Raw genomic sequence first — 72089 nt, 5'->3', positions numbered from 1 at the left:
CATGTTCTAATTTGGCAATGTTTTATTGATTGTGGGTATCTTGCATATGTTGTCTTGCATTTATTCTACTTTGTTGCACCGCCATCTGCTTAGTTTACTCATCATATATGTCGAGATGCCATGCCCATCCATTATCAATACATATTACATCTGTCATCATACCATGTTTTTCCACTCAAATGATGTTCTTGTGCATCAGACATCAAAAAGGAAGAGGGTGATTGCTGAACCTGAAGGGGCACCAGCAAAGTCCTTGAAAAACGTGGTGGTGCCGGAGAAATCAGACAGCACCCCACTTATATTGGTTGTACAACCAGTGACACAAAACATAGGACCGACTCCAGCAGACTGTACCCATACTTCACTGGCCACACCACTACCCCCACCACACAGGACCTGCACTCCAGCAAAAGGTATACCGATTTTATTTTCCATAGCACCAGCTGTACCACAGAAAAATCCCACTCTAGCAAAAAGTACAGCAAGTCCACCGGCCGAAGACCTATCCCAACTGCAGAGACGGCCAATTCCTGCAGATTGGAACCCCATTCCATTTATTCCCAGTTTAAAAGACAATGCTTTCAATGTTGTTAGGGACTACGTGCATATATTCCCATCATGGGAAGATTATTGTGAAGATAAACACCATTTTCACATCTTCCTGTCTAACTTACGTGTAAGTGCTATTATTCATGGTTAATATTTTCATGTTTTCTGCTGATTGAACACATCAATGATTTACATTACATTGTTGTAACTAGGCGAGGGTCAATCTGGATAGTCATGACGAGTAAAGCTTGCTTGTGCTTTTCAAGAAAGCATTGCAGCAGTATCGGTGTTACCTGAGGAAATCACACTTTGATAGCAAGTCTATAAATGAATTTCTGGTGAAGTCTCCTTGCTAAATTTAGAAGACATTGAATGGAAAAACCTTGTTATGCACTGGTCTCGTTCCCAGGATGAGGGTACTGTATATGAAATCACATGACAATTTGAACTTCTACTTTTCCGCACGTGCCTTACGGATCTTTTTTGCAGGAAATCTGCTCGAAGAAGAATTCCGGTTTGACAAGAATGACAGGATATCGCAAATATGTTGCCCGCTGCTTTGCTCTTGTTAGTACCTGTTGTCCTGTATCACTGTACTTGCATACATACCTGGTTCATTATGTGACAGTAGTATGCATGATAGCTTGCTTATCAATTGTTCGCTCCAAATTATATGATCTGTATGAATGGTTACATTAGTGTAGAATATATCCAATGCCAATGTTTTTTTAGCTCTGCATTGTTCTTATAAGTACATGATGTCCTTTATCAGCGTACTTATAATGACAGGTAGTTGTTCATGTACCATCACTCTACAGCTTATTTTCCTTTGCCCTCCATTTTCTACACATCAGATCTATATTTACTCTTACCATAAGGTTGGTACTAAAGAAGTTTAGTTGTGCATTGCTCTTGGTTGTACCTTTTGCCTGTATCGCTGCACTTACATTTATAGCTACTTGGTTATGTAGCATCACCCTTCATCTTATCTTAAATATTCTCCATTTTTCGTATATTATCACATCTATATTTACTCTTAACAAAATGTAGAATAAAGGCAATGCTTTTGAAGAAGATTCTGTGGTGAACTTCTTGAATTGCCCCCCCAATCAGCATGGACAAGGCCTTTATAGAGCCTGTCTTCACCGATAATGTAAGTTTGTCCATCTCAAGCCTTCAAACTTTGTTGTATATATTTGGTTAGGCATGACTGCAATAGCTGTTTATTTTTGGTGTTTGCATCAAATTGCTTGTTTAAAGTTTATTATGTAGTTCATAAAAAAAGTTTGTCCTTTCTCAATTTAAGTTTTCAGTTGTAAAACCAAGTTCCTTCTTCATACCATGTAAATTAAACTATACAGAGCAAGTGATCTTCTTTTGCACTGCATGTATACTTCTGTTCTTCATCCGTAATCTAGTGGTGTGGTGAACCTACCCACTACAGCACAATGTCATATTCTGCAATGTCTTAACTATGACCAATGTCATATCATTCTACTATTATTTAAACCGTCTCTTTATTTGCCAATCTGAAATGGTATAAATTGACAACACACTAACCATTGATACTTATGAGTTCTTGATCTGTAATCTAGTGGTGTCGTGAAGCTGCCAACTCCTTCACAATGTCATTTCCTGCCATGTCTTGACCTGAACAATACCATATTGTGTTAATGCAATTTTAAACTATGTCACTTTATTCGTCAGTAAGAAATGTGATGAATTGTCAGCACTGATACTTTTATGTGCAAAACATGTCATCTGTCTGCTTGTTTATCTTTTAGAGTGAGGAAGATATAAGTGTTGAACAAACGCAGTCTCATCATCTTGCTCAGCTGCTTGCGCTGCAACTCCCCAGCAGGGCTAACCTTTCTTGAACTCTATTGAAGTGTTGTCGGTTTTGTATATTATTTTGTCGGCGTGTTTATTTGCACTGGTGGTGATCTTTGATGCCCAGTGTATGTAATCTGCTGTCTGCTTGTCCTTTATTATCATAGTGGCGAACTTCGATGCCCATTAGATGTAATATGCCGTAATTTCTTTATTGTATAGTCTAGGTTTTTTCTTATTCACGATGCTGCAGTTATTTTACTGTATATATATCATGTCTTCGCAGTAAACCGGGCAAACCGTAAAATTACGGTACATAATCGGGCCGTCATGCAATCACGATGTAGGTTGGGCCTGAAACGTGCCGAACAGCTCATGGGCCGGCAGCAGCCCGAAATGAACCCCGGCCCATGATTGTGCGAATCAAATCACGGGCTTTTAACAGGCCAAAATTGTCTCGGTCCTTATTTGGCCCAATCAGATATCGGCTGTGAACAGGCCGGATGCAAACCGGGCCGTAGTTAGGCCCAACTATATGACGGGCTTTTAACTGGCCAAAATTAATATAGGGCCGAAATGTTAAACGGGCCCTTAATAGGCCAAACTAATATTAGGTCGAATACTAAGTGGGCCTTTAGCAAGTGGGCCCAAAAGCATAGTGTCCAGTTGACGGGCCGAATCTGATATGGGCCATAATTGAGCCCAAAGCCTCTTAAAGGGTCGGACCTGATCTGGGTCGTAATTAGGCCCAGAACGTGGTAGGCTTTTAACGGGCCGGATCTCATATGGGCCACTATTAGGCCCGGAGCGTGGCAGGCCATTAATGGACCGGATTAAATATGGGCCGGCATTTGGCCCAAAACATGGCAGCCAGTTAATGGGATGGCCTACTAGGGTCCTCAAAATCTTGTGGGCCTACAGTTGGGCCGGCCCATTAATGTCGGTGAAATCTCGTGGGCCTTTAGCTGGGCCGGCCCATTATGATCCGCAAGAATCTTGTGGGCCTTTACCTGGGCCGGCCCATTATGGCACACAAACATTTTGTGGGCCTTTACCTGGGCCGGCCCATTATGGCCCGCAAAATCTTGTGGGCCTTTAGCTGGGCCAGCCCATTATGGTCCGCAAAATCTCGTGGGCTTTAGCTGGGCCGGCCCATTAGGGTCTGTAAAATCTTGTGGGCCTTCAGTTGGGCTGGCCCATTTAAACTTGATGGGCCAGTCCATGTGTCAACATATCATAGGCGTGTCTCGCCCATTGGATGAGTGACACCTGTACCAACGCGGACCTGCCACGTGTCTCCTCCAGCCAATGATGATTTTACACGTAGAAAATCCCCATTGGTCGGGGCTGTTAATGGGTTATCGGATCCAAAATCTGACCCGGTAGCTTAACGGCGTTCCGTTACGGTGGATGCCACGTGTCGGTCACCCTTGACGAAAGCACTTCTGTGACGCACGATTTATCGTCATGGAAGTGGACACTTCCGTGATAATAATTTTGGTAATGTCATGGAACACTTCTACGACAGCACAGGTATGACTATCTTGATTCTGTCATAAATTTGTCATGGATGTACATGCATGACAAAAAATGCGACCTACTGTGACAAACACGTATCATCACGGAAGTGTATTTTTTTGTAGTGACAGTTCATAAGGTGTCGTCTCAACGGATTTAGAAGGTGCCCTATTTAATGAGAATGTAGTTGTCTCTAAAGCGTAACCCCAAAATGATAGCGGTAAATCAGTGAGAGACATAATAGATCGTACCATATCTATTAAAGTACGATTACGACGTTCAGACACACCATTACGCTGTGGTGTTCCGGGTGGCGTGAGTTGCGAAACTATTCCGTGCTGTTTCAAATGAATACCAAACTCATAACTCAAATATTCTCCTCCACGATCAGATCGTAGAAACTTTATTTTCTTGTTATGATGATTTTCAACTTCACTCTGAAATTCTTTGAACTTTTCAAATGTTTCATACTTATGTTTCATCAAGTAGATATACCCATATCTGCTCAAATCATCTGTGAAGGTGAGAAAATAACGATACCCGCCGCGAGCCTCTATATTCATCGGACCACATACATCAGTCTGTATGATTTCCAACAAATATGTTGCTCGCTCCATTGTTCCGGAGAACGGCGTTTTAGTCATCTTGCCCATGAGGCATGGTTCGCAAGTACCAAGTGATTCATAATCAAGTGATTCCAAAAGCCCATCAGAATGGAGTTTCTTCATGCGCTTTACGCCAATATGAGCTTAATGGCAGTGCCACAAATAAGTTGCACTATCATTATCAACTCTGCATCTTTTGGCTTCAATACTATGAACATGTGTATCACTACTATCAAGATTCAGTAAAAATAGACCACTCATCAGGGGTGCATGACCATAAAAGATATTAATCATCTAAATAGAACAACCATTATTGTATAATTTAAATGAATAACTGTCTCGCATCAAACAAGATTCAGATATAATGTTCATGCTCAACGCTGGCACCAAATAATAATTATTTAGGTCTAATACTAATCCCGAAGGTAGATGTAGAGGTAGCGTGCCGACGACGATCACATCGACTTTGGAAACATTTCCCACGCGCATCGTCACCTCGTCCTTAGCCAATCTTCGCTTAATCCGTAGCCCTTGTTTCGAGTTGCAAATGTTAGCAACTGAACCAGTATCAAATACCCAGGCACTACTGCGAGCATCAGTAAGGTACACATCAGTAACATGTATATAAAATATACCTTTCACTTTGCCATCCTTATATTCCGCCAAATACTTGGGGCAGTTCCGCTTCCAGTGACTAATTCCTTTGAAGTAGAAGCACCCAGTCTCAGGCTTAGGTCCAGACTTGGGTTTCTTCACTTGAGCAGTAACTGGCTTGCTGTTCTTCTTGAAGTTCCCCTTCTTCCCTTTACCCTTTTTCTTGAAACTGGTGGTCTTGTTGACCATCAACACTTGATGCTCCTTCTTGATTTCTACCTCCGCAACCTTTACCATTACGAAGAGCTCGGGAATCGTCTTATCCATCCCTTGCATATTATAGTTCATCATGAAGCTCTTGTAGCTTGGTGGCAGTGATTGATGAACTCTGTCAATGACACTATCATCAGGAAGATTAACTCCCAGTTGAGTCAAGTGGTTGTGGTACCCAGACATTCTGAGTATATGTTCACTGACAAAACTATTCTCCTCCATCTTGCAGCTATAGAACTTATTGGAGACTTCATATCTCTCAATCTGGGCATTTGCTTGAAATATTAACTTCAACTCCTGGAACATCTCATATGCTCCATGACATTCAAAACGTCGTTGAAGTCCCGGTTCTAAGCCGTAAAGCATGGCACACTGAACTATCGAGTAGTCATCAGTTTTGCTCTGCCAGGTGTTCATAACATCTGGGGTTGCTCCTACAGCGGGTTTGTCACATAGTAGTGCTTCCAGGACGTAATTCTTCTCTGCAGCAATGAGGATAATCCTCAAGTTATGGACCCAGTCCGTGTAGTTGCTACCATCATCTTTCAACTTAGCTTTCTCAGGCAACGCATTAAAATTCAACGGAACAATAGCACGGGTCATCTATCTACAATAACATAGACGTGCAAAATACTATCAGGTACTAAGTTCATGATAAATTAAAGTTCAATTAATCAAATTACTTAAGAACTCCCACTTAGATAGACATCTCTCTAATCATCTAAGTGATCACGTGATCCATATCAACTAAACCATGTCCGATCATCACGTGAGATGGAGTAGTTTTCAATGGTGAACATCACTATGTTGATCATATCTACTATATGATTCACGCTCGACCTTTCGGTCTCCAGTGTTCCGAGGCCATATCTGCATATGCTAGGCTCGTCAAGTTTAACCCGAGTATTCTGCGTGTGCAAAACTGGTTTGCACCCGTTGTATGTGAATGTAGAGCTTATCACACCCGATCATCACATGGTGTCTCGGCACGACGAACTATAGCAACGGTGCATACTCAGGGAGAACACTTATACCTTGAAATTTAGTGAGAGATCATCTTATAATGCTACCATCGAACTAAGCAAGATAAGATGCATAAAGGATAAACATCACATGCAATCAATATAAGTGATATGATATGGCCATCATCATCTTGTGCCTTTTGATCTCCATCTCCAAAGCACCATTATGATCACCATCGTCACCGGCTTGACACCTTGATCTCCATCGAAGCATCGTTGTCGTCTCGCCAACTATTGCCTCTACGACTATCACTACAGCTTAGTGATAAAGTAAAGCAATTACATGGCGATTGCATTTCATATAATAAAGAGACAATCATATGGCTCCTGCCAGTTGCCGATAATTGTATTACAAAACATGATCATCTCACACAATAAAATTTAGCATCATGTCTTGACCATATCAGATCACAACATGCCCTGCAAAAACAAGTTAGACGTCCTCTACTTTGTTGTTGCAAGTTTTACGTGGCTGCTACGGGCTGAGCAAGAACCGTTCTTACCTATGCATCAAAAACCACAACGCGGTATAGTGATTGCTTTTTCATCTTTGGAAAGAACCATGTTCATTGAATTTGATTCAACTAAATCTAGAGAAATAGACACCCACTAGCCACCTGTGTGCGAAGCACGTCGGTAGAACCAGTCTCGCATAAGCGTACACGTAATGTCGGTCTGGCCCGCTTCATCCAACAATGCCGCTGAATCAAGAATCAACTAGTGACGACAAGCAATATGTATATACCCACGCCCACAACTCCTTTGTGTTCTACTCGTGCATATAACATCTACGCATAAACCTGGCTCAGATGCCACTGTTGGGGAATGTAGTAATTTCAAAAAAAATCCTACGCACACGCAAGATCATGGTGATGCATAGCAATGAGAGGGGAGAGTGTCGTCTACGTACCCTCGTAGACCGTAATCGGAAGCGTTATCACAACGCGGTTGATGTAGTCGTACGTCTTCACGATCGATCGGTCTAGCACCGAAGGTACGGCACCTTCGCGATCTGCACACGTTCAGCTCGGTGATGTCCCGCGAACTCACGATCCAGTGGAGCGAGGGAGAGTTTCGTCAGCACGACGACGTGATGACGGTGATGATGATGCTACCGGAACAGGGCTTCACCTAAGCACGGCTACAATATAACCGAGGTGGATTCTGGTGGAGGGGGCACCGCACACGGCTAAAAGATCAATGATCAGCTTGTGTGTCTATAGGGTGCCCACTCCTCGGTATATAAAGGAGTGGAGGAGGGGGGGAGGTCGGCCCTCCTAGGCGCGCCCCAAGGGGAGTCCTACTCCCACCGGGAGTAGGACTCTAACCCTTCCAAGAGTAGGAGTAGGAGAGAGGGAAGGAGGAGAGAGGGGGAAGGAAAGGGGGCGTCGCCCCCCTCCTTGTCCAATTTGGACTATAGGGGGAGGGGGCGCGCGACCTGCCCTGGCTGCCCCTCCTCTTCTCCACTAAGGCCCAATAGGCCCATTACACTCCCCGGGGGGTTCCGGTAACCCCCCGGTACTCCGGTATTTGTCCGAACTTGCCCGGAACCCTTCTGAAGTCCAAACATAGTCATCCAATATATAGATCTTTATGTCTCGACCATTTCAAGACTCCTCGTCATGTACGTGATCATATCTGGGACTCCTAACTACCTTCAGTACATCAAAACACATAAACACATATTACCGATCGTCATCGAACATTAAGCGTGCGGACCCTATGGGTTCGAGAACTATGTAGACCTGACCGAGACTCATCTCCGGTCAATAACCAGTAGCGGAACCTGGATTCTCATATTGGCTCCTACATATTCTACGAAGATCTTTATTGGTCAAACCGCATAACAATATACGTTGTTCCCTTTGTCATCGGTATGTTACTTGCCCGAGATTCGATCGTCGGTATCTCAATACCTAGTTCAATCTCGTTACCGGCAAGTCTCTTTACTCGTTTTGTAATGCATCATCCCACAACTAACTCATTAGTTACATTGCTTGCAAGGCTTATAGTGATGTGCATTACCGAGAGGGCCCAGAGATACCTCTCTGATACACGGAGTGACAAATCCTAATCTCGATCTATGCCAACTCAACAAACACCATCGGAGACACCTGTAGAGCATCTTTATAGTCACCCAGATACGTTGTGACGTTTGGTAGCACACAAAGTGTTCCTCCGGTACTCGGGAGTTGCATAATCTCATAGTCATAGGAACATGTATAAGTCATGAAGAAAGCATTAGCAACAAACTAAATGATCATCGTGCTAAGCTAACGGATGAGTCAAGTCAATCACAGCATTCTCTAATGATGTGATCCCGTTAATCAAATGACAACTCATGTCTATGGTTAGGAAACATAACCATTATTGATTCAACAAGCTAGTTAAGTAGAGGCAAACTAGTGACACTCTGTTTGTCTATGTATTCACACGTGTACTAAGTTTCCGGTTAATACAATTCTAGCATGAATAATAAACATTTATCATGATATAAGGAAATATAAATAACAACTTTATTATTGCCTCTAGGGCATATCTCCTTTAGTTTGTCACCTAGCAGCGCTTCCAGGACGTAATTCTTCTATACAGCAATGAGGATAATCCTCAAGTTACGGACCCAGTCCGTGTAATTGCTACCATCATCTTTCAACTGAGCTTTCTCTAGGAACGCATTAAAATTCAACGGACCAATAGCACGGGCCATCCATCTGTAACAACATAGGCATGCAAAATACTACCAGGTACTAAGTTCATGATAAATTAAAGTTCAATTAATCATATTACTTAAGAACTCCCACTTAGATAGACATCCCTCTAATCATCTAAGTGATCACGTGATCCACATCAACTAAACCATGTCCGATCATCATGTGAGATGGAGTAGTTTTCAATGGTGAACATCACTATGTTGATTATATCTACTATATAATTCACGCTCGACCTTTCGATCTCAGTGTTCCGAGGCCATATCTGCATATGCTAGGCTCATCAAGTTTAACCCGAGTATTCTGCGTGTGCAAAACTGGCTTGCACCCATTGTATGTGAATGTAGAGCTTATCACGCCCAATCATCACGTGGTGTCTCGGCACGATGAACTGTAGCAACAGTGCATACTCAGGGAGAACACTTGTACCTTGAAATTTAGTGAGAGATCATCTTATAATGCTATCGCCGAACTAAGCAAAATAAGATGCATAAAGGATAAACATCACATGCAATCAAATATAAGTGATATGATATGGCCATCATCATCTTGTGCCTTTGATCTCTATCTCCAAAGCACCATCATGATCACCATCATCACCGGCTTGACATCTTGATCTCCATCGAAGCATCGTTGTCGTCTCGCCAACTATTGCTTCTACGACTATCGCTACTGCTTACTGATAAAATAAAGCAATTACATGTCGATTGCACTTCATACAATAAAGCGACAACCGTATGGCTCCTGCCAGTTGCCGATAACTCTATTACAAAATATGATCATCTACTACGATAAAATTTAGCATCATGTCTTGACCATATCACATCACAACATGCCCTGCAAAAACAAGTTAGACATCCTCTACTTTGTTGTTGCAAGTTTTACATGGCTGCTACGGGCTGAGCAAGAACCGTTCTTACCTACGCATCAAAAACCACAACGCGGTATAGTGATTGCTTTTTGATCTTCAGAAAGAACCCTGTTCATTGAATCCGATTCAACTAAAGTTGGAGAAACTGACACCCACTAGCCACCTATGTGCGAATCACGTCGGTAGAACCAGTCTCGCGTAAGCGTACACGTAATGTCGGTCTGAGCCGCTTCAACCAACAATACCGCTGAATCAAGAATCAACTAGTGATGGCAACCAATATGTATATACCCACGCCCACAACTCCTTTGTGTTTTACTCGTGCATATAACATCTACGCATAAACCTGGCTCGGATGCCAATGTTTGGGGAATGCAGCAATTTCAAAAAAATTCCTACGCACATGCAAGATCCATCTAGGTGATGCATAGCAACAAGAGGGGATAGAGTTTTCTGCGTACCCTTGTAGATCGTAAGCGGAAGCGTTATGACAATGCAGTTGATGTAGTCATACGTCTTCACGATCCAACCGATCCTAGCACCGAAGGTACGGCACCTCCGCGATCTGCACACATTCAGCTCGGTGATGTCCCATGAACTCTAGATCCAGCTGAGGTCGAGGGAGAGTTTCATCAGCACGAGGTGTGATGACGGTGATGATGAAGTTACCGACGTAGGGCTTCACCTAAGCTCTACAATGATATGACCGAGGTGGAAATCTGTGGAGGGGGCACTGCACATGGCTAAACAATCAACTTGTGTGTCTATGGGGTGCCCCCTCCCCGTATATAAAGGAGTGGAGGAGGGGAGGGTCGGACCTCACATGGCATGCCCAAGGGGGGAGTCCTACTCCCGGTGGGAGTAGGATTCCCCCTTCCCTAGTTGGAGTAGGAGAGGAAGGAAGGGGGAGAGGGAGAAGGAAAGGGGGGCCGGCCCCCCACCCCGATTAGGATTGGGCTTGGGGGGCACGCCCCCACCTATGTTGCCTCCTCCTCTCTCCCATTAAGGCCCATACACTCCCGGGGGGGTTCCGGTAACCCCCCAGTACTCCGATAAATGCCCGAACTCATCCGAAACCATTCCGATGTCCAAACATAGCCTTCCAATATATCAATCTTTATGTCTCAACCATTTCGAGACTCCTCATCATGTCCGTGATCATATCCGGGACTCCGAACTACCTTCGGTACATCAAAACACGTAAACTCATAATACTGATCGTTACCGAACATTAAGCATGCGAACCCTATGGGTTCGAGAATTATGTAGACATGACCGAGACTCGTCTCCGGTCAATAACTAATGGCGGAACCTGGATGCTCATATTGGTTCCTACATATTCTACGAAGATCTTTATCGGTCAAACCGCATAACAACATGCGTTGTTCCCTTTGTCATCGGTATGTTACTTGCCCGAGATTCGATCATCGGTATCTCAATACCTAGTTCAATCTCGTTACCGGCAAGTCTCTTTACTCATTCCATAATGCAACATCCCATAACTAACGCATTAGTCACATTGCTTGCAAGGCTTACAGTGATGTGCATTATCGAGAGGGCCTAGAGATACCTCTCCGATACACGGAGTGACAAATCCTAATCTCGATCTATGCCAAATCAACAAACACCATCGGAGACACCTGTAGAGCATCTTTATAGTCACCCAGTTACATTGTGATGTTTGATATCACACTAAGTGTTCCTCCGGTATTTGGGAGTTGCATAATCTCATAGTCATAGGAACATGTATAAGTTATGGAGAAAGCAATAGCAGTAAACTAAATGATCAAAGTGCTAAGCTAACGGATGAGTCAAGTCAATCACATCATTCTCTAATGATGTGATCCCGTTCATCAAATGACTACTCTTTGTCCATGGCTAGAAAACTTAACCATCTTTAATTAACGAGCTAGTCAAGTAGAGGCATACTAGCACTACAAGAAATATGTCAACTTGCGACCATCACTATTGGTCACTGAAAGGTCATTGTTTTTCATTTGCGACCTTTTTGTGACCAAAAACAGAAGGTTAAAAGCTGGCAGTCGTAAACTGAAATTAACGACCTTTTCTGTGAGAAGGTCGTGCAATTCCACGACCAAAACGAAAGGTCGCTAAACCCATGACCTTCTGTTTTGGTCGCTAACTCTCTGCCCAGGCCACGTCGGATCCGAAGTGGCAATCTGACATGAAAAAATTGCGACCAATTGAAAATGTCGTTGATAAGATTCAGCCCGGTCCAATTGGGGGTTTTACATGGGCCAAGCCCATTTATTATTATTTTCCTGTCAATTTATGTCAACTACATGGGCCGAGCCCAAGAATTCAGCTTTTTATTTTCTAGGACGTGGCCTTCTATAGTCCATTTCGTTTTTGGGCCTCAGCCATTTCATAGTCCATTTCAATTTTGGGCCTCCATAACAAACTTTAAGAAACTTGCTCGTAGGACACAAGCTTATTCCTGCGATAGTGAAACAAAGAGGAAATTCGAACAAGTATTGAGAGCATTTTATTTCTTTCAACATGGAAGGACTTTTGAAACAGCCACGAGCACACAATAGGTACACTCAACGGAGACTAAATTGACATCAAAATGAAGCAACAAAGGGCAGTCTGAGAACATGAACTGCATGGGACATAGTAGCTACCATTTCTACCAGCTACAGCCGCTTGAAAGAGGGACTACCAAGGAGCTAAACTAACAATGACCATCCATCATAAATTGGTGACTTCAGCAATAAGCGGCAACAGCGACATTCCAAAGACCCCCTTCCCCCATTTCTGCTTGGTGTGCCGCATCATTAGCCACCCTGCACACAGCAAGTTTTCATATGTTTAGAGCAGATCAACATGTTGAGCAGTTAGGGAATCACATGGAGGAAGTGGGCGGGTGGATCAAGATGGTCTCACCTCGTTGACATCGTCCTTGTCGCTCACCTCAGACTTGGACTTGTCAGATTTGCTCGACGCTTCTCCTGCCTGAAACGGGGATAGGCTCAAAAGAGCGTGGATCAGTACCACAAATGTTGTGTTAATCTCGTGGGGCTACGATTCTGATGGAGGTGTTTGGCATGAATGTTATACCTATGGGTAGTTGTAAGCATCGATCTTCTTGGTGTACTCGGCCTTGAGCATCTCAACCTTCGCAACATAGGGAGACTTCTCCTTCTATTCATTCAAATAGAGGGAAAAACAGCAGACATGTTAGTGTGGTTCAAGGCAATAGATTCCTGGATAACAATTAACATAAGAATAGTTGAATAAATCATGCGAAATGGCATGGTGAATTTGGAAACTAAAATTTGAGCAGTAGTTTGAATCGATGAGTAGAGACTGTATAAATTCTAACTAGGCTACAAGCATTTGAACACTACAGACCATAAATTTAAACAACCAAATTGAGAATAGGCAGTAGATCAACAACTGAATAGCAACCGAATTCTAAATATAATTGACCATCTGGGTCGAACAATACCCAAATGACACGGTGCAGTGAGACAGAAACATGTAAACCAATACACGGACGGCCAAAATTCCATCGCATCACCGAGCAAACACTGAGATCAAGCGGAAGAGACCAACACTGAATAGATCACTAATAAAGAGGGTATGGGGGAGCGGGTAACTTACAGCATCACTCAAGACACTTCCACTTCTCACCACCGGCCTTGCCAACCTGTGATTTGAACACAAATCAGGAAACATGATTCCCAAGGAGAATTATCACAACACCAGTTTGGATGAGAGCAAGGAGACAGGGGAGGGAGCAAAGGGAACCAAGATGCTTACCATGGAGACCTGCTTGATGTTGGAGTCCTTCCTGAAGCTGTCCCTGCGAAAACAGAACCAAAACGAGCCCATGTGAGGACACATCACCACACCACGGAAACAATGTGAATCGAACCACAACAGGGAATCAAATCCGGGGCTCACATGAAGACTAAGAAGGCACTCAGGGGCACCTAAGCTTGTTGGAGTCCTTCTCGGCTTTCTCTTCTTCACCGCGAGTCTGCATCGCACAAAAACAATAGAAACAAAGCGAATCAGAACCCGATGCGAAACAACAATAGGAAAACCTAGATAGAATGTAGTAAACATAGATAGAAAGTAATAAATGTGTACCCCTGATACAGACCAGGAATCAGCCCAAACAATCAGTTTGTGGACAAATAAGTACACCAGGTTGGAGGAAATGGAAATGTAACCTTACACAAACACATACGCATCGACATTTTCAAACGAAATCGATCGACCTCTTCTTGAAATATACCACTATACCAGCACCACCAGTTACTACTCTTAATAATGATAAACTTACGTAAGTAGACAGTAGACCAAAGTTACTCGTCACATCCCCCCCCCCCCCAACTGATTGATTAACAAAAGGAAAACGCAAATAATAATTGAGAAGAAAACCACACAATGCTAGACTGAGTTGAGCTACACTATTGTTGTCGTCATGCATGTAACAGTCGGTCGGCCGTAGTTGTTAAGGTCGATCATGGGAAGGTGCCATTGAGAGTGGGCAAGTCCGGCCATGCCATCATCGAGGCCGGATCACGGTCTGACAGAGTTATCACAAGCAAACTTACACGTACGCACGCAGTTTTAATTAATTAAATGAGTAGGCAGCGAAGGCAATTGGAAATCTAGGAGTTGACTGAAGTGATCTAGTACTGAATATGCCTAGTGATTCAAGTTAACCTGTTGAAATTCTTCAGTTCCTATCAAAATCGGCATGTACACCCAGCCCATTGAATGTTCAGAAAACTGAAGTGATCTACTACTCTTTGCTCATGCTATCAATCATAACAGGAAGACTGCACCGAACTATTACTGACAAAGCTGCAATCTCATGCCCCCCGGCCCTAAAGTTTATGCGAAGGCGAAATGTTTCATCATAAGATAAAAGCCGTCCCATTCAAAATGGTTCTAATCAACATACTTGTCACTCGATTGCCTCTGCGCTGAGCTGCAGCGTGGGCAGAAAAAGCCATGGCCTCGCCATCAATGGCGAGAGTCTCCTCATCGTCCGTCAAGCACTTGGTGGCGAACTTGACGTTGCCCAACAGATGTAGCATCACTATTAGTTCTCAGCAGGCACAATGCTAGAAAGAAGAGGAGATAAAAAATGGCGCTATGTAGTAGTGGTAGTAGTACATGTGCCTTGCGCCGGTTGCCTTGATGTGCAGCGCCTGCACCTGCGCGACCACCTCGTCTCTGACGTGCACGGGCGCCGCGAACTTGAGGGACTGGCTCGCGTACATGGCACCAGGCTGCACGAAGACGAGAAGCAGCCGTCAGATCATGGTGGGATCCCATCGATCGGGCGCCATGCCTGCCAGCCGTTCGGCGGAATGGCAGAGAGGAGGAGGAAAGGAGCGTACGGCGTGGGAGGTGATGAGGGCGGGGAAGAGGGAGGCGACGAGCATGCCGTGCACCACGCGGCCGCGCTGGAACCCACCCGTCCCGCGCGCGAAGGCGTCGTTCGGATCACCGGAACAGCGCCGGAGCAACACACCCATCAGATCCCGTCGACGTCGTTGTGTCCTGGTTGCCGGAGAGACGTGGCGAGCGTGGGGCAAAGCCACCGCAAACCCTAGCGGCGAAGATGAGTCCCAGGGGAGAGAGAGGGGTCGCTGGAGAGAGATGGATAGGTGGGGGGCTCCGCCTGAGGTGGGGGAGAGGAGAGGAGGGGGAGAGGCCGCCGGCGGCAAGGTTTGGGAGGGAGACAAGGGGAGGGATGGGATCGGCGTGGGTGGCGGCGGCGATGTGGGAGACGAGGGTGAGAGCGGCGGGGTGCGGATCTGGAGCTAGGGGTTCGTGGGGTGAGAGGGTGACGGAGTTTTCTTTTTATTTTCTTTTTTTTTAAGAGAAAGAGGGGGGTTTGAGGGAGAAAGGGCTACCGGATCTGGAAGCATCCGACGGCGTTTGAGGGATGATCCGTGTGACATGTCCATGGACCAATGAGAACTGAGTACACGTTATGACCTTCTAAATTGGTCGTAATCGACTAAAAATAAGGTGTTGAATCATATTGTTTCAAAAAAAGGTGTTGAATCATATAAACAGTTTTATGATATGAGAAATTCAAAAAAAAGCATTCTCATTGTGTCACCAAATGTGACATAGTTTTTAGGAAAACTAACAAACTTGGAATTCGAATAAGACAAATATCTTCTAAAAATTGTTATGAGAAATGAGTTTTTAGGGGGAAAAACATTCGCTATTTTCGAAGTGCCAAAAATGTTTACAGCACCACTCCATTTTCCCAAACTATAAGACAACATTTTATGTACAGTTGACCAAATCTTTAGATGTAAAATGCTTTCGATCCACCTCTCATCAAAAAGACAAATTATGTTTTAAAAAAGAATCTACCTCACCATTCCTTTGTTTTTTTCTACTTTTTCACATGAAAAATTCAAAGAAATGATCTCATATTGTGCACAAGGGTGCATATTGGAATGGCAAACAATGTTGCCTAAGAAAGTTTTCATTTTCTTTGGACGAAAAAATCATTTTCCATTTTCCAAGTGCCCAAAATGAGGTTTTTTATGAATGGCCTACCAAATAATTGTTGCAAAATTGGACCAAAACATTTTTCTAAAACAATAGGACATATTTAATTCACAATTGACCAAATGGTTGGGTGTCAAAGTTTTGATCCACCTCTCGTGAAAAAGACAAATTTCCGCCGATTCAGTTGGAAGTGGGTCAAATTTGAACTGCAGATGCCTCATAGTTTGCTCTTTATTTTTCCAAAAATCATTTCTAGGTACATAAGTATCTATTTAATCAGAGAAACATCAAAAAATTTCTAATATTCAACCACTAGCTAGGAACGGTCAAGCCCGCCGTTTTGACCACATTTTGAAACGGGCATAAATTTTTTTAAAAAAATCAAAATATTGGAAAACCTTCACATTGTGTCATTATATGTGACCAAATTTCCAGGAAAAATAATAAACTTGTAATACGGCAATTATTTTAAAAAAATGTTCTCAGAAATGAGCTATTATGCGTGAAGATTCATGACTTTCAAGCCAAATGATCAATCTTATGGCCACATTCATGGCATGTTTGTTCAAATGATCTCATATTGTGCACAAGTGTGCATATTGGAATGACAAACAATGTTTCCTAAGAAAGTTTTCATTTTCTTTGCACGAAAAAATCATTTTTCATTTTTTGAGTGCCTGAAATGAGCTTTTTTGTGAAGAACCTATCAAATGATTGTTGCAAAAATGGACCAAATCAATTTTATAAAATATTAGGCCATGTTTAATGCACAATTGACAAAAATGATTGGGTGTAAAAAGTTTTTATCCACCTTTGGTGAAAAAGACAAATTTCCGCCAATTTAGTAGGAAGCGGGTCAAATTTGAACTGCAGCTGCCTCATAGTTTGCTCTTTATTTTTTCCAAAAATCATTTCTAGGTACATAAGTATCTATTTAATTAGAGAAACATCAAAAAAATTCCTAGATTAAACCACTAGCTAGGAACGGTCAAGCCCGCCGTTTTGACCGCATTTTGAAACGGGCATAAAAATTCAAAAAAATTTAAAACATTGGAAAACCTTCGCATTGTGTCATCATATGTGACCAAGTTTCCAGGAAAAATAATAAACTTGTAATACGGAAATTATTTAAAAAAAGAGTTCTCAGAAATGAGCTATCATGCGTGAAGATTCATGGCTTTCAAGCCAAATGATCAATCTTATGTCCACATCCATGGCATAGTTTGTTCAAATGATCTCATATTGTGCACAAGGGTGCATCTTGGAATTCCAAACAATGTTTCCTAAGGGAGTTTTCATTTTCTTTGCACAAAAAAATCATTTTCCATTTTTCGAGTGCCTGAAATGAAATTTTTTTGTGAAGGAACTACCAAATAATTATTGCAAAAATGGACCAAATCAATTTTATAAAATATTAGGCCATGTTTAATGCACAATTGACAAAATGGTTGGGTGTAAAAAGTTTTTATCCACCTCTGGTGAAAAAGACAAATTTCCGCCGATTTAGGAGGAAGCGGGTCAAATTTGAACTGCAGTTGCCTTATAGTTTGCTCTTTATTTTTTCCAAAAATCATTTCTAGGTACATAAGTATATATTTAAGCATAAATATATGGTTTGGTGGTGATACGTTGAGGTTTGGACGGTGGCCCAAGGCCCCAACTCCAAAGTGCGTAGACTCGCATGCCCGCCGCGTGGTCACCGCGTGACCGTGGCGTTGCTGTGCGTTCTGGGAAGCCTAGGCATGTCTAGTAGGTTTGGCACTCCCCAGGTAGATGCTTGGAAGAAAATAACAACAGAAGAATCTCACGAGGAGACCGAACTATGCTCAAACATGAATTAGCAGCCAAGTGTTTGATTAACGGTACGGGAAATTCACAAGGCCAATGGGCCTGAGTTTTGGCTGAGGATGATCATATACTAGGGAGACTGTCTTGGCAAATTTTCAGCTCAAATGGAGGAGTTTGGATGGAACTTGCTTTGCAAAGTACCACATCGGGCAGAAATATGGATGTTGAAGCTGGGCTCAAATGGATAAGTGGATTGAGATCAAATTTTGTGGAGTATGGTAATTTTGGCATAGTAAATCACTGTAAAAAGTTTATACCATTTGGATAATCCTAGCTTGTACTTCCTTCACAAAGCTTCTCTCTAGATAGAAACTTTAGAATTTTTTTGAGGAAGATTTAATAGGCAAATGGAGCTGAATATTGGAATGTGGCAATGATTTGTATATGTAAGATGGCACAAAAAGTTTGAGGAAAATAGGAGGTGTCTAGATAGCACTTTCTTTGCAATGTGCCAATTTGGACAGAAAATGGAAATTGAAGTTGGGCTTACATAGATGATTGGATTATACTGAAATTTGGTGTAGGGGGTTTCTATAGTCAGGGTAGTGTCCTGGTAAATTTTCAGCAATTATAAAGCAACATAAAGTGTAGTTGCTTCACAAACTGAAAATATTACCAGAAACAAAGATTCGATGGTGAGCTCACATGTATTGTTAGATAGTGCTAAACTTTTGTGTAGAGCTATGACTTCGGCACATAGAACATGTGGCAAAAATTTAACTCATTACGATATTCCTATCTTGTATTTCCTTCACAAAGCTTCTAGGTGAATAGAAACTTTGGAAATTTGCCGAGGAAGATTTACTAGGAAAATAGAGCTGAATATTGGCATGTGGAAATGATTTGGGCATGGAAGATTGACCAAAAAGTTTGAGGGCAATAGGAGTGGTACAGATAGCACTTGATTTGCATTGTGCCGATCTGGATAGAAAATAAAAATTGAAACTGGGCTCACATAGATGATTTGATTGAGCTGTAATTTGGAGGAGGGTGATAATTTGGGAATATGAAGACACGGTATAAATTTCATGTCATTTGGATGTGCATAGATAGTACTTCCTTCACAATGCTTCTAGGTGGACAAAAACTTTGAAAATTTGCCGAGGAAGATTTACTAGGCAAACGGAGCTGAATTTTGTCATGAGGAAATGGTTTGGATAGGAAAGAGTGCCCAAATTTTTTGAGGGCAATCAAGAATATAAAAATAGCACTTCCTTCACAAAGTGCTGTTCTGAACAGAATAGGAAAATGAATATTGTTGAATTATATTTTAACTAGGAGAGGAAGGTTTTTGACATGTTTGACGAAGATATGATCCAAAGAATTTATGAGATTTTTTCGGAATTTCGGGACTAACAGAAATATAGGTTGCTTCACAACGTAGGGCAAAAATTGACACATGGACATGACACGTAGGCAAAAATCATGAGGTGGCGCCTAGTCATAGCAATCAACCACAATTTACAAGGTTATGACCATCTATATTGGTCATGACCAGTTAGAAATAAGGCAGCGGATCAGTGCTATCTGCTTTGTGACCATTGTGTGTAAGGAAATTATGACCTTTCTAACCAAAATGGTCGATATAGTTTAGTGTTTGGAGCCCCCCGAACAGTTTTTGACCAATTGGTCTCAAATGGTCATAGATCTATGACCAATTCTTCCAGGGTCACTGACAGAAGGTCACTAGTTGACACATTTCTTGTAGTGTAGTGACACTCAGTTTGTCTATGTATTCACACATGTACTAAGTTTCCGGTTAATACAATTCTAGCATGAATAATAAACATTTATCATGATATAAGGAAATATAAATAACAACTTTATTATTGCCTCTAGGGCATATTTCCTTCAATCCCATTGTTCAAGAAGAAGAAGTGATTGTACCAGACCCTCCAGTCCATGAAGCCATTGAAGCTGAGGCGAATGCGGCTGTCACCACCACCACTACTGAAGCTAATGACGTTGCCATGGCTGAAGACAATGTGCAGCCCGAGGTCAATGATGCCACGGAAGACAATGCACAACCATCCACCTCGAATGTGGCCATTCCTTCCCCTGTGCCTCACACCATGGAACGTGTGTACAATCAGGGCGAGCTCATTACTGTCTGTTGGCCTATCTTGATACCACCTACTGCTCCTGGTCCCCAATATGGCTATCACGTGGAGCAAAGTTCTCAAGGGCGGAAGCCAAAGCCCAGGCTGCCAAGGCTTCCAACTGTTGCCACTACAAGAGGCTCCTTCAGTGTGCTAAGATTCTTCTTCGACAAGGCAAAGAACCCCTTCCGGAAGCCCAAGATTTCCTCGGATAGGTTCTGGAGCCGTCGGCAACATAGCTACTACTCATGCATACTATACAACCAAGACATGATTTTTCCTCACAAGTCTTGACTGTGATGCCATTGCTGGGCTGCCATGCCTTGAAGAGGTTCTTGATTGCTTTCGTGAAGTTGGGCTGCTCCAATTTGTAACTGACAAGGAGCATTGGAATGAAGAGCTTCTGTTGCAGTTCTACGCCACACTACACATATCAGGCTACAACAGGGATCCGAAGACATGGGTTCTTGAGTGGATGACAGGAGATGTCCATCATGAAGCCAAAGCTCAGGATATCATCGAGCTAACTTCCCTATCCACTCCTGGTGATCTGTATGAACCAGGTTGTCAACGCCATGTGCAAGAGTTGCAGAGTGTCTTTCAGAAGCATGAGCCCAATATGAGTCAGATGCTCAGTATGATGAAGCCATTGCCCATTGATGCTGAATATCCAAAGGAGTTCTACATCAAAGACCTCGAGTACCTGCCCGCATCATCTATCACATTCCGAGGCGTACTCTGTGGCCTATCAAAGGGAATTCTCTTAATGCCAAGCTTGAAGGCACCATGAAGACATTAGTCTTCTACATCATCAATGGCATCAGGGTCAACACTCAAGATTTCTTCATTTGTTAGTTGGCCTCTTCTAAAATTGATCTATTTGGCCTCAAGTTCTACGCTCCATGGGTCATGCGGCTCATTAAGCTTCACTCCTCCATCGACTATCAAGCTTCAGCACGCAACCATGTTGTGTTTTTGCCTGATGTTGATATGTCATATGAAGCCATCTACCCTGAGCCTGCCAAGAAGCCACTCCATGAATACAATGTTGCATTTCAAAGCTTCACTCGACCAATTGAAGGTGTTCATGTGCCAAATCCTTTTGCTCCTGCTGGTCCCCTTGCTGGTCAACTTCGTCTGCCACATCGTGCCAACACTGATGCCACAGCCAGCATGGTAGCTCAAAGGCCTCAGAAGCATGCTCGTGTCCTGAATGACAGAGAGCTTCTTGTATCACTTCACCAGAAGCAGGATAGGCATCATGATTGGCTGAAGCGTCAAATGCAGAGTCTTCTTGTTGATGTCAATCGTATACGCAACTTAGCAACCAAGAACTCATTTGTTGTGCATGAAGCCTATCGGCGGTCCTAGAAGAGCCTCACACTACTCTGTTGTGAAGACGATCTTCGAGAAGATGTCTTCACTGAACATTTCAAGTTTGACTCCAGGCCTCCACAATCTGCAAGCTGGCGTCCAACTCCTTCCATTGGAAGATTCAGAGTATTCATCTTTGCTCCAATTGTTGTTGCGAGAGTCGTTGATGAAGAGGACAACGCCATCTCACCAGCGATGGCTTCACTGCATCACGGTTCTGCGTCAGGACCCTCTGCACTTCCCAACTCCAATGTCGACCCTGCTGCCCCAACATCTTCACTGACTGGGAACGAGTAGTTACTCTATGTCTTCAAACCTTTTTGGTCCTTACTGACAAAAGGGGAAGACGCATATGAGTTGATAGTCTTTAAACGGCTCCATATGGGTTGGGCGCTTATTTTTTCTAAGTTCTTACAATGCTCGTTCTTGAAAATGTTGGTTTTTGAGTTGTAACACTTAAAATTGATGGTCGTCTGCCACTTTTGCTACTGCCTTATGATGCGGTGATAAATCCCGCATGAAGTCATTCTGCAAACACCCATTTCTCATTATGCATTTCATTATCTTCATTACTCTTATGTATGCATGATGAATTGTCTTCATGTGTTGAAGAAGATCTCCACAAAGCAAAACCTGCCATGTGCATTTGCATTCAAAGGCAAACTACTTATATGCACATCTTCAGGGGAGCCTCTCACAACCTATGAAGACAATGCCTATGAACTTTAACTTTCACATACTTTTATCCCTGTTGAAAACTTCAACCAGTTTGTCATCAATCACCAAAAAGGGGGAGATTGTAAGTGCATCTAGTGCCACCCCTGGTTGGTTTTGGAGTATTGACGACAAACATGGTTGAGGGACTAATGTGTTTGTGAGAATTGTAGGACAATACAGGTAGTAGTCCCTCATTGATTCGGTTTACCTACCAGAGATGACCCCTAAAAATGTGTGAAGACATTGAAGACAATGGTGGTTTGTGAAGACATTCACGTTGAAGATAATGACATGTGAATACATTCACTTGAAGACTATGGAGTGCGAAGACATTGTTTCTTCTGTAGTTTAATTTTCTTCTTTATTGAGTCATAGGAACCACCGTACTGTTAAGTGGGGTCCAAGTGAACAAAGTCAGATGACTGAAGTGATACTCAACAAAAATCATATGTCTTCGAGCGAAGACAATGAAAGCAAATCTTATCCAGAGTTGGATAAGTCAGCTTGGCTTGTAGCCCAAGCCAAGCTGTCGCGTGTGTTTGAAATCCGACCGTTGGACACATGTTGGTTCCTTAGTGACCGAGGGGCATTGCAGACATATCATGTCAGGTTGCCTCCTGGCTATAAATAGCCCACCCCCTACACCATAAATTGGTGGCTGCTCAGAGTTAGTGTACGACCTTTGTCGTTTGAGAGCAACCCACCTCCGAAGCCTTTGAGAGAGAGATCCTTGCGAGGATAAAGCCCCAAACACCCAGAGACAAAGAGTGTTAGGCATCCTTTCTGTCCGCGTGACATGAAGACTTGTTACACTTGAGGATTGTGCATCCTCCAGCCGGTTAGGCGTCACGTTCTGAGCATCCAAGAGTCATTGTGGACCGCCAGTGAATGGAGTCTATGAAGGTTGGGAAGTCTACCTTGAAGACTTATGTAAACGCCCTCGATGCGGCTATATCTCCTACGTGTCGAAGCACGACTTAGAGGCATAACCGCATTGAAAGCAATGCCGCAAATGAGGTAATCTTCACACAACCCAAGTAATACATAAGGGAAAGAGATACATAGTTGGCTTACAATCGCCACTTCACACAATTACATGACTAAAGCATTACATCAACCAAATACAATCAAGGTCCGACTACGGAACCAAAATAAAAGAAGAACCCCAAATGCGACAAGGCCCCCGATCGACCCCAATTGGGCTCCACTACTGATCAACTAGAACGAAACAACACAAAGGACAAGATCTTCAACGAGCTCCTCCTGAGATGGGTTGCGTCATCTGCACGGACTCATCGGCACCTGCAAGCTGGTTTGGAAGTATCTGTGAGCCACGGGGACTCAGCAATCTCGCACCCTCGCGATCAAGACTATTTAAGCTTATGGGTAAGGTAAAGGTATGAGGTGGAGCTGCGGCAAGCGACTAGCATATATGGTGGCTAACATACGCAAATGAGAGCGAGAAGAGAAGGCAAAGCACGGTCGATAAAAGTATGATCAAGAAGTGATCCTATAGCAACCTACGTCAAGCATAACTCCAACACCGTGTTCACTTCCCGGACTCCGTCGGAAAGAGACCATCACAGTTACACACGCGGTTGATGTATTTAATTAAGGTCAACTTCAGGTTTTCTACAACCGGACATTAACAAATTCTCATCTTCCCATAACCGCGGGCACGGCTTTCGAAAGTTCAAATCCCTGCAGGGGGTGTCCCAACTTAGCCCATGACAAGCTCTCACGGTCAACGAAGGAATAGACCTCCTCCCAAGACGTTCCGATCAGACTCGGTATCCCGGTTCTACAAGACATCCTCGACAATGGTAAAACAAGTCCAGCAAGACCACCCGATGCGCCGACATCCTGATAGGAGCTGCACATATCTCATTCTCAAGGCACACCGGATAAGCTAAGCGTACGGGAGCCAACGTAACCCAAGTTGCCAAGGGACGGCCCCGCATGGTGCTTTGGGTTGGACCAACACTTAGACAAGCACTGGCCCCGGGGGGTTAAAATAAGATGACCCTCGGGATGCGCGACTCCCAAGGGAAAAAGGCTAGGTGGCGAATGGTAAAACCAAGGTTGGCCCTTGCTGGAGGAGTTTTATTCAAGGCGAACTGTCAAGGGGTTCCCATTATAACCCAACCGCGTAAGGAACGCAAAATCCGGAAACATAACGCCGATATGACGGAAACTAGGGCGGCAAGAGTGGAACAAAACACCAGGCATAAGGTCGAGCCTTCCACCCTTTACCAAGTATATAGATGCATTAATTAAATAAGATATATTGTGATATCCCAACAAGTAAACATGTTCCAACAAGGAACAACATCTCCATGTTCCAACAAGGAACAAACTTCAATCTTCACCTGCAACTAACAATGCTATAAGAGGGGCTGAGCAAAGCGGTAACATAGCCAAACAACGGTTTGCTAGGACAAGGTGGGTTAGAGGCTTGGTTCAACAATATGGGAGGCATGATAAGCAAGTGGTAGGTATCGCAGCATAGGCATAGCAAAAGAGCGAGCAACTAGCAAGCAAAGATAGAAGTGATTTCGAGGGTATGGTCATCTTGCCTGAAATCCTGCAAGGAAGAAGAACGAGTCCATGAAGAAGACAAACAGACGTAGTTGAACGAATCCTCACAACACGATGTTAATGGAACCAACCCGAAGAAGCAACACCGGAAAAGAAACACACAACATAGTAAACAACCAACACATGAACATGGTATGATATGCGGGATGCAGTATGCGATGCATATGCATGATTTGCAAAGGAATGAATGAACCTGGCCTCAACTTGGAAATCCAAGTGTTCCACTGGAAAGATGAGATGAAATCGCTTGAAAATGATATAAAGAACGCCGGAATCGGAGTTACAGTTTGGAAATGGCAAGCAATTCAAATATGACCACGATCTGCGATTTACAGCAAGTAGCCATCTAAACGCAACAAAGTGAACATGCTACAACACTCAAACATGACAACAAAATACATGGAAGGGATCCATTCATGATGCTTAACAAAAGACTAGCACTAAGCTACGGCCAATTCATCCATTAACAGGTTCAAACAAGCATGGCAAAAATGCATTTGGTAAACAGATCTCAGACTTAGTGAAATTAACACTTGTCTGGAATTTCAGATCAGATAGCACTCTTTGGAGCAACAAAACTACATGCTACAGGACCTGAACATGGCAAAGTAAAGCATGGCATGGAGCTACTCAAAGATCTTAACAAAAGTCCCTTAGTATGGCATAATGAGATAAACAGGTCAAGGACTTAGTGGGAATGCTAAGTCCCTGAAATCAGCATTACCAAGTGCCTCACTTTGCAAGCTTGTGCTAGTCACCACACTGAAGGAAATATGCCCTAGAGGCAATAATAAAGTTATTATTTATTTCCTTATATCATGATAAATGTTTATTATTCATGCTAGAATTGTATTAACCGGAAACATAATACATGTGTGAATACATAGACAAACTTAGTGTCACTAGTATGCCTCTACTTGACTAGCTCATTAATCAAAGATGGTTATGTTTCCTGACCATGAACAAAGTGTTGTTATTTGATTAGCGAGGTCACATTATTAGTTGAATGATCTGATTGACATGACCCATTCCATTAGCTTAGCACCCGATCGTTTAGTATGTTGCTATTGCTTTCTTCATGACTTATACATGTTCCTATAACTATGAGATTATGCAACTCCCGTTTATCGGAGGAACACTTTGGGTACTACCAAACGTCACAACGTAACTGGGTGATTATAAAGGAGTACTACAGGTGTCTCCAAAGGTACATGTGTTGGAAATATGCCCTAGAGGCAATAATAAAAGTATTATTATTATATTTCCTTGTTCATGATAATTGTCTTTTATTCATGCTATAACTGTATTATCCGGAAATCGTAATACACGTGTGAATACATAGACCACAATATGTCCCTAGTGAGCCTCTAGTTGACTAGCTCGTTGTGATCAACAGATAGTCATGGTTTCCTGGCTATGGACATTGGATGTCGTTGATAACGGGATCACATCATTAGGAGAATGATGTGATGGACAAGACCCAATCCTAAGACTAGCACAAAAGATCGTGTAGTTCATTTGCTAGAGCTTTGCCAATGTCAAGTATCTCTTCCTTCGACCATGAGAGCGTGTAACTCCTGGATACCGTAGGAGTGCTTTGGGTGTATCAAACGTCACAACGTAACTGGGTGACTATAAAGGTGCACTACAGGTATCTCCGAAAGTATCTATTGTTTTATGCGGATCGAGACTGGGATTTGTCACTCCGTGTAAACGGAGAGGTATCTCTGGGCCCACTCGGTAGGACATCATCATATGCGCAATGTGACCAAGGAGTTGATCACGGGATGATGTGTTACGGAACGAGTAAAGTGACTTGCCGGTAACGAGATTGAACAAGGTATTGGATACCGACGATCGAATCTCGGGCAAGTAACATACCGATAGACAAAGGGAATTGAATACGGGATTGATTAAGTCCTTGACATCGTGGTTCATCCGATGAGATCATCGTGGAACATGTGGGAGCCATCATGGGTATCCAGATCCCGCTGTTGGTTATTGACCGGAGAACGTCTCGGTCATGTCTACATGTCTCCCGAACCCGTAGGGTCTACACACTTAAGGTTCGATGACGCTAGGGTTATAAAGGAAGTTTGTATGTGGTTACCGAATGTTGTTCGGAGTCCCGGATGAGATCCCGGACGTCACGAGGAGTTCCGGAATGGTCCGGAGGTAAAGATTTATATATGGGAAGTCCTATTTTGGCCACCGGAAAATGTTCGGGATTTTTCGGTATTGTACCGGGAAGGTTCTAGAAGGTTCCGGAGTGGGGCCCACCTGCATGGGGGGACCCACATGGACGTGGGTAGTGGGGGCAAGGCCCCACACCCCTGGTCAAGGCGCACCAAGATCCCCCCTTAGAAGGAATAAGATCATATCCCGAAGGGATAAGATCAAGATCCCTAAAAAGGGGGGATAACAATCGGTGGGGAAGGAAATAATGAGATTTCTTTCCTCCCACCTTGGCCAACGCCCCAATGGACTTGGAGGGCAAGAAACCAGCCCCTCCACCCCTATATATAGTGGGGAGGCGCATGGGAGCTATACACGAAGTTCTGGCGCAGCCCTCCCCCTCTCACAAGTACTCCTCCTCTCCCGCGGTGCTTGGCGAAGCCCTGCAGGATTGCCACGCTCCTCCACCACCACCACGCCGTTGTGCTGCTGCTGGATGGAGTCTTCCTCAACCTCTCCCTCTCTCCTTGCTGGATCAAGGCTTGGGAGACGTCACCGGGCTGTACGTGTGTTGAACGCGGAGGTGCCGTGCGTTCGGCACTTGATCATCGGTGATTTGAATCACGACGAGTACGACTCCATCAACCCCGTTCACTTGAACGCTTCCGCTTAGCGATCTACAAGGGTATGTAGATGCACTCTCTTTCTACTCGTTGCTGGTCTCTCCATAGATAGATCTTGGTGACACGTAGGAAAATTTTGAATTTCTGCTACGTTCCCCAACAGTGGCATCATGAGCTAGGTCTATTGCGTAGATTCTTTGCACGAGTAGAACACAAAGTAGTTGTGGGCGTTGATGTTGTTCAATATGCTTACCGTTACTAGTCCAATCTTGTTTCGACGGTATTGTGGGATGAAGCGGCCCGGACCGACCTTACACGTACTCTTACGTGAGACAGGTTCCACCGATTGACATGCACTTGGTGCATAAGGTGGCTAGCGGGTGCCAGTCTCTCCCACTTTAGTCGGAACGGATTCGATGAAAAGGGTCCTTATGAAGGGTAAATAGCAATTGGCATATCACGTTGTGGTTTTGCGTAGGTAAGAAACGTTCTTGCTAGAAACCCATAGCAGCCACGTAAAACATGCAACAACAATTAGAGGACGTCTAACTTGTTTTTGCAGGGTATGCTATGTGATGTGATATGGCCAAGAAGAATGTGATGAATGATATGTGATGTATGAGATTGATCATGTTCTTGTAATAGGAATCACGACTTGCATGTCGATGAGTATGACAACCGGCAGGAGCCATAGGAGTTGTCTTTATTTATTGTATGACCTGCGTGTCATTGAAGAACGCCATGTAAACTTACTTTACTTTATTGCTAAACGCGTTAGCCATAGAAGTAGAAGTAGTCGTTGGCGTGACAACTTCATGAAGACACGATGATGGAGATCATGATGATGGAGATCATGGTGTCATGCCGGTGACGATGATGATCATGGAGCCCCGAAGATGAAGATCAAAGGAGCAAATGATATTGGCCATATCATGTCACTATTTGATTGCATGTGATGTTTATCATGTTTATGCATCTTGTTTACTTAGGACGACGGTAGTAAATAAGATGATCCCTTACAAAATTTCAAGAAGTGTTCTCCCCTAACTGTGCACCGTTGCTACAGTTCGTCGCTTCTAAGCACCACGTGATGATCGGGTGTGATGGATTCTTACGTTCACATACAACGGGTGTAAGACAGTTTTACACAGCGAAAACACTTAGGGTTAACTTGACGAGCCTAGCATGTGCAGACATGGCCTCGGAACACGGAGACCGAAAGGTCGAGCATGAGTCGTATGGTAGATACGATCAACATGAAGATGTTCACCGATGATGACTAGTCCGTCTCACGTGATGATCGGACACGGCCTAGTTGACTCGGATCATGTGATCACTTAGATGACCAGAGGGATGTCTATCTAAGTGGGAGTTCATAAGATGAACTTAATTATCCTGAACATAGTCAAAAGACCTTTTGCAAATTATGTCGTAAGCTCGCGCTTTAGTTCCACTGTTTAGATATGTTCCTAGAGAAAATATAGTTGAAAGTTGATAGTAGCGATTATGCGATCAGTAGAAAGCTTATGTCCTTAATGCACCGCTCAGTGTGCTGAACCCCAACGTCGTTTGTCGATGTTGCGAACATCGGACATACACGTTTTGATAACTACGTGATAGTTCAATTAAATGGTTTAAGTAGAGGCACCAAAGACGTTTTCGAAACGTCGCGGAACATATGAGATGTTTCGAGGGCTGAAATTGGGATTTCAGGCTCGTGCCCACGTCAAGAGGTATAAGACCTCCGACGATTTTCTTAGCCTGCAAACTAAGGGAGAAAAGCTCAATCGTTGAGCTTGTGCTCAGATTGTCTGAGCACAACAATCACTTGAATCGAGTGGGAGTTGATCCTCCAGATGAGATAGTGATGTTTCCCCAAAGTCATTGCCACCAAGCTGCTAGAGCTTCGTGATTAACTATAACATATCAGGGATAGATATGATGATCCTTGAAATATTCATGATGTTTGACACCGCGAAAGTAGAAATCAAGAAGGAGCATCAATTGTTGATGGTTGGTGAAACCACTAGTTTCAAGAAGGGCAAGGGAACAAAGGGATACTTCATGAAACGGCAATTCAGCTGCTGCTCTAGTGAAGAAACCCAAGGTTGAACCCAAACCCGAGACTAAGTGCTTCTGTAATAAGGGGAACAACCACTGGAGCAGCATTACCCTAGATACTTGGTAGATGAGAAGGCTGGCAAGGTCGATAGAAGTATATTGGATATACATTATGTTAATGTGTACTTTACTAGTACTCCTAGTAGCACCAGGGTATTGGATACCGGTTCGGTTGCTAAGTGTTAGTAACTCGAAATAAAAGCTACGGAATAAACGGAGACTAGCTAAAGGTGAGCTGACGATATATGTTGGAAGTGTTTCCAAGGTTGATATGATCAAGCATCGCACGCTCCCTCTACCACCGAGATTGGTGTTTGCGTTGAGCATAGACATGATTGGATTATGTCTATCGCAATACGGTTATTCATTTAAGGAGAATAATGGTTACTCTATTTTTGAATAATACCTTCAATGGTCTTGCACCTAAAGGAATGGTTTATTGAATCTCGGTCGTAGTGATACACATTTTCATGCCAAAAGATATAAGATAGTAATGATAGTACCACTTACTTGTGGCACTGCCATGTAAGTCATAATGGTATAAAACGCATGAAGAAGCTCCATGTTGATGGATCTTTGGACTCACTCGTTTTTGAAAAGTTTGAGACATGCGAACCATGTCTATTGGTGTATATGCATGAAGAAACTCCATGCAAATGGATCGTTCGGACTCACTTGATTTTGAATCACTTGAGATATGCAAATCATACCACATGGGCAAGATGACTGAAAAGCCTCATTTTCAGTAAGATGGAACAAGATAGCAACTTGTTGGAAGTAACACATTTTGATGTGTGCAGTCGAATGAGTGCTGAGGCATGCAGTGAATATCATTATGTTCTTACTTCACAGATGATTCGAGTAAATGTTGAGTATATTTACTTGATGAAACACAAGTCTGAATTATTGAATGGTTCAAGTAATTTCAGAGTGAAGTAGCAGATCATTGTGACAAGAGGATAAAATGTCTATGATATGATCATAGAGATGAATATCTGAGTTACGAGTTTTGGCACACAATTAAGACATTGTGGAAATTGTTTCGCAATTAATACCGCCTGGAACACCATAATGTGATGGTGTGTCCGAACATCATAGTTGCACCCTATTGGATATGGTGCGTACCATGATGTCTCTTATCGAATTACCACTATCGTTCATGGGTTAGGCATTAGAGACAACCACATTCACTTTAAATAGGGCACCACGTAATTCCGATGAGATGACACCGTATGAATTATGGTTTAGAGAAACCTAAGTTGTCGTTTCTTAAAAGTTTGGGGCTGCGACGCTTATATGAAAAAGTTTCAGGTTGATAAGCTCGAACCCAAAGCGGATAAAATGCATCTTCATAGGAAACCCAAAACAGTTGGGTATACCTCCTAATTCAGATCCGAAAGCAATATGGATTGTTTCTAGAATCGGGTCCTTTCTCGAGGAAAAGTTTCTCTCGAAAGAATTGAGTGGGAGGATGGTGGAGACTTGATGAGGTTATTGAACCGTCTCTTCAACTAGTGTGTGACAGGGCACAGGGAGTTGTTCCTGTGGCACCTACACCAATTGAAGTGGAAGCTTATGATATTGATCATGAAACTTCGGATCAAGTCACTCCCAAACCTCGTAGGATGACAAGGATGCGTACTACTTCAGAGTGGTACGTAATCCTGTCTTGAAGGTCATGTTGCTAGACAACAATGAACCTACGAGCTATGGAGAAGCGATGGTGGGCCCGGATTCCGATAAATGGCTTGAGGCCATAAAAATCCGAGAGAGGATCCATGTATGAAAACAAAGTGTAGACTTTGGCAGAACGACTCGATGGTCATAAGGCTAATGAGTACAGATGGATTTCAAAAGGAAGACGGACAATGATGGTAAATGTCACCATTAAGAAAGCTCGACTTGTCGTTAAGATGTTTTCCGACAAGTTCAAGGAGTTGACTACGATGAGATTTTCTCACTCGTAGCGATGCTAAGAGTCTGTTGGAATTATATTAGCGATTACTGCATTATTTATGAAATCTTGCAGATAGGATGTCAAAACATTGTTTCCTCTACGATTTTAATGAGGAAAGGTTGTATGTGATACAACCGGAAGGTTTTGTCAATCCCGAAAGACGCTAATAAGTATGCAAAGCTCCAGCAATCCTTCTAAGGACTGGAGTGAGCATCTCGGAGTTGGAATGTTTGCTTTGATGATGATCAAAATTTTTGAGTTTGTACAAAGTTTATGAGAAACTTGTATTTCCAAAGAAGTGAGTGGGAGCACTATAGAATTTCTGATGAGTATATGTTGTTGACATATTGTTGATCAGAAATGACGTAGAATTTCTGGAAAGCATATAGGGTTATTTTGAAAGTGTTTTTCAATGGAAAGCCTGGATTAAGCTACTTGAACATTGAGCATCAAGATCTATAAGGATAGATCAAAATGCTTAATAATACTTTCAAATGAGCACATACCTTGACATGATCTTGAAGGTGTTCGAGATGGACCAGTCAAAGAAGGAGTTCTTGCCTGAGTTGTAAGGTACGAAGTTAAGACTTAAAGCTCGACCACGACAGAATAGAGAGAAAGGACGAAGGTCGTCCCCTATGCTTAAGACGTAGGCTCTTCAGTATGCTATGCTGTGTACCGCACCTGAAGTGTGCCTTGCCATGAGTCAGTCAAGGGGTACAAGAGTGATCCAAGAATGGCTCACAGGACAGCGGTCAAAGTTATCCTTAGTAACTAGTGGACTAAGGAATTTTCTCGATTATGGAGGTGGTAAAAGAGTTCGTCGTAAAGGTTACGACGATGTAAGCTTGACACCTATCCGGATAGCTCTGAGTAGAGAGACCGGATACATATACTGGAGCAATAATTTAGAATAGCTCCAAGTAGAATAGTTGTTTGGAATAGCTCCAAATAGAGCGTGGTAGCTGCATCTAGGAGATGACATAGAGATTTGTAAAGCACACACGGATCTGAAAGGTTCAGACCTGTTGACTAAAACCTCTCTCACAAGCAACATGATCAAACATAAAACTCATTGAGTGTTAATCACATAGTGATGTGAACTAGACTACTGACTCTAGTAAACTCTTGGGTATTAGTCACATGGCGATGTGACCTGTGAGTGTTAATCACATGGCGATGTGAACTAGATTATTGACTCTAGTGCAAGTGGGGGACTGTTGGAAATATGCCCTAGAGGCAATAATAAAAGTATTATTATTATATTTCCTTGTTCATGATAATTGTCTTTTATTCATGCTATAACTGTATTATCCGGAAATCGTAATACACGTGTGAATACATAGACCACAATATGTCCCTAGTGAGCCTCTAGTTGACTAGCTCGTTGTGATCAACAGATAGTCATGATTTCCTGGCTATGGACATTGGATGTCGTTGATAACGGGATCACATCATTAGGAGAATGATGTGATGGACAAGACCCAATCCTAAGACTAGCACAAAAGATCGTGTAGTTCATTTGCTAGAGCTTTGCCAATGTCAAGTATCTCTTCCTTCGACCATGAGAGCGTGTAACTCCTGGATACCGTAGGAATGCTTTGGGTGTATCAAACGTCACAACGTAACTGGGTGACTATAAAGGTGCACTACAGGTATCTCCGAAAGTATCTATTGTTTTATGCGGATCGAGACTGGGATTTGTCACTCCGTGTAAACGGAGAGGTATCTCTGGGCCCACTCGGTAGGACATCATCATATGCGCAATGTGACCAAGGAGTTGATCACGGGATGATGTGTTACGGAACGAGTAAAGTGACTTGCCGGTAACGAGATTGAACAAGGTATTGGATACCGACGATCGAATCTCGGGCTAGTAACATACCGATAGACAAAGGGAATTGAATACGGGATTGATTAAGTCCTTGACATCGTGGTTCATCCGATGAGATCATCGTGGAACATGTGGGAGCCATCATGGGTATCCAGATCCCGCTGTTGGTTATTGACCGGAGAACGTCTCGGTCATGTCTACATGTCTCCCGAACCCGTAGGGTCTACACACTTAAGGTTCGATGACGCTAGGGTTATAAAGGAAGTTTGTATGTGGTTACCGAATGTTGTTCGGAGTCCCGGATGAGATCCCGGACGTCACGAGGAGTTCCGGAATGGTCCGGAGGTAAAGATTTATATATGGGAAGTCCTATTTTGGCCACCGGAAAATGTTCGGGATTTTTCGGTATTGTACCGGGAAGGTTCTAGAAGGTTCCGGAGTGGGGCCCACCTGCATGGGGGAACCCACATGGACGTGGGTAGTGGGGGCAAGGCCCCACACCCCTGGTCAAGGCGCACCAAGATCCCCCCTTAGAAGGAATAAGATCATATCCCGAAGGGATAAGATCAAGATCCCTAAAAAGGGGGGATAACAATCGGTGGGGAAGGAAATAATGAGATTTCTTTCCTCCCACCTTGGCCAACGCCCCAATGGACTTGGAGGGCAAGAAACCAGCCCCTCCACCCCTATATATAGTGGGGAGGCGCATGGGAGCTATACACGAAGTTCTGGCGCAGCCCTCCCCCTCTCACAAGTACTCCTCCTCTCCCGCGGTGCTTGGCGAAGCCCTGCAGGATTGCCACGCTCCTCCACCACCACCACATCATTGTGCTGCTGCTGGATGGAGTCTTCTTCAACCTCTCCCTCTCTCCTTGCTGGATCAAGGCTTGGGAGACGTCACCGGGCTGTACGTGTGTTGAACGCGGAGGTGCCGTGCGTTCGGCACTTGATCATCGGTGATTTGAATCACGACGAGTACGACTCCATCATCCCCGTTCACTTGAACGCTTCCGCTTAGTGATCTACAAGGGTATGTAGATGCATTCTCTTTCTACTCGTTGCTGGTCTCTCCATAGATAGATCTTGGTGACACGTAGGAAAATTTTGAATTTCTGCTACGTTCCCCAACAACATGTTGGGTTGGCGTATTTCGAGATTAGGATTTGTCACTCCGATTGTCGGAGAGGTATCTCTGGGCCCTCTCGGTAAAGCACATCACATAAGCCTTGCAAGCATTACAACTAATATGTTAGTTGTGAGATGATGTATTACGGAATGAGTAAAGAGACTTGCCGGTAACGAGATTGAACTAGGTATTGGATACCGACGATCGAATCTCGGGCAAGTAACATACCGATGACAAAGGGAACAACGTATGTTGTTATGCGGTCTGACCGATAAAGATCTTCGTAGAATATGTAGGAGCCAATATGGGCATCCAGGTCCCGCTATTGGTTATTGACCGGAGACGTGTCTCGGTCATGTCTACATTGTTCTCGAACCCGTAGGGTCCGCACGCTTAAGGTTACGATGACAGTTATATTATGAGTTTATGCATTTTGATGTACCGAAGGTTGTTCGGAGTCCCGGATGTGATCACGAACATGACGAGGAGTGTCGAAATGGTCGAGACGTAAAGATTGATATATTGGAAGCCTATGTTTGGATATCGGAAGTGTTCCGGGTGAAATCGGGATTTTACCGGAGTACCGGGAGGTTACCGGACCCCCCCGGGAGCTATATGGGCCTTAGTGGAAAGGAGAAAGGGGCAGCCCAAGGTGGCTGTGCGCCTCCCCCCTTCCCCTAGTCCTATTAGGACTAGGAGAGGTGGCCGGCCCCCTCTCTCTCTTTCCCCCCTCAAGGAATCCTATTCCAACTAGGATTGGGGGGGGGGGGAATCCTACTCCCAAAGGGAGTAGGACTCTCCTGGCGCGCCCTCCCTTGGCCGGCCAGCCTCCCCCCTCTAGTCCTTTATATACAGAGGCAGGGCACCCCAAAGAACACACAAGTTGATCCACGTGATCTATTCCTTAGCCGTGTGCGGCGCCCCCAGCCACCATAGTCCTCGATAATACTGTAGCGGAGTTTAGGCGAAGCCCTGCTACTGTAGTACATCAAGATCGTCACCACGCCGTCGTGCTGACGGAACTCTTCCCCGACACTTTGCTGGATCGGAGTCCGGGGATTGTCATCAAGCTGAACGTGTGCTCGAACTTGGAGGTGCCGTAGTTTCGGTGCTTGATCGGTTGGATCGTGAAGACGTACGACTACTTCCTCTACATTGTGTCAACGCTTCCGCAGTCGGTCTGCGTGGGTACGTAGACAACACTCTCCCCTCTCGTTGCTATGCATCACCATGATCTTGCGTGTGCGTAGGAAATTTTTTGAAATTACTACGAAACCCAACACACACACATCACAAAAATACATGGGTTGCACCTCTGGATAGATGGCAAAACATATAACAAAACACATGTAGGGCTCATGGGCATATCATGCACACAATAATCATGGCAAAAATGACAAATATCTAAATGGAGCAGCAGATCTGACAATTATCCCAATAGCACTCTTCTAACAGCATTTCGGGCATCAAGATGAACTCAAATGAAAATGATGCAATGAGATGAAATGTTGTGCTCTTTGAGATGAACATTTTGATATGCTATATGCCCAAAACGGAGCTACGGATGCAAAGTTACGGCACGATGAACATGGGCATATGAATCTGGGAATTTCGGGGACTTAGTGGAAAAAAAACATGGGCGCAGGATAGCTATCGTGCGCACGAGCGGGGAATAGTGGTGACTCACCATGGGCTTCGACCCAGACGTGGAGAGGAGGCAAGCGGGCCGACGGAGATGGGCCTCAGCGAGATCGCGGCCTGTGAGGCCCACGCGGAGGGTCAACGGGGGCGCGCTCGTCTCCCTCGATCCCGATTGGATCCCAGGAGGCAAGGGCGGTGGCGCCCGATGGCGATGCCAACGAGGGACGGCGGAGACCTGCCAGATCCGGGCGCGGGGAGCGAAGGCCGAGGCTGCGGGACCCGTTCCCGAGGTCAGCGGGGCTCGGCGACGCCGGCGTCAAAGATCGGGAGCTCGGCTCCATGGATTTTCATGGCGGCGAGGGTTGGTGCAGTAGAAGCGAAGGCACGAGGAATGGAGGCCGGCGAGGGGGACGGACTCCGACGAGGCACGGGTGGCCGGCGGGAGCTTGAGCGGCGGCGGTGGAGCGCTCGGGCTCCCAGCACGCGGCGGTGAACCCGGTTCGGCCCGATGCGGGCCGAATCTGGGCATGGCGGGCCCGCGCGGTGGGGAAGTGGGTGTGGGGACGCGTGGCGGCGTCCGGTTGGGCGAGGGTAGTGGCCGGCTGAGGTGTCGGCCCCTGATTGGTCCGGGCGACGTGGCGGCGGCGGCGGACACGTCCAGCGGCGGGACGGACAAGTCCGGCGGCGCGGGGAGGAGTGGATCTAGGGTTCATCCGCGAAATGATCCGAAATTTCGGGGAGGGGTGCTCTTTTATAGATAGAGGGAGCTAGGAGAGTCCAAATGAGGTGCAATTTTCGGCTACGCGATCGTGATCGAACGACCAAGATGATGGAGGAGGTTTAGGTGGGTTTCGGGCCACTTTGGAGGGGTGTTGGGCTGCAACACACACGAGGCCTTTACGGTCCCTCGGTTAACCGTTGGAGCATCAAATAAAGTCCAAATGGCACGAAACTTGACAGGCGGTCTACCGATAGTAAACCAAGGCCGCTTGGCAAGTCTCGGTCCAATCCGGAAATGTTTAACACCCGCACACGAAAGAAAGGTAGAAATGACCACCAGAGGAGAACGGAGCGCTGCAATGCAAAACGGACAACGGGGAAAAAACTCGGATGCATGAGACCAACACGTATGCAAATAAAATGCACATGATGACATGATATGCAATGCATGACACACAAGCAATGACAAGGCAACAACAGCGAATAACAGGAAGACACGTGGCACATCGGTCTCGGGGCGTTATAACTTACCAGAGTGATTGGGCGAGGACTGGGTTTCCTTAGCTCAAGGGGAATAAGGTGAAGACACAGTCTTTTGAGTTCAATCTCAGCCTCCCTAACCAGACGTACAGTTGTCACAACAACTAGACTAGTCTACCAAATCCTTGTCTTCACCAAGCCACTGGTTCTATCCTCTACCTTTTTTACATTTCAGTTTGTCTTCATGAAGTCATTGCCTGCTTGCCTGATCTGTTTGACTTCACTGTGCGAAGACTATTGCCTGTTTGGCTTCATACTGTCTTCCATTCCGATCCATACTACCTAGCTGCTGTTAGTCTTCGTGCTTTCACTATATTGCTTACTTGACTATGGCTTGTCTAGTGTAGTTCATCTTCCGCTGGATATCATATAGGCTCATACTAACAGTTTGTCTTCAAAACCTCGTGTTTTGAAGACTTCCATAAAAGTCGCCTATTCACCCCCTCTAGTCGACAATAAGCACTTTCAGGTACGGTCGTGATGGGTTGTACCATGCACCATCTTTCGCCATAGATGCCTGAATTGAATTTTTCTTCGGGGTTTCTCTTCTTAAGCCTGAGAGGTTAGTTCCAACATATTCAAAAGGCAAAAATTCCAGACTTTTTAATATAAGCACATTACCTGGTAATTTTTAAATGTCAGTAACAACCATCTTCTTCTATAAACTAAACTTCAGCACCCTTTAAACAAACAAAATAAAATCAAAACAAACTTACTCACTCTACCTTATTTGCATGGGTGCCATGAAGCGCTTTGTTTTTGGTTGGTTAGCTTGACCGAAGTGACAATTACTTCTCTTTGAGTGCAAGAACGTCTAGCCCGTTGCTCCTAGCGTTCGGGGTGATACCGTCTCATGTGTACATCTTCACCTTCTTTTTCCTAGGGAAGTACTTCATAAATGGATTCTTTGATGGAAGGTCAAATCTCACATTTTTGTCAAAAATGTTAATGGTAGCTTTGATGGTCTTAAGAACTGTGTACCTAGTATAATTGCTGCCTGGTGCAGCAAAGTAAATCGGATCGCCCCGAAATATCAAATCACCCTCGGGTCTCTCGACTGGGCGACACTGGCGGCCCCCATCCAATCTCCAGCGCCCCCTCCTCCAGTATTCCTCTCTGCCACCGTCACGACAGCGGCGGCCGCGACGACGGCAGGCCTTGCACCTTTCTGCTTCTTCTCCTTCTTTGACTCTGCCTGGCGGTGACATCTCTGTCCAAGCGGCTAGTCATATCACCATATGTTGATATTAGATGGCCGCGGCGCGCTTGTTGCGTCCTTTCCCCGTTGTCTCCCATTGGAGCCAGCCATGGGGCGTTCACCATCTCCAAGTGGTGTAAGGTGAGGCGGACATGATGTCTTCAATTCCAGCATGAGACGCCATCATCCAACGGCGCATCGGTTTGATCTATGGCTTCCTTGTAGAGGATTCCTGTGATGGCTTGCGTGTGATGCTGTCATCGGGGTCCATGATTTAGCCTACTGGCTTTGTGTTCCCTGATAGCACGACTTTGATGGTGTGCTGGACTATTCGGCTAATCCGGTGGTGGTAGTGGTGCAGTGATTAATGGCAGATCTAGCGACTTCATCATCTACGCCACTCCGGCTAGCGGTGGCGGACTCACCGCAAATTGCGATGACCACCGAGAGGTCTTCACGAGGGATGCTCTCTCCAGACCCGGTGGTTGTGTTCAGCAGGGAGATGCAAACTATGACGACGATTTGACTCAGAGGGATGGTTGTGCAACGGTGGCGGTCTGGCATGTAGCTGCTGGGATCGCGGGAAAGTGGCAGCGACAACACATAAGTGATGTCGATGGTGGTGCTACTCGAGCATCTGGTCTCGAGCTCCGAGGTGAAAGCCAATGTTTGACATGTGTCAGTTATACCTGGCAATGTCGATGTTTTTCCATCGCTACCTTGTTGAAGGCATTGCTCGGATATGTTCGGACTGATTTTTCAGGGTGAAAACTTAGATTCTGACCTTGGCTGGTTGTATCCGGTGACGGCAGCGATTGAGCGTCGCTCCCTTCCTGAAGGTGTTGTTGTTGAAGAACTTCGGTGTTTGTATGATGTCATAAGATGGTTGGTGGAATATGGTCATTGTTGTAGTTTGCGAATCGCGGATCCAAGCTAGGGTTTCATCTTCTTTTTTTCCTTGTTTATATATAACTTTGGTCTTACATGACTTTGTTATTTGTCAGCGTGTTTTTGTGTGTGTTGATCTTGGCTATACAGAAGATTATATATTTGTATAATTGGTGCAATGAGATCTTCAGGCATATATCAACCATAAACAAAATCAATCATAACAGAGCAATCATCAATTTGAAGGACTACAAGTTGTTTTAAGACTCGGTTGAACTTGTAAACACACTTTATGTTTTTGAAAACAAAAAAGTATCGAGCTGAGAACCGAAAGTATATTTACCACAGCTGACACCGCTACAGTTCGTTGGAGGGGGTGAGATCTTCACTCAGTTTGCCGCGTAACGAATTTCGGACGAGTCTCTCCGACCGCCACACAGCAACTTTTCCCAGTCACAGAAATCACACCAACTTCTTCCCCAGTTCAGCTCACATCTCCTTCAGTCCATTCTGAGGGGCGTCTCTACCCAACTCCAATGCCTTCCAAACCCTAGCCCTCACCCCTCGGCCCCTCGCTGCCATGCCAGATCTGAGCACCGTCTGCCCCGAACTGTCTGCCGACGCCGCCGTGGACCTACTGGGCGGGGATGCGGCCGCTGACCCCGCGACGGCAGCGGCGGCGGCGGCGGCGACGGAATCCTCCTCCGGCGGCGATGGCGCTCCCATTATCCCTGTGGAGTGCCGTTGGAGCGGCCGCGTGCGCGCCTTTGACGTCCAAGGCGCGGTCCCTGTGACCGCCTGCCCCGAGGCGCGCCGCGGCGGCGAGAGGAAGTCGTCCTTTGTTCCGCCCCCTTCGTCCGCGGCGGCCTCACTTGCCCCGGTATCGGGTCGGGTGCTCGAGGACTATGTGAACGAGGGCGTGATCGCTGTCACTGCCGGCGCAGTGGCGCGCAGAGGAGGCGGCCGGAAGAACTCGTTCTCTGCCCCGCTGCCTCCGTCCGCAGCGGCACCAGCGCCGGCATCGGGTCGGGCGCTCGAGGGGTATGTGGACGCCGACTTGGCCTCTCTCACCGCCTCTCCTGAAGCGCAGCACGGCGGCGGTAAGGAGTCCTCTGCCCCGTTGCATTCTGCCGCCACGGCGGCACATGCGCCGGCACCGGGTGTGAAGCTTGAAGATTATGTGAACGAGTGTGCGGTCTCTGTCACTGCATACCCCGAGGCGCGCCGCGGTGGCGGAAAGAAGCCGTCCTCTGCCCTGCTACCTTCGGCCGTGGCGCTGCTGCCAGCACTAGCGCCGGCACCGGATCTGATGCTAGAGGACTATGTGAGCAAGGGCGTGGTTTCTGTCACCGCCCACCCTGAGGTGCGCCGCGGCAGCGGGAAGAGGTCGTCTTCGGCTCGTTCGCCTTTATCCCCGGCAGCAACGGTGCTGGCGCTGGCATCGGGTCGGTCACTCAAGGACTATGTGAAGGAGTGGGTGGCGAGGAAGGTGGCGTCAGGTGCCTCCCCGCAGCATTGTGTGCTGCCATTCCTCAATGGTGCGCCCAAGGCGGTAAGGGTTTCTGCTCCTAATGACCGAATCACCAGTGGCTGATTCAGCATTACCTAGAATTGTTGTTCGACCGAAATTTATGTTTAAGGTGATTTACTCTGTGCATCATCAAACTTAACTATAAAATATCTCCACAACTGCATATTGTACCAAAATGCAACACATACATCTCAATTGGTAATACACCGTCGCAGCTAAGATCAACCAATGCTCGAGCAGTTTGTCAACAGATGTAAAGAAGCAAAGCCTTGATTATAAAACCATCACATTTGTCCTTGTGATACACAGATTTACTTTCTCTATCCACAGCTCACATATTTTCAACAGCATGCTGTCATAATTCCTAGTAGAGAACTTAGATTGATCACAGGTAGGCAGAGACATATATAAAGTTTACAATCGGCTGGCCAGCAAGCCGTCCGATCTGTTCTCAGGATCAGCCGACTGATGCTGTAACGCCCCGGTCAAACCCACAGGTTCCTCGCTGTTGCGCCTGGCTACCACCTAGGATCTAGACTGGCCCCACAGACCGACACTTCTTTTTTGTGCACATTATCCTCACTCGTGCGCACCCGGGATCAACTTCCTAGTCTCTCATCCTCAAATTGCTCCAAGCCAAGCATGCTTAACTTTGTAGTTCTGGGAGCTGGAAAAGAAGGTGCACCTTGTTGATATGAATAGTTTATCATTTGACGTCGGCCCAGCAGGAACTTTCCCTCCTGGCACACGTCTGTGCGTCCAGCCCGGCACATGTGCCATGCCTTGTGCCATGACAGGCCACACGCGCCATGCGCCACATGCCCGCACACCTGACCCACACACACTAACCGCAAGGGTTGCCTCTGATACCAATTGTAACGCCCCGGCCAAAATCCACCAGTTCCTGGCCGTTGCACCTGGCTACCACCTAGGATCTAGACTGGTCTTTCCTGCGCACTTTGTCCTCACTCGTGCGCACCCGGGGTCAACTTCCTAGTCGGTTACCCATCCTCAAATTGCTCCAAGCCAAGCACACTTAACTTTGAGGTTCCTTTTGGATGGGCTCCTGGAAAAGAAGGTGCACCTTGTTGATACGAGTAGTATATCATTCCAATTAAGCCGGGATGTCACTGATGCCTAACGTGCCTCAACATTGTTTGGGGTCAAAGTTACAACCCATCTTCCAGTTGCGTGACTCAAGGCGCCATCTCGTCTTGGCACCTAGGTGGCGGCCTAGGTGGTCATTAGATTATCACAGATATTAGTCAAATCATAACAAACGACACTCATACAACAGAGAGAAAAATCAGAATAAACGACACTCATACGACACACATCCCACAACATCTCTCAAGCAAAAACACATTAAATCATCCAGTCCTTTCTCCCAGTGTTCTAATACCACCAGGCTGTCAGGTCCACTGCTTGCCAACTCAATCCTTGTCCTCCTATTTCTAACTCTTATACTTGTACAATTCTATGTGAGTAGAGGAGAGCAAGCAGAATCCAGCACCACTAGCCGCAGAGCTGACAGCTGAGAGGCAAGCAGCGGGGCAGAGGATGGATATGGGCAACAAGCTGCAAAGTAGAGTGGGGAGGGGGAGGAACAAAGAAGAAAGGGAATGAAAAAAGAGTGCCTGTGAGACGACGACGGAAGACAGGGAGGCGACAACATGCTCTGGACGGTGGCAACAGATGTCGGCTGGAGACGGTCAACAACTGGCATCAGCGGCTATGGTTCCTTCCCAGTTCCGAACCCTCTCTCCTAGCAAGCTGAAGACAAGATCTGAGCTCCCCTTTCCCTCCTAGATATCAGTCAGTTTAAGCGAGCAGCCACACTAGCCAACTGGTCAACATGTTAATATGTTACCGACTACACTGCACAGTGGTGAGCTGGCATGAACAATGTGTTTTTTCTTTGATCAATGTGGGCTCTGAGAAAAGTTGTTTTATGCAGTATTAGTTCCAGTGCCGCCTTTGACCCCCTCTCCACTTTCACTCTACGAGTAGACCAAAGACCAGATCTGATCCTCCCTTCCGTCCTAGATGTCTGCCAGTTCAGGCGAGCAGCCACACTGTTTGTTGCTTGCCAAGAGGAGATCATGTTATTGACTACACATCACAGTGGCGAGCTGCCATGAACAATGTAAGGTTGTTCTTTGATTAACGTGAGAACTGAGAGATTTTTGTTTCCTTAGTTCCACTGCCACCTTTCGAATTGCTTGATGCTTAATTACATATTTCCAGTGGCGGAGCCACCTCCCAGCGACCCCGTGCAGCTGCCCGGGTTAGTCCAGAAAATCACGCCTAAGCAATGGGATTATGTATGGGTCAGAAGCAATATTTCCACGGGCAAATGGCAGCTCACAGTGCGTCACAGGTAGTCTTGCTCAGGCTCCACTCACGGGCTGGCTCCGCCACTGCATACACCTCATCAAACTTCATATACGCCTCTGCCTACCTGTTGAAAGTTAAAACTGCAGCTCATACATGATAACGTGACAAGTTTTCATAATTAAATCAACATTCGGACCAAGTTTCAGTTTTGATCAATTTTTATTGGCTTTGTATCTGATGATTCTTCGGATGTGCACAGGTTGAATGTCGTGTGTGCTATAAGATTATCCATCCCTTGGAAGAAATAAAATGTTCAGTTAGCCGTTGTGAACAAATGTTCCATCTGACCTGTGTGGTGGAATATATTGCAAATTTCACTCCTGAAAGCTTCAGGTGCCCTCAGCATGTAAGTTTAAATGTTATGAAATGGGATATGTTTAATATTGCATGTGCTGCACATTGGCAAAAACATAAGATTTTCCTAAAAATGCAAGTTATTTAGCTTAAAGAACTTTTGTTGTGAAGTTGTTGGACTTGTCTAGTTGTCATACTTGAGTATGCCAACCCTGTTTTGATATGCAGTATTCTGTCCACATGGATAATTGTTGCATTCAACATACAATTATGCTATACTAGATGGTTTGGAAACTAGGATGCAGTGTGCACTATAAATAGACACACTTATGGGTTATGTTAATACAATGTATTTGCAAATGACTCAAATATATTTTGTCTTTGACAGGCTGATAATTCATAGTTATGGTTGTCGATGTATGTCCTATTCACGACCACCACATGGCTTACTATTTGTGAAGGAATAAGTAAACGAAATAACGCAGTACTCCCTCCATATCATCCTTTTGGACATGTCTTAAATTTTGACTACGAATATTGTTCTAAATATTTAGATTGAAAACTTGTAAATCATTTGTTTAGATTTGTGTCGAAAAGTATATTCATAATATTATAATTTTGTATTTTTTTGTGTATACTGCCGTAAGAATTAATGGTCAAAGGTAAATCGTGAAGACTGGGTCAGTATCCAAAACGACATGTATTTATGATATGAAGTACATTTTTTTTTGCATTTTGTACAGAGAATATTTTTTTAAAGGTATTTAAAAGGCCAATTCCTGTAGTTCCGATTTTTTTTGTAAGGTCATACTTAATTTTGATACACATTAATTGGACTTTCTTTCTCCATAATTAGGGTTGCATGGTTTGTAAGCAAAAAATGTTTTTTTGGCGCTGTGGACGTTGTACAGTTGCAGCACATACAAAATGTGCACCATGGCCTCTAATTCATCTAAAAGATGACCAAGGAAGTGCTATTTGCTGGAGGCACCCTTCCAATTGGCTCCTTCAAAATGAGGTCTATCCTTTATCCCTTACAATTCCTCAATTCATATTGTTATGCATGAACAGGGTAACTACTTTGCCCTCTAATTTACTAGTCCCTCTTTCATGAATAGATGAGGTTTTGGACATGAACACTCTCACGCAACTTTGACCATTACTTTTCATATGAACATGTTAGTAAAAAATGTTACAATCATAATATTTTCATGAAAATCTGGTGATACTAATCTCACTTGACCGATCTAAATGTTCTTTCATGTTTCTGGTAAAAGTTAGAGGTGTTTGAATGCAAACTTTCTAGGGTGTCATTTATTTACAGCCGGAGGTTGAATCGTTAAGTATTTCCAGAAGAAGAAAAACCCAGCACAAGTATTTTTAAGCATTTTTTCTAGGAATATGGTTTTCGGTTCCCTTGCGTCTGACTTGCATCTTTGTATTCTATTTGTGCAACTATGCTGAAAGCTGCAAATCTTCTAATGCATTTCATTTAAATTAAGCCACTTCTTCCTTGAATATCAAATCGGTGTTATAGTCTTTTGTTCTCAGTTTGGCCATAGCAAACAGGATACCTACTTTTTCAAGTTTCTTTTTTGAGCTTCCGTCCCTTTTAAGTTTTAGCCCAGTTTTTCCCTCTAATATAAGTTTCTTTGATCATACCAGAAGTTCATCACTGGAAAAATTGTTTTTGTTTTTCATATATGTTCACAGAAGAGTCTTTGTTCCAGATCTTGCTTCATAATTGCTCTATTCGGATGCATGAACAATACGAATCTCTATGCCATACCTTGCATACATGGTACTCCCTCCATAAAGAAATATAAGAGCGTTTAGATAACTAAAGTAGTGATCTAAATGCTCTTATATTTCTTTACGGAGGGAGTAGTTGATACAAGTATCCATGAATGCGTAAACATAACAAATATTATCAATGCACCTCCAGAATTTGCCCATACTCCATGTGGTCTTAAGAGTTCTCTTAATGTTTCACCGTTTGTATGTCTGTAAAATGACCATTGCTCTGTGATTCTTCTTTTATCTGTTAATAACAGATCACAAACTCATGTTTTCCAAGTCCCAATGAAAAATGATTAATTTTATGGAGTTCATTCTTTATAAAACCAGAACTCTCTGCCACGAGGAGCATTTAGTTTTCTGCTGGTTCTGTTCCAACTATAGATAAGCTTGATTCATGGTTTTGTGCACTGCTGATCCTTACATTACTTTCTTTTACCTCTAGATTATTAATTTATATGGTTTTTATCACTTATGCTATTTTATATTACCAGAAAAAGTTGACTGCATTCCATACCTTTTTGTTAATATTTGTAATGCTTGAGGTGTCTGACAGGAGTACTTTGTTTGATGGTGACAGAATGCTGACCTGACAAACAACATAGAGGTTAGTGCTGGCATAATATAACTGTATGTTGCTACCTCCCTTTTCATATTTGCTTCTTTTAGGTTGTGTTGCGCTATTTTCTTAAATAGTTCATTTTCAAGGATTTCTTACTTGTTCTTGGAGTGTTAATGCTCTGTAGGCTTTAGGATGCTTTTATCCGGTACTCCAGTCTTTAAGCAGACCAATATTGTCGTCTTGTGCTCCCTCTGCATGATAAAATAGCTGATGTTTTGGGATGTGTTTGATCAGTTGTTTTAGAATCGCCACATGCAAACATTATTTTCATATACTTTTTTTGGTTTAATTATACATACTACTATGGCTGAAAATGTACAATGGAGACTGAAAAAAAGTGAAAATCATCACTTAAGAATGGGAGGGTTACAGTCTTTGGAATACATGAAGATTTGGGAGGAACCTATTTAGTTTATTAATGCTGGAATGCTGCAGAAACAAGTTAAATGATTGTCTTGTTCCAAAAAAATAATATTTTTTCAAGAAGATTATCTGTCTTGCCTACCAGGCTTTTGTGCATAACTAATGATAACAATGCTTGTTTGACAGGAAGTCTTCTGCCGACTACCTCTTCCATATGTCAATGAAGAATTCAATATTGATTCAACCATTAGGAATTTCACGGCGATTGTTTGTAAACCGCCCTCGTACACACATATCAGGCGCAGTATCCTAAAGTAATACTTGCTGTAGTTATTCAATCAAGATATCTGGAGCTATTTACTTCCATTTGACTTCTTTATTGTGGAATGAGTTTCGTGTTCGTCTGCCTTACACCTCTACATGTCATCATTGTTTTCTTAATCTTGTAAAAGATGTATATTTAGTCAAGAAGAAACGCGCCGATTCAAGTGCCGAGACTGGGTGCACAAATTGCAAATCTGATTCTGTTTGCAAAGATGATTGCGAATGCAGGTATTCTTTCTAACTCTACTAATACATTTTAGATGCATACATTAATAATGAAATTTTGGCAAAACTATCTCTAGTTTGATATATGTGAAATGTTACCGTGTTCTTAAGATGGAACCTCTGACATGGCATTCTGGCAAAAGAGCAAGCATATGCATTTGTGGGTACTTATAAAATTGTTTTGATACCCAACTATTGTACTGAACATTCTAAGTTTCTAACCGAGATTGTGGGTCAGGAACGATACAATGAGATAGCGCAGGGAGAAGAGAGGAGATTTGGGCTGCCAGATGGGCCTGACTATACATTGTAATTTGTTTCTGTTTAGTAAATGTACTGCTAACTGGATACCGCATCATCCATGTTAGTTCACATTTGCTGATTAGGAGTCCATGTCGCTTACCAGGCAAAACCACCACGATCACCAGCATCAAGATTGATTTGATCTGGTTTAGATAGGAAAATAAATTGATGTTGGAGTTGTGAAAATTACTTGGACTAAAATAGAACTTCACCATCAGTTTAAACAATTGATTATTTAGTTTTTGTATATTACTGTTTTGCATCATGTATAGCTAGCTCGGGAAAGTATAAAATAATTATTTTGACAATATTGACAAAAGATCAATGTGTTTCAAATCCAGATTTGATCAATACAAAGAGAAACAAAAAAGAGGTGAATTCTGTCTATTGTCAATCCAGATTTGATCAATACAAAGATGAACAACAGCTTTATGTTAAAATAGAGAAAAGTAAAATATGAGCTCCTATTCACAATCACCACAGAATATGGATTTGAATGCGCACTATAGATTCATCTATTGTCAAATCCTGTCAACTATGGGAGTACGGTAGCACCAAAATGCGCAGTAGTATTGGATTCTTTCTTTCTACTATAGCAAATGGAGTAATGTATTTTCTTGTTATTTGAACATTAATGCTAGATTACTGTCACGCGTGCATATTACTAATCGCCGAATAAGTTAGCTTGATTGTACAGATTTTGTGCATGTGTACGATGTAGATATTTACCTAGCAACCATACTTGTATTTATTTGACATACTGAAATTTGGCTGTCTTTTATCAGGGGTCTTTCTATGAGTTGTTCCAAGAGTTGCCACTGCTCAGATCTGTGTAGCAACAAACCATTCCGCAAGGATAAGAAAATTAAAATTGTCAAGGTAGTCCTGTCTTTCAAATGATGTGCTTGTATATATTTGGACTTTGCTTGCCAATTTATTCACAAACCTGTGTAGCAACAAGCCAGTCCACAAGGATATGTTTAAACTACTCTTCTAATTTTTCAAGGTCCACTCTTTTCCCCTTCGAGAGTTTTTGTGTGCCATGAGTTGTACTGCTGGGAAACAGCTAAATGAAGGGGCATATTGTTTATACATGGACCACTTGCATAAGCACTTCACCTAATTGCTAGACAATGCAAATGAATACACTAGTTCTGTTTTCCTCGGTGGCTGCCAAAGTGCCCACTGCAGTACTTCCTTCACAAATCCCCTCTCTTGTACTATTGGATGCAAAATGACATGTGGAAATGATAGGGGTGCGTTTTGGAGAATCGGTTGTGGTGTTATGCTTAATGAAAGATGTTTATTCTACTTCTTTGACTACAATAAACAACAGCCTTTTCCCTTTACAGTCAGAAGGCTGTGGATGGGGTGCTGTTGCATTGGAGCCATTGGAGAAAGGTGATTTCATAATTGAGTATGTGGGTGAAGGTACAAATTATTCTGCTACATTAAATATTTGTCTAATAGAAATAGCAAATAGTTTCTAGATGACTGCACGTATGCAATGGGGGAAATGACATTTTGCTTGTGCCCTCATTTTCACTGGCTTTAATTCATCTAATTTCATTTTAAACCTTATTTCAGTCATCAATGACGCAACATGTGAACAACGGCTTTGGGACATGAAGCGGCGCGGGGACAAAAATTTCTACATGTGTGAAATCAGCAAAGATTTTACAATAGATGCAACTTTTAAAGGAAACACTTCACGTTTTCTAAACCATAGCTGTGATCCCAACTGTAAACTAGAAAAGTGGTAATGATTTCTGGAACAAAAAGCTTGTTTTGCATTCAGTGATGGTAATTTTTGTTTTAAATGATGATGTACCTCATTGTCTATAACTCTATATGGTTCATCAGGCAAGTTGAGGGTGAGACAAGAGTCGGTGTTTTTGCCTCTCGTTTCATTGAAGTTGGAGAGCCCTTAACTTATGATTACAGGTATTTACGTCATTTTTTTCTTCAAAAGAGTACATATATTAATCTAATTAGGCAAAAATGAGTACTTCCTCCGTCCCAAAATAAGTGTCTCAAGCTTAGTAGTACAACTTTGTACTAGAGTTAGTATGAAGTTGAGACACTTATTTTGGGACGGAGGGAGTACATTATAGCAATATGGAGGGGCAATGAATATATTGCATCAAGTGGCCTGCTGCAATCAGCTCTAGCTGCTGATGAGTTTGTGACATTTGTAGTCAAGCTTGTAACATTCTGATCCGGGTATGTACCACCAAAGTGACCAAATTAGCATTTAACTACAAATATTGTTATAGTGAGCCAGCAACTTGTCCATCTGAGCTTGGGGTCTTAGATCAGTAGGTCACTTGCCTTGGATTGTGATCTTCCAGAGAATACACCTGTAGTAGCATTCCTGGGTTCCTGTTTGCCAATTTGCGTACAGTACTATAAGCCAGAATATGCTGTTTAACTTCCCTTTAGTAGAAACGAGGTTCAGTTGTTCCTGGTGTTCTCTGGTCTCAATTAGTTGTTCAAACCTAGGTCATATGGTCAGGCCCAAACACTTCTCTACCAAACTTGGGTTATATTATCTGGCCCAAACCACTCTGTGCAGTATAGACTGAAATGGGACATGCCTGCGATGAAGTACAGCGTGCTTCCATACCTATTTCAGATGGGCTAACAAAACCCTTTTTGAACAGCCCAAGTCCTAGCTATCCTGATTGCAGGGCATTTCGCTGGTTTTGATAGATTTATTCTTCACGCAGAGAGGATATAGTAATTCTGCATGGTTTAATGTATGCTAATCAGGGGGGCAAATGAAATGAGATTCTTTCCACCTTTACATCCATATTTCCCAAGACTGGTTATTTCTTTGAACAATTACAGTTTACTCCTTTCTTCCAGGTTTGTGCATTTTGGAGAGAAGGTTAAGTGCCATTGCGGAGCAAAGAGTTGCCAAGGATACTTGGGCAGCCAACTAAAGAATCCAACACAGAACGCTCTTGCGGCTGCGGCGCTTGAGAATAATAAGTTGCTCGTGCAACAGGGCGGCTGCTCTCCTTCAAGGGTCAAAACAGAGACTCGCCTGTTACCCTGGACCAACTGTATAGAGGTTCCCTTTAACTTGAGGAGCAAAACGAAGATAGACCGGATATGTTGGGGACACAAACGGCAGCGGACGTCCCTTTTAGATCCATCGTCATCTTCAGCTAGCGTGCAGCCATCAGATATTGAAGCTGGTGCATTCATTCTATAGAGAGCTTTTGGGCTAAGCTGAAGTCCTGAGTCGATTCTGTATAAATATATCATGATGATACACTCGTATATGAGTTCATTTGAAACGATTCTTTCACATTTGCTGATTCAGGACTTTTACGGTGTTGTAAGTTGTAACATTTTCTTCATCCCATAGTCAATTTTATAGTTGAAGTTGGAGAGAACACTCTGAATCTTTTGCAAGTTGTAAGCAGGTTTGAGCTGATTGTGTTTATTAACCTCCCGTTCATGCAAATGACCTGGTGTCGGCCGTGTTGAGCTTGTTTTCCCAAAGTTGCATGCAACCCATGACAGGTGGTTGCATCCTCTTAGGCCTCTTTTGGTTTAGAGGATAGAAGTATCATGGGAATAGAAAAAACATAGGAAGTGAAATGACACGTATCTCAGATACCATTTGATTCATAGGATTTATTGAGTCTAGATTAATGTAATTTTCCTTTAAAATGTTAAGGATTTGTTCTTATTCTGCATAGGAACAGGAGTCCATTTCTACAAGTCAAAGAGCTTCAAAGAATTCTTTCCTACAGATTCATATCCTTTAGAATTCCTACAAAACTCCTGTAAATCAAAGGAGGCCTAAAATTCTACACAACGACATGACATGACATGCAGTTCTGATATGGTCGTTGAGGTTTGCGGACAATTCAGCAGGGAGAGAATGGAGAGAAAAAGAGGATTTGATATACATGCCTAATTCTTGCTCCGTGGAGCATTCTGAAAGAGCGGAACAGCAGTGGTCGACGACCCTAGTACCTTCTTTTGAGAAGATCAAGAGGGCCTTTCTTTGGGCAGGTTCAGACAAGATTTCTGATGGCTTGAGGGTTCTCAACCTCCAAAATATGCCAGAGCTTTGGTTAACTTGGGCAAGTCTTGCAATAACACTGGCATGGATCTCTTATATGCAGCCACCACCATCAACTGCATGGCTTTCTTATCGAGCATCGACATCTCCAAGAGATAGATTCTTATCGAATAATCACCACAAGCAGCATTAGTACCCGAACCTCCGCACCATCAGAACTGAATCAGATTCGCCAGAGTTCAATAGGTCCACGACAGACAAGAATGGCTTCTAACAAAACTTTCAGGAAATAACAAAATAACATTTGCTCAATACAAGGCTTATTCTTATATTCATAAACCATGCAGCCAGAGACAGGCATTTCCATACATTCGCTCACACTGGCAGAAAACGCTAACCATTTTCACGTCACTTGTCCATAACAAAAGTAATAGGACAGGAACAGGAAATCTCTAAGAACAAACTGACGCAACACAAGCTCGTTCAGACCAGCTAGCATCACCATCAGCAGCTCTTCATCCTCTTAACAGCCCCCCTCTCATCCTTCTCCTGCGCAGCATCGTCTTCCCAGCAAAGGAAAGCATCCATCTTGGAGCCGCTCTCTAAATTGCCATGAACGTTGCAGTTCAGGACAGATCTTGGTGACCCGGTGGAGTCTTCGCCGACAGCAGTGAAGCTCTGGTAGATGAGAGCGCCCCCGTCAGGCAGCTCCTGGACGACCATGTTGGTACTATCATAGACCCCAACATTCAGCCTCTCCCCCCAGGTGCCAGCAAGGTTGCGACCGCCAAAGATGGTCACAGCAACAGAGAATTCAGACGGGCCAAAGGATCTCAGCACCCTCTTGACCAGGTCACCATAGGCCATGGAGGCAGGGTCCAACCCCATGACCTCATAGCTAGCATAGCTGAAGCCGTCCTCAGGAGTGACATGAATGGTGGAGAAAGCAGAGCCATGGATGGCGTTCATGGAGTAGCCACATGGCTCGAAATCAAAGTCACAGATCTCCATCTCCGGGATTATTTCAGAGATGCCAGAGAGCTTGGTCATCTCCTTGGCACAAGATGTGTAGCCATCAGCAGAGGTCTTGAAGAAGACAGAAGCTTTCTTCTTGTCCAGACCAGTCATGCACATCTCAAGGTTGACCATGGGCTGCTCAGGCTGCTGGGTGGCATAGTAGACATGCCACTTCTGGCCTGGCTTTGCAGGATCACCAATGACATAGGCATTGCCGCCAGACTTGAGTCCACCAAAGTAGCCATTCAGGAAGGCAACCTCATCAGAGAAGTTCTTGTGTGGAGAAGGCTGTGCCTCAGGGAATATGAATGTCCCACGGGAGTACTTCACAGCAGCAAGTGGCAGGGACAACTCCTCAGCAAGCTCAAGAATCCTTGGAATGGCCAGCAGGAGCTTGGTGTAACCGCAGGTCTTGATCACAACCTTGTACGGGTAGATGAAGAGGCTTGATTCAGAGAGGACATACGAGTCAATCTTGTCATTAGAGAGCTCAGATACAATGGTGCACTTGGCAAGATCAAGAACCGAGTCGATCTGGGCACGAGAGAGAGCACGCAATCCCCTGCCATTGGGGTCAGTGAAGACTGGCGCTTCAGAGAAGGTGATCTCCAGGCGCTTCTCATATCCCTCAAACCCAATCGCAGAGACGGCCATTGTTTGAGAAGGTTGGTAGAGGAGGAAAGGCTTTGCTGGTCAGAGAAAAGCAGCTAGCCAGAGAAATTTTAGGAAGATGAATTGAAAGCAGAAGGGAATTCTAAGCAATTAGGATGGGGGCGCGAGAGGGATTATCAGGATGGCTTCCTGGAGCACTGCAAAACAGAAGCAATTGGAAGTAGAAACTGTGAGCATCTAATCATCAACAAGATATAAAAAGAAAAGAAAGGAGGAACTCAATTGATTGGATACATACGTTTGAGTAGGCAGCGGAGCGGAACTTCTCAATGCCTCCTGCAGGGCGGACGTCCTCGATGCTGTAGCCGAGGGGAGCTTCGTACATGAGGGAGGAACGACTACTGCTGGACTTTTTACCACCCTTGGATTCCATAGCACATCAAATTCTGCAGTGGGTTGGTATGGGTTAGAAACGATGAAGCACATAACATATTGCGAGGTAGAAAGTAGTACTAACATCCTTCTGGGATTCCAGTTTCACTAGGCACATAAAGTAGAGGAATATTTCACTAATCTCTACTGAATTATTAGTGTAGGTGATATTCGACCTGATTTGAAGATGAAGATTCCAGGCATAACAGAAAGGGAGGAAAACATCATGAGATAGAAACGAATTGACATAAAGCAATATTCAGGTCAGCCAAAATCTACCACAAATTGATGTACCGAACAGCATATTCGTACAGTAACACGGATAATTCCTGACTGTGTTGCATATATTTCACAAAGTCTGTGAAATTACAGATAATCTAGACGACGGCGTTTATTTACTTTTCCTATCCAGCCTAATTAACGGGACGAAAAGGAATATGATCCCTACTAGGCACAGTAAACAAATTTCTACCACGGATCAAAGACGCCTACCGAATAGAAACAACATGAGCTGATGGAGAGAAATCTTACAGTTCCAGGAAGAACCTCGGAGGCGCGCGTCGAATCTGCTGCTCGTCCTCGTCACAAACCTCGAACAGGGAGCAAGCGACGGATCTGTCTCTCCCCCCTCCTCACAGATCTCGAAGAAACGAAAGCGAACGGACGAACACAATCTCACTCCGAATTTCTAGGTTTTCGACGAGATGGTGGTGGGGAACGAACGGAGTTTGCGTTTGTGCTAAAACTGATAAACAAATGAGGCGACTTGCAAGATGGGAAAGTCACCCCTGCCTGGGCAGCGTATTTATAAGGGGCCGAGCGAGCCCTGAGAAAGGACCCGGTCCACTGGACCGATCGGATAGAGGCTCACGGGCGGGGGTGCCGAGTCACGGTGGACCGCGTTCTGGCGCTTTTGCGTGCGGACCTCGCGGCGCGGCGCGGATATGCTTGGCTGGGAGGGCTCCTCGCGTTTGCTTGGCCCAGGAGGCTTCGGACGCCTGGGAATATTTGGGAGGCGTCCAGCTGTCCCGGAAGGGTCTCGGCTCGACGCGTGAGCCCGCTGCATGCACTGTACGTGTGTGTGTGATGTGTGGATCGCCTTTCCTTTTGAAAAGGAGGTGGGGTTTTTGTTTCGTGTGGAGGAGTGGCTCCGTTGCGCTTTTTTTGATTCGGTGGCGTGATGGTGGGATCGTTTGCCTCTACGGATACCGTCGCACGTCGCTGTCGTGGACAAGTGGTGATTGAGGTTTCCACCATCTCAGGATGTGGCACACGAAATTAGTAGAAAACTTGGCCCGTGGATAGAATCATTTTTGATAATTTTTTTTGCTTATTAATTGATCTTTTTACACTTTTCCGCCTCCTTTAACTAAAGTCATCGAAGAGAACATGCAGTCTACACCACACGCTGTTATGTCTATTCAAGTGTTGGTAGCTAATTACGTGCGTGCTTTGTTCAAAAAATCTATGCCAAAAAAGAGTGTCTGGTGTAAAGCTCCAGAGAATTTTGTGACAGTTGATGTTGATGCAGCTTTCGATGCGTCATCAGGGAGAGGCGCTACTGATGCTTGTTTGAGAAACGACATGGGGCAATTCTTGGCAGCAAGTTGTCATTCGATTACAACAATTGATGCATCAATGGCCGAAGCCCAAGCTTGCCTGAATGGGATTCACCTCGCTAACCAAATGGGTGTCAGAAAGTGGTGATACAGTCTGATTGTGCCGATGTCATTGCCACACTACAGGAAGGTGGATTCTCGGCGTCTACAGCAGCACCTATCTACAAGGATATATGTGTTCAGACTAAGTTCTTTTGTTAAAGTAGTTTTCCCTCGTTGTCCTAGAGAAGCAAATTTAGTAACTCATACTCTTGCAAAGGAGTGTAGTAGAGAGAGTAGCTTATGGGTTGATGACAATTGATTTTATCCTTGTTGATTGATGATGTAAGCACTATTGGAGCAATAAAGCATCCATGATGGCAGGTTAAAAAAAAAGTCATGATAAGATTTCTCGAACGGACGGGGTAGTCTATAAAAGCCATCGAAGAAGCTGGAACTCACCCTGTTTTCCGTTTGATTTGTCAGGCCAACACCATCGCGCGACCCCATTTTGTTCGGCCCTATTCGTTTGGTGTAAAAGAGGCAAACGAGGCGGCCCAGCGCGCGACGGCCCGAACCCATCTGGTCCGTTTTGTGTCCAGACCGACCCATTTCAAGCGCAAACTTGCGCCAGGTTTGAGTCGCGGCGGACACCAAACGGACGCGCGCCTCGTCCGTGTTGGGGCCGCGTGGCAGGCGGCCACCTACCTCTCACCCGCCCACATCAATGCGCACACGCAGGCAGCCCCGCCTGTCATCCGCCCAGGCGAACGGTCCGGTCCTTCTTAAACGGGAACCCGTGGACCCGTCGTCGTCCACACTGCCCCACTCCACCTCGTGGCCTCCTCGAAACCGGACAACCCCAAACCCCCAAACCCTAGCCTCGAACTCGCTGCCCGGCCGCCCACAGCCATGGGGCTATGAAACTACGACCGCAAAGGCAAGTACGACCGCGAGGCTGGCTCCTCGTCGGGACGCCGCTGCAGCTCCGTGAAGGAGGAGCCCGCATCGCCACCGCGTCGGGCCCCCGCGTCGCCCGCGTTCTCCATCGCGCCCACAGCCGCCGACGAGCGCGACCGGCACTACATCGAGGCGGTCGTATGCCGCCGTTATTGGGAGACGAGGACGCTGCTACCCTGGAGCGACGTCCACCTCCCCAACAACTGGCACTTGTCGGCCGACCACGTGCCAATCCCGCCGGTCCCGCTGAGCGACCGTGCGCGCCACCAGGAGATCGAGCACCACCGCCGCCTCCTCCCAGACGACCTCTACTATGACGAGAGGTACGCCCCCGACTCGCCCCTACGGGACACTTGGTTCCGGGATGAGCACGACATGCGGCGGGCATCCTTCTTCGCTGGCACGTCGACGGGGCCGCGACGGTCACGTGAGCACCGAGTGGCTGCTCCCCAGGCACGTGGGCGTACGCGGGTGCGCGGCCTCACGCCCACGCCGTCGCCGTTGCCATCTCCATCGCCACCACCACCTCCTCGCATGACAGTGGAGGAGGAGGCCCGTCTCATGGCGCGTGTCATGGAGGACTCCATGCACACGCATGATGAGCACCAATGCGAGGGCCTCGAGAAGATGATGGCCCTCTCTGCGGCCGGCGACGTCGCCATCCCCGAGCTGGAGATGGTGGCGAAGAAGGAGATGATGGAGGAGCTGCCGGTGGCCGCGTTCCACCCGGGCCTGGTGGGCCAGGGGTGGAGCTGGTCGTGCACGGCAGAGCAGATGGCAATCGCCGTGGGGGGCGTGAACTGGTGCCCCACGCCGTCATGGTCACCGGAGCGGGATGCCTTGCAGCAGGAGGAGGTGGTGCAGGCACCTGCCACCTTCCACCAAGCCGCCCCCATGCACCAAGGACCACCGGCCCACCTGTGGACGCCGCCGGACTACGTCGACCTCGTTAGTGATGACGACGACACCGGCGGCCACTGAAGACGGCGACGGCCACGACATCGACGGGCGCGACACGAGCGCGCGGGCGACGTTTTTTATTTTGTTTTTATGTTAATTATGGAACTGGGCCGTTTAAGTGGGCCGTGAAACTGGGCCATTTTGTGGCCGTGACCTCTAAATATGTTTTAAGTTTTTTAACTGCGTTCATTTACTTTTTAGGCATTTTATTTAAGTTTTTTTTTGTTTTCTTAATCACGTCCACCCCAGACATGATTTGGGGTGCGGTCGCGCGTTGGGCGCACCCACGACCCAATGGAGAAACACGGACATGGGCGAACCCATTGCCGCCCCAAAGGGACAAAATCCGGCCAAACCAGATGTCCGTCTGGGGTCGTGCGGTGGAGTTGGCCTCACATCATGTGGAATCGCTAGCCTCTCCGAGAACAGTTCCATTGATTGGGTTTCACACTAAAATCAAAATTTTGAATGAAGATATAATTGCTTTGCTAAAGTTGTTCCTTTCTAGGAATGCTTTCATTTCTTCAGAACACTAGAATAGTGTATGATCACTTTAGTTAGGGCATCTTCACTGGCAACCCGTAAATTTCTTTCCGCATCCATGGAGACGAATGTGGAATGATGCCATCCAAGATCCAACCGTAGCTGCATATATTATCAAACAACTCGAACCAACGGGACGAAATTTGATCAAACCGAACAAATTTTGATATAAACAAGGTGGATTTCATTGAAAGTAGAATAATTTCTACATAAAACTGGATGATATTTCGTCCGGTGAATGAAAAACCCAAAACTATCCTATACTTGACGGCGCCCTCGTAGGTCATGCCGGGATGGCGGGCGGCTCCTCCTCCGTCATTGTTGCCCGACCCGACGCCGGAGTCATCATCGTCGGGCTTGCAGCGGAAAAATGTGGAGACGTCGCGACAGGGCTTCCCGGCGGCCGCCTGATGCTCGCAGATGATTCTCTCCGCCTCCTCTTGTGTCGTGGGCAGTGCGGCCGCGGCCATCGAGGACGTGGGCTGGGGGAGAGGGCGACAATCGTTGGCGGGGGTGGCGATCTTGGCGAGGGACCATTCCTCGCCGTACCTGGCCATCTCCCCGTCGAGGCGGCACAGACGATGCTTGGTCGTTTTTGACGTCGTCACTGAGTGGTCCAGGGCCCAGGCGTACGCCAGGTCCGGGTCCGCCGCAATGTCTGGTGGTGAGACGTCCGAGCCCGCGAACTTGGATCAGCGCGTGTTCCGCCGGCACTGCTTCCGGTCGGCATACTCCTGCGTCGTCATGCCGCTCCGGGGCGACAACGAGGAGCCGCCGCTACGGAGGTAGTTGATATGTCTCCAACGTATCTATAATTTTTTATTGTTCCATGCTATTATAATATATTAATCTTGGATGTTTTATATGCTATTTTATATATTTTTGGGGACTAACCTATTGACCTAGTGCCGAGTGCCAGTTTGCTGTTTTTTTGCTTGTTTTTGGCTTTTCAGAAAATCAATATCAAACGGAGTCCAAACGTGATGAAACTTTACAGTGTTTTTCTATGGACCAGAAGGGACCCATGAAGGTTCAGGAGAAGACCGGAAAAGTCACGAGGGAGCGACAAGCTGACCAGGCACGCCCCAGGGCGGGCGTCCCCTGAACTTGTGGGCCCCTCGTGGCACCTCTTGACCTAATTCGGCCTCTATAAGTTTCCAAATATTCCCAATATACTAGAGAGCCACCCGAAACACTTTTTCCACCGTCGCATGCTTCAGTTCCTCCGTGATCCCATATAGAGGCCTTTTCTGGTACTCTGTCGGAGGGGGAATCGATCATGAAGGGCTTCTACATCATCCTTGCTACCTTCCGATGATGCGTGAGTAGTTCACCACACACCTACGGGTCCATAGCTAGTAGCTAGATGGCTTCTTCTCTCTCTCTCTCTCTCTCCCTCTCTCCCTCTCTCTCTCTCTCTCTCTCTCTCTCTCTCTCTCTTTATCTTCAATACAATGTTCTCGTCAATTTTCTTGGAGTTCTATTCGATGTAATCTTCTTTTGCGGTGTTGGGATCCGATGAATTGTGGGTTTATGATATGAATATTTATGAATATTTATGAATATTAATGGAGTATTTTCTGAACTTTATTATGCATGATTGTTATAGCTTTGTATTTCTCTCCGATCTATCCATTTGGTTTGGCCAACTAGATTGATTTATGTTCCGTGGGAGAGGTGCTTTGTAATGGGTTCAATCGTGCGGTGCTCCATCTCAGTGACAGAAAGGGACAAGACACATATTTGTATTGTTGCCATTAAGGATAAAATGATGTGGTTTATTCATATTGATTGGGCTTACTTTGTCTACATCATGTTATCTTGCTTAAGGCGTTACTCTGTTTTATACTTAATACCCTAGAGCATGCTGGATATCGGTCGATGGGTGGACTAATAGTAGTAGATACAGGCAGGAGTCGGCCTACTTGTCTCGGACGTGATGCCTATATACATGATCATTGCCTTGAATATCGTCATAACTATGTGCTTTTTTATCAATTGCCCAACGGTAATTTGTCTACCCACCGTATCCTATGTGTTCGAGAGAGAAGCCTCTAGTGAAAACTACAGGCCCGGATCAACTTTTATCATATATAAAACACCAAAATACCTTGCTGCAATTTTCTATTTTCTTTTATGTTATATTTGCAATTTATCTATCTACCACTACAAGATTTAACCCTTGCAAGTAACCGCCGAGGGGATTGACAACCCCCTTGTTTGCGTTGGGTGCAAGTATTTACTTTTGTGTGTGCATGTGCTGTTCACGAGGCTTTGCGTGATTCTCCTACTGGATTGATAACCTTGGTTCTTAACCGAGGTAAATACTTATCTCCACTTACTACAAAAAGAAACACATCCATGACATTATGCCCCGAACAGAAAAAAATTGTCATGCTTATGACACTTCTATGATGGTAATTGTGGCAAAAACACGTATCATCATAGATGTGGTGGGCTCCTACTTCTATGACCAAAAATCATGACAGAAAAATAGGCTTTTCGTCCTGGGCGGGCCGAAGCAGCACCTGCATGACATTCTTTGGGTCGTCCATGACGGAAAAAATAATGGTAGAAGCGAGGGCGAGGAAAATATCAGGGAGTTCCCGGTTACAGTGGGTGGTCGGGGCCGAATGATGCACTGTGGTTTGCACATTTCTCTCGTACGCGTGTGTGTGCGAGGCGTTAGCGTGATGGTGGAATCGTTTGCCTCTTCGGATACCGTGGCATGTCACTGCTATGGACAAGTGGTGATTTAGCAGCTGAGGTTTCCACCATCTAAGGATGTGGCACACAAAATTAGAAAACTTTGGCCCGGGGATAGAATCGGTTTGATAATATTTTTGCTTTATTATTTGACATTTTTACACTTTTCCTCCTTTTTAACTAAGGCCATGACAAGATTTCTGGAATGGATGTGGTAGTCTATAAGAGCAATGTGCATGCAAAAATAACTAACTTTTGCATCTTTGAGTTTCAAAAATCCTTCTCCAACAAATGATGTAGATGCAAAAAGAATTACATCTCCGCTTCCCGGAGATGTAAAATACAACACCTCGCGATGCAAATATACATCTTCATCTACAGGAGATGTAAAACAGGCGGCTGCGTGCCAACTGCTCAAGTGCTTTTGTTTTCCTTCCTTCCTTCCGCCCGCCGCCCGCCAACTACCGCCCGAGCCATGGTCGACTCGGACGACCCCGCCGCTTCCTCCGCCACAGCCGCCCACCCCGTCGGGGCCTTCACCGCAGCGACCGCCGTCCCCCATCCCGCCTCCGTCTTCATGCTGCCACCGCCATGTCGTCGCCCCGGTTTTGCGCCACCCTAGCCGGTCCCCGTCGTAGCTGCCGTGCCACTGTCAAATCCGCCTTCTCCATTGCCCCCGCCTCCGGTTCCGCTCCTGCTCCGTCGTTGCCCGCCTCCAAATCGACCGAATTGGCCGCCGCTCCGCCTATGGTTTGAGCTCCCCATGCCGCCCCGCCGCCGCCGGATTCAAGCCGCACACCCGCCGCCACTTTTCCACTGCCGGACTCGACCTTCTCGTGCCGCACGGTCGTCACCCTATCATCCCGCCGTGACCAATTCATCGCTCGATTCACAACTGCGCTGTCCACCATTTGAGCTCTCGCTGCCGCATTCGACCTCCCGGCTCTCGTTGCTCAGGTGCCGGCGCACATGCCGCCGCCGCTCGGTTGACCAGCGCTCCTCTTGGCTCTCGTCGCTCAGCCGCCGACGCTCATCCCGACTAGCTTTACATCTCCATTTGCACCATCTATTGAAGTTGCACTTTTAGAGCATCTAAAGCCGGACTTGGCAAATCCGACCCCTCAAACGCTCGCGGACGTGCCCGGGCGCGTCCATGGACAGTGATCGGTCATGCCCCAAAAAATGCATTCCACATCCGAATACCTCAAGTTAGAAACCTCAAATCCATATTATTACATGCAACACAATGATCTTTGAGCGGAGCTTCGTCCGGTTTCGCTCCCCGCCCGCCCGGCTCCGCGGTGACCATGTCCGGCAGCTGGCTGCGCCCCTCGGAGTGTTGGCCCGGTCGCCGGTAAGGTAGAGTAGGGTATGGGACATGAGCCGGCTCACGGGGCTGAAGGCGCCGCCGTCTTCCATGCCTTACTCTTCCTTGTCGGAGTCCGGAATCCATTGGGTGCCAGTGGACGTCAAATGAATGATGGATCCTTCTGGGGATGAGCCATAAACGTCCACTGTGATGCGGTTGCGGCGCCCGGACTGATGCACCATACGGGGTGCCAGAGAATGCGACTCTGCCTCGCCGACGTCCACAACCACGAGGGCTGCTGCCGCCTCCTACGCCCGGTGCCTTGCACGGTGGGCACGTCGTGCCATGTTCTTGTCAGACGAGGCCCATGGTGCGTCCAATGCCCGCGCGCCAACAGAGGGATTGCGCGTCCGCCAGCACGTTCGAACGCCAAACAGGCCCTACGGCCTCCGGTGAGGCAACTATGGCTTGGCCTAGCGTTGGATCCATGCGCCATTTGGGCAGACGCAATGGATTCCCGATGGAATGAATCCGAGCGCAGCCATGCACGAGCCTCCTCCCGGGCGCGATGGAGCGCAAGTCGAACGACCATCTCCTCCTTGGGGCCGCGTGGGATGAGCTCGGGATCGACAGATCTGGAGGTGAAGGACTCGGATCCGCTACCCGCCATGCCGGAGATGGCCGAAAGGAGTTGGAGACGAGCTTGGGCGGCGGAGGGGAGGGAAGCGAAGTGGCTAGGGTTTGGTCCGGTGAGCGGATGGGGAGGAATTTATGTGGGGTCTGGTGGGCCAGCGTGGGTTGGGTCCGACGTGGTGGGTGTGCTCGGGCGCCCCCATATCCACCCCATATTTGGGCTGGATATGAGGGGTGCCGGTCAGCCCGGGCATTTGAGAGCCGTTTGAGGGGGCTGTTTGGGTCAAAAATTTGTGACCGGACAGTGACCGGGCAGCCTGCTTGGGCGTATGTGGCCGGTTTGAGGCAACCGGTTGTAGATGCTCTTACATCATCTATTGGAGTTGTCTCTTTTTTAAAGATGTAAAATACATTTTTTGGATATATAAATTTTTATATCTCCTATTTTACATCTCCAAATTTGCATAATCTATTGGTGGTGCTCTAAAGGCCACTGATGAAGCTGAAACTCGCCGTATTTACCGTTTGATTTGTCGCGTCATGTAACACCCCTGATGTCATGCTACAGTAAACCCATGCTAATGGTGCCTTGTCATCAAGTTTAACTAAGCCAAATTGCCACTTGATAAAAATCAAAGCCATTTTCAAAATTAAGATAAGGTCAAATAAATTATTTCTTCAATCAGTAAAACAAAAATGTCCATAATATTGAAAATATTCACTAGCTAATTTTCATGTAAGAACCAATCTCATTTTAATATTTAAAATGGCCTAAACATATTTAAATCGGGCCAACAACATTTAAATTAACCATTTCTATTTAAACAAAAGTCAAATGAAATCCTTTAATCCTCAACCTTTTTGTGGCAGTGCTAAATTTTGCAAACTAATTGATGTGACCACTTGCACAATTTAAAAAAGTCATTTGATGCTAAATAGAAATGTAAGGCAGAGACTGAAAAGAAATCAGTAAAGAAAAAGGAAAAAGAACAGAAGAGTACTGTGCTGCTGGGCCTATGTCAAACAATGGGCGGCCCAGCCCGTCAAGTCACTTTCTCCCCCCACCTCGCTGTCGCCGGCATGCACACCCGTGGCCGCCGATGGCCATGCTCCAGCCATCCCGCGGTCCCCTTGGGGGATAAGGACCTTCCCTCGATGCCTCTTTCTTCCCCGCAAACCCTAGTGGCCTTAGTCCTCTCTCTCTCTCTCTCTCTCTCTCTCTCTCTCTCTCTCTCTATGTTCTTTGCCTGAGCGCGGTCGTCGACGCGCCGCCGTCGATCCCGCGGCCACCAGCTACCCCGGCACACGCCAAGTTGTCCAGAAGCTCTTTAGTGCACCTCCAGCGACCACCAGCCACTCCGGTGTCCCTGTCGCCGCTGCCCTAGCTCCAGCACCACCTGCCCTCCCTCTGGCCCGCCCCGTCGCTGGCGTTCCTGCTGTCGCGGCCGCTCCATCGCCGCCTCTGACCACCGTCACGCCGGCGGTCTTGCAGACCATCGACATCCGCCGTCACGTTCTCGTCACCCTCGATCTGCTCACCGACAACTACGTGCAGTGGCGCCGCCACTTTGACACGGCGATCGGCATGTTCGGCCTCCGTGATCACATGGACGCCGAGGCCGTTCCACGCTTCGACGACCCTGACTGGGTGATGGCGGACCACGCCGTCGTTCACTGGCTGAACACCACCGTCGCCCCCGACCTCCTGGACGCCGTGATGGCGGACGAGGACAGCGCCCTCATCGTCTGGACGGTGATCGACGACATCTTTCACGAAAACCAGCTCGCCCGCACCGTCTACGTCGACGCCGAATACCATGCCGTGGTGCAGGGTGATCTAATGATCATGTAGTACTATACTAAACTGAAGACGTACGCTGATCAGCTCCGCGACCTTGGCCAGCCAGTGTCCGAGCTGCGCCAGGTCTTCCACCTCCTCCGCGGGCTCAACCGCCAGTTCCATGGTGCCATTCCTCACATCACGTCGCAGTCGCCGTTGCCCTCGCTCCTCCAGACACGCTCCTTCCTGCTTCTTGAGGAGCATCGTGCCGAGCAGACTGCCCGCCTCCAGGGCTCCCACACGCTCTTCGCCGGGCGTGGCGCCGCTCCGCCTTCTTCCTCGCTACCCGCTGCACCCCCTGCCGCTTCGCTTGACACCACCGGCAGCGGGCGTGCGCGGTGGCCGCGGGCGGCGCCCCGTCCGAGATAGCGCCTCCTTGCGCACCTGGCCTGCCCGCTCCAGCACCTGGCACCAACTCCTGGACCGGCCTCATCCAGGCCTGGCCATGGCACGCACCGGGCTCTGGTGTTCTCGGCCCCTGTCCAGGGATGCCGCCTCAGCAAGCCATGTACGTTGCGCCGTTCCCTGCTGCACCTGGAGCTTACGGCTATGGCCTGTCGCCCGGCCAGGCGCCGCAGTACGGATACGACCCACCCCCTGGAGCGCCTCAGCAGCACCACCCGCAACCCCTAGACATGGCTTCTGTCTAGGCGGCCCTCCACAGCACCACAGCTGGTCCCTCGTCGTCGGGCAGTACCTCTGACTGGTACTTGGACTCCGGCGCGGCCTCGCATATGGCAAACAACCCTGGTAACCTCCACTCCGTTCACCCCCTACCTCTCCTTCACACATCATCGTTGGTAGTGGTGAACATCTCCCAATCACTCATGTTGGTGCTGGCTCTTTAATTTCTCGCACTTCTCCTATTCAGCTTCGCAATGTTCTTGTTTCTCCCTCTTTGATCAAAAATCTCCTCTCCGTTCGTCAACTTTGCCGTGACAATCCTATCTCCGTAGAGTTTGACTTATTTGGTTTCTCTGTTAAGAACCTCCGGACTCGCACTGTGATTCTCCGATGTAATTCCACGGGCGATCTGTATCGGGTGGCGTCTGCACCGTTGCTGTCCTCTCTCCTGTTCGCTGGCGTGGTCACCACCGAGCTTCTGCACCAGCGTCTTGGGCATCCGGGGGAGGCGTCGCTCCGTCTGCTAGCTTCACAGCTGCCCTTTGCCTTCACCAAATCTACACCTCACCACTGTCATGGGTGCCGAGTGGGCAAGCACACTCGTTTATCTTTTTCTTCTTCTGTCAGTAGCACATATTTTCCTTTCCAGCTCTTGCATTTGGATGTATGGACGTCGCCGGTCACTAGTATTTCCGGCTATCAATTCTACTTGGTTATACTCGATGATTATACACACTATGTCTGGACGTTCCCACTAAAAAACAAGTCTGATGTTCCACCAATCCTGCGTGATTTCTTTGCTTATGCTCATACGCAGTTTCAGCTCTCCGTTTTCTCTCTTCAGACTTACAACGAGCGGGAATTCGACAGTGCTTCAGTTTGCACGCTCCTCTTTGTGCATGGCTCTGTCCTTCGCCTCTCTTGCCCTTATACGAGCCAACAGAATGGCAAGGCAGAGCGCGTGCTCCGTACCCTGAATGACAGTGTGGGCGCGCTCCTCTTCCACGCATCGATGCCGCCGCGGTTCTGGGCTGAAGTCCTGAACACCGCCACCTACCTACAGAACAAGCGTCCTTGTCATGCCACTGCCCCTCACTCTCCCCACGAGCTTCTTTTGGGCGTCGCTCCTGACTATAGTCTGCTGCGTGTTTTTGGTTGCTTATGCTCCCCTAACACTGCTGCTACCGCACGCCACAAGCTTGCCGCTCGCTCCATAGCCTGTGTGTTCCTTGGGTATCCTTCAAATCACCGTGGCTATTGTTGTTTCGATCCCCAAACTCGCCGCGTCCTCACCTCGCGCCATGTCGTGTTCCACGAAGACGTTTTCCCCTTCGCTCGATGCATCGCCTCTCCACCTGAGCCGCCCCTGCCCTTGCCTACTGCTGTGCCACTAATTCTGCAGGTGCCCGCATCGAGCTCTGTGGCCGCGCCTCCCTCTGCTCCACAGCAGGGATCGCTGGCTCCCGTGCCTTCTTCATCGGACGGCTCCAGTTCCGTCGCGCCCTCCTCGGGTTTGAACGGGGACATTGGATCTGGTGCGACCGACTCTCGCATCAGCATGCAGGCCGCGCGTTCAACTCCACCGCTCGTTCCTCATCGGACGGCCGCGGCTCCTCGGCGCCCGCTGCTTACCTGGTGCCTCACCCCACAGGCGGGGCCTGCTCCGCCGCGTCAGATGGCCACGCATGCGCAAACGAGGGTCTTCCGTCCCAATCCACGCTACTATGACGCCGCCACTGCCTCAACTACTGCTGTTCTCTCTCCGCTTCCCAGCTCTGTTCGTGTTGCCGTGCGTGACCTGAACTGGCTGGCCGCAATGCGCAAAGAGTACATCACTCTCGTCCACAACCGCACCTGGGATCTGGTGCCTTGTCCTCCCGGCAGCAACTTGATCACTGGTAAATGGCTGTTCAAGCATAAGTTGCATGCTGACGGGGCGCTCGAACGCTACAAGGCCAGGTGGGTGGTGTGCAGTTTCCGTCAGCGCGCCGGTGTAGACTACGGCGAGACCTTCTCGCCAGTCGTCAAGCCTGCCACAATCCGCACTGTGCTCACCATTGCTGCATCGCGCCGCTGGCCTGTGAACCAGCTTGACTTGAAGAATGCTTTCCTGCATGGCATGCTTGAGGAGGAGGTGTACTGCCATCAGCCCGCCGGCTTCATCGATGCCGATCGTCCCCACCATGTCTGTCGCCTGGCCAAGTATCTCTATGGCTTGAAGCAGGCCCCACGCGCCTGGTTCTTACGCTTCTCTGGCTTCCTCAAGACGATCGGCTTCACCAGCACACGCTCCGACTCGTCCCTGTTCGTCTACGCGCACGGTGACGACACGACCTTCCTCCTCCTGTACATCAACGATATCATGCTCACTGCCTCCACGGCGGGCCTCCTTGAGCGCGTCTTCGTCTGCCTCACCAGCGAGTTCGCCATGAAGGATCTCGGCCCGCTCCACTTCTTCCTCGGCATCCGTGTCCAGCACACCGTTGCCGGCTTCTTCCGTTGTCAGCGCCAGTACGCTAAGGACGTACTCGACCATGCTGGCAGGGACACCTGCAAGTCGTCTCCGACGCCCATCGACACCAAGGGAAGCTACCGCAGGCTGATGGGCCACGGGTCGATGATCCCTCTGCCTACCGCAGCATCGCCGGTGCGCTGCAGTACCTCACCATGACTTGGCCCGAGCTGGTTTATGCGGTGCAACATATCTGCCTTCATATGCATGATCCCCGCGTTTGCCACCAGAATCTGATCAAGCGCGTGCTCAGGTATGTGCGTGGCACCCCATAGCTCGGCTTGCACCTGCGTGCCTTAGCGCGTCTGGACTTGCGCGCCTTCACTAATGCCGACTGGGCCGGCTGCCCCGACACCCATCGCTCGACCTCCGGTTTCTGCGTCTACCTCGGGGATGCCCTCGTCTCCTGGTCTTCCAAACGACAAGCCATCGTCTCTTGCTCCAGCGCCGAGGTGGAGTACCGCGGTGTCGCCAACGCCGTTGCCGAATGTGTTTGGCTCCGCCAACTTCTCGGTGAACTCTGTGCTCCGGTGACCACGCCGACCCTCGTCTTCTGCGATAATGTTTCCTCTGTCTACCTCTCGGTGAATCCAGTGCATCACCGACGCACCAAGCATGGAGCTGGACATCCACTTTGTCCGCGAGCGTGTCGCGCTCGGTGAGTTTCGTGTCCTTCACATCCCCACCAAGCAGCAGCTAGCTGATGTGATGACCAAAGGCCTGCCCAAGGACATCTTCCTCCAGTTCAGGTCTAGTCTTTGTGTCGACACGGCCGACACCACGACTGTGAGGGGTGGGGGGTGTTAGACCACATGTGTGTGTATGTAGTGTACCTGTGGATGTATACGAGTAGAGTACCCGTGATCGTGTGCGTGTGTTAGTGGCGCACGATCACCAGTAGTGGCACACGATCCCTCTCCCTGGAGGTTCCTGTAAACTGTATATATGCCCGAGCCAAAGAGCTAATGAAGTGCGTTGAATCTCATAGCTAATATCCCCTTATCAGTGGGCATCCTGTAGAGTTTAATCGCGGGTCCGGAGGCCCTCTGTAGGCAAATCTCGGCACCCTCTCGTGTGCGCCGCCATGAAATTTTGGTCGCCGGAGTTGCTCTGGCGACGACGCTGAGGTGGCCGGTCAAGTGACCCCCTCTAGGTCACCAGCAAAGGGCCCCACTGGCCCAGTTAACCCCAGTCAATAGCTGATTGGGCAGCGCCTAGTCGTTGCAGTGGGTCCCTCATGGGTCTAGTTGACTAGGTTGACCAGGTCCACCCTGCTGATTAGGCAGCCTGGGTGACTGACATGTGCCCCCACGCTGTTTAAACATTCCTATAAATAATTAATCTGCTATTTTTTCTGTTAGTTAAAATTGTTATTTAAATAGTCACTAACAATGGGGTCCCACCTAGCTAATTAACCTAGTTAATTAAATTAATGCACTGTTGAGCCCACTGAGTATGGCATGTGGGTCCCAGCCGTCAGGTTTGACATGAACCGGCTTGGTTAACTGCTGATGTCATGTAGACGTAAATGCTGACGCAATTAATGTATTGTTGAATTAATAATAATTTTAGAAATTTTTTAAAACTTTTAAAAATCATATAAAATAATCTATAAGTTCGATGAAAATAATTTATATATGGAAGTTGCTCAAAAAATTATAATGAATCCAAATGTGCAATCCATTCATCTGTCACATGCCTCTAACATCATGAACATGGATCCTTCCCCTCCGATTCATATGTCAGGAAATTGCCAAACACTGGGAAAACATCCCTAGATGTTTTCCCTCTTCATTTGTATCATGTAGCACTGTGATAGGTCACCCCTAGCACTGCATATTGCCATTTCATGCATCATGATGCATTTGTTTGCTTTATATTTATTGTTTCTTCCCCCTCTCCTCTCCGGTAAACACCGAGACTGGCGCATGGAAGTGCAACTAATCCCCGGGTGGTTTTGGTAATTCATAACAACATATAGCTCATTGAACTAATATCCATTCAAGTTAAATATTTCAAAAAGTTCAATGATCGGCATGGCATGGACTAGATGTGTGGACCCCTCAAAATGCTAAGGACAAAGATTGGCTAAAGCTCAAGACTCTTCATTTCTATTTTAGTGATCTAAGATCACATTGAGTCCATAGGAAAGCCAATACTATTAAAAGGGGATGAGGTGTTGCTTAATGGTCTACTTGCTCAAAGTGTTTAGTGATATGCTCCAAAGCCCTCAACCACTTTCTCATTTCCAAATATGTCCAAAACCTAAAGTCAAACTCGGACCCACCGATTTGATCTATCCAGCGCCACCGAGTTCTTTTGACATAGCCACTGCCAGAAACCCTAGACAATTCGGTCTGACCGATATGGATCTCGGTCTCACCAAGATGGCGTTGCAAACTCTCTGTTTCCCTTCGTAATGTTTCGGTCTTACCGAAATGAGCGATCGGTCCCACCGAGTTAGCAATGCAAACTCTCTGTTTCCCTTCATAAGTTTCGATCTTACCGAAATGAGCGATCAGTCCCACCGAGTTTGCCTAACCAACTCTCTGTTAACTCATTGCTGAAATTGGTCTCACCGAGTTCAGGCAATCGTCACACCGAGATGGCGTTTTTCCCTAGCAGTAGCACATCGGCCCCATCGATTTGATCATGTCGGTCCCATCAAGATTCCTAATGTTCACATTTTGAACTGAATTGGTCTCACAGAGTTCTCCTATTTAGTCTGACCGAGTTGGGTCAAATGTGTGTAACGGTTGGATTTTGTGTGGAGGCTATATGTACCTCTCGACCCCTTCTCTATTCAAGAGAGAGCCATCAGAAAGTGCCTACACTTCCACTACTCATTTTCTGAGAGAGAACCACCTACTCATGTGTTGAGACCAAGACATTCCAATCCAACCACAAGAATCTTGATCTCTAGCCTTCCCCATGTTGCTTTCCACTCAAATCATCTTTCCACCATAGCCAAATTTGTGTGAGAGAGTTGAGTGTTGGGGATACTATCATTTGAAGCACAAGAGCAAGGAGTTCATCATCAACACACCATCTATTACCTTTTGGAGAGTGGTGTCTCCTAGATTGGTTAGGTGTCACTTGGGAGCCTCCGACAAGATTGTGGAGTTGAACCAAGGAGTTTGTAAGGGCATGGAGATCGCCTACTTCGTGAAGATCTACCCGAGTGAGGCAAGTCCTTCATGGGCGATGGCCATGGTGGGATAGACAAGGTTGATTCTTCGTGGACCCTTCGTGGGTGGAGCCCTCTGTGGACTCGCGCAACCGTTACCCTTCATGTGTTGAAGTCTCCATCAACGTGGACGTACGATAGCACCACCTATCGGAACCACGCCAAAAATCTTTGTGTCTACATTGCGTTTGCCTCATTCAAACCCTTCCCTTTACCTTCATATGCAATGTTTTACTTTTCGCTATTACACTGTTAGAATTGCATGTGTAGGTTGATTGCTTGACTTGTGCTAAGTTGCTAAAATCTGCCAAGACTTCAAATTGGCAAAAGGCTAGATTTTTATTTGGTCAAGTAGTCTAATCACCCCCCTCTAGACCTACTTTCGATCCTACAACACAGCTACCGTGTACGACTGCGCCCCTGACGTCCAGCCATTCTCAGCAGAGTTTCCAGGCAAGCAAAACCCCCTTGATCATTCCTGTATCGCTCATTTCTTCTTTCTCATGATTGCATTATATTTTGCTACCATTGTTTGTTTATACCTATTCGGATGCATAGCCTGATTTTGTAACCTGCTATTGTTACCTACCTGCTTATCCTATATGCTTAGTATAGGTTGGTTAGTGATCCACCAGTGACCCCTCACCTTGTCCCTATTGGCCCCGTTTTATCACCGATGAGTCGATCAACGTCCTGAGCCCAACACATCACCTCACACCCCCTTAGTTGTACGACTCTGTCGGCGTTCTGGGAACGGGGGTGCCCAGACTTGCCTGCCTGCGGCCCACGGCGTGGCTAAGATAGCAGGCTGTATGGCCCATCTTCATCAATAAGGCATCCAAGACCCTCGCGAGGGGCCAAGCCTCGCGATGCGGACGACACAAGACCTCCTATGGAGTAGCCTAGTCGGGCAGGCTCACGAGGGGCAGAGATAACAAGGCGAGGCAAACCTTAGGAGGCTCTCGTGACGTGAGCCATGACGATCGACACCAGGCGGGCGCCAGGCGGGCGCCAGCGCGCGCAACATCCTTGTTTCCTCTTTGGTGCTAAGGAGGCCAACGCAGGCGAGGAGTACCGAGGCATCAGGAAAAGGTTGCCATATCGGTGCAACAAGACCAAGACCAGAAGGACGACAAGACGAAGGTCATTGTGGAGCCCAAGACGGCGTCACCACCAGAGCCTTTCGCAGGCGGAGACCACCTTTGTCATGATAGCTTGTACTAGCTGTCCCCCTTCAAATTTTCCCGCCGTTGTTGGCTCCCTTCTCGCTCAATATTTGGGAAGAGGACTAGGGCCTCTATAAATAGGAC

General features: G+C 46.3%; 3 protein-coding genes and 1 long non-coding RNA gene across 6 annotated transcripts; 1 reads left to right on the top strand and 3 right to left on the bottom strand.

Annotated features, from left to right (window-relative positions):
* Positions 1–12453: 12453 nt before the first annotated feature.
* Positions 12454–15806, bottom strand: LOC123130676 ((R)-specific enoyl-CoA hydratase). 3 transcript variants are annotated; one of them, XR_006463969.1, is made up of 9 exons: positions 15355–15806; positions 15128–15243; positions 14913–15021; positions 13901–13976; positions 13757–13799; positions 13598–13643; positions 13052–13135; positions 12878–12946; positions 12454–12777 (listed from the first exon to the last, which is right to left on the bottom strand). XR_006463969.1 is itself a non-coding variant. In XM_044550504.1 (8 exons), the coding sequence occupies exons 1-5, from the start codon at positions 15490–15492 to the stop codon at positions 13624–13626; spliced, it is 393 nt and encodes a 130-aa protein (XP_044406439.1). In that variant the 5' UTR covers positions 15493–15806; the 3' UTR covers positions 12454–12777; positions 12878–12946; positions 13052–13135; positions 13598–13623. The 3 variants fall into 3 exon arrangements, 1 of the variants encoding a protein (XP_044406439.1); XR_006463968.1 differs by having other exon boundaries at positions 14913–15243; XM_044550504.1 differs by lacking the exon at positions 14913–15021.
* A 24535-nt stretch (positions 15807–40341) lies between these two features.
* Positions 40342–51210, top strand: LOC123127677 (histone-lysine N-methyltransferase ASHR3). Its single transcript, XM_044547459.1, has 11 exons — positions 40342–41500; positions 44076–44222; positions 45027–45188; positions 46548–46574; positions 47139–47256; positions 47405–47504; positions 48590–48683; positions 49157–49235; positions 49392–49563; positions 49668–49748; positions 50673–51210. Exons 1-11 carry the CDS (start codon positions 40529–40531, stop codon positions 51022–51024), a joined length of 2304 nt encoding a protein of 767 aa, XP_044403394.1. The 5' UTR covers positions 40342–40528; the 3' UTR covers positions 51025–51210.
* On the bottom strand, positions 41734–46556 carry LOC123127679 (uncharacterized). The gene is made up of 2 exons (XR_006462738.1): positions 46485–46556; positions 41734–43940 (listed from the first exon to the last, which is right to left on the bottom strand). It is a non-coding gene; the product is annotated as an uncharacterized lncRNA (long non-coding RNA).
* A 939-nt stretch (positions 51211–52149) lies between the features above and the next one.
* Positions 52150–54695, bottom strand: LOC123127678 (S-adenosylmethionine decarboxylase proenzyme). Its single transcript, XM_044547462.1, has 3 exons — positions 54439–54695; positions 53774–53921; positions 52150–53672 (listed from the first exon to the last, which is right to left on the bottom strand). Exon 3 carries the CDS (start codon positions 53515–53517, stop codon positions 52351–52353), a length of 1167 nt encoding a protein of 388 aa, XP_044403397.1. The 5' UTR covers positions 53518–53672; positions 53774–53921; positions 54439–54695; the 3' UTR covers positions 52150–52350.
* Positions 54696–72089: the final 17394 nt, after the last annotated feature.

This window comes from Triticum aestivum, chromosome 6A (assembly GCF_018294505.1).
Source record: "Triticum aestivum cultivar Chinese Spring chromosome 6A, IWGSC CS RefSeq v2.1, whole genome shotgun sequence".
Classification (NCBI taxonomy): Eukaryota; Viridiplantae; Streptophyta; class Magnoliopsida; order Poales; family Poaceae; genus Triticum; species Triticum aestivum.
The sequence above is the reverse complement of the archived record's forward strand: the minus strand, read 5'-3'. Positions and strand labels throughout refer to the sequence as shown.

What these genes read in the sequence shown, in the direction of transcription:
- LOC123130676 (XM_044550504.1), bottom strand. Translation starts at nt 15,492, where the DNA reads ATGGGTGTGTTGCTCCGGCGCTGTTCCGGTGATCCGAACGACGCCTTC. An exon ending in AGTGCCTTCTTAGTCTTCAT is followed by an intron (nt 13,800 to 13,900) that starts GTGAGCCCCGGA and finishes CTGTTTTCGCAG; the next exon opens with GGACAGCTTCAGGAAGGACT. An exon ending in ACATCAAGCAGGTCTCCATG is followed by an intron (nt 13,644 to 13,756) that starts GTAAGCATCTTG and finishes TTCAAATCACAG; the next exon opens with GTTGGCAAGGCCGGTGGTGA.
- LOC123127677 (XM_044547459.1), top strand. Translation starts at nt 40,529, where the DNA reads ATGCCAGATCTGAGCACCGTCTGCCCCGAACTGTCTGCCGACGCCGCC. An exon ending in AAAGATGATTGCGAATGCAG is followed by an intron (nt 47,505 to 48,589) that starts GTATTCTTTCTA and finishes GTCTTTTATCAG; the next exon opens with GGGTCTTTCTATGAGTTGTT. An exon ending in AACTGTAAACTAGAAAAGTG is followed by an intron (nt 49,564 to 49,667) that starts GTAATGATTTCT and finishes ATGGTTCATCAG; the next exon opens with GCAAGTTGAGGGTGAGACAA.
- LOC123127678 (XM_044547462.1), bottom strand. Translation starts at nt 53,517, where the DNA reads ATGGCCGTCTCTGCGATTGGGTTTGAGGGATATGAGAAGCGCCTGGAG.